Source organism: Equus caballus, chromosome 8, assembly GCF_041296265.1.
Source record: "Equus caballus isolate H_3958 breed thoroughbred chromosome 8, TB-T2T, whole genome shotgun sequence".
Classification (NCBI taxonomy): Eukaryota; Metazoa; Chordata; class Mammalia; order Perissodactyla; family Equidae; genus Equus; species Equus caballus.
In genome coordinates, this window is record NC_091691.1 from 77,861,818 (window position 1) to 77,933,906 (window position 72,089).

Sequence of the window (72,089 nt, forward strand, 5' to 3'; positions counted from 1 at the left end):
TATCCGTTCATCAGTCGATGGACACTTGGATTGCTTCTGTGTCTTGGCTATAGTGAATAATGCTGCGATGAACACAAGGGTGCATAAGTCTCTTTGAATCATTGATTTCAAGTTCTTTGGATAAATACCCTTCAGTGGGATAGCTGGATAGTATGTTATTTCTATTTTTAATTTTTTGAGGAATCTCCTACTGTTTTTCCGTAGTGACTGCATTACTTTGCATTCCTACCAGCAGTGTATGAGGGTTCCCTTTTCTCTATGTCTTCTCCAAAATTTGTTGTTTTTTGTCTTGGTGATTATAGCCATTCTAACATGTATAAGGTGATATCTCATTGTAGTTTTGATTTGCATTTCCTTGATGATTAGTGATATTGAGCATCTTTTCATGTGCCTATTGGCCATCTGTATATCTTCTTTGGAAAAATGTCTATTTGTATCCTCTGCCCATTTTTTGATTGGATTGTTTGTTTTTTTGTTGTTGAGTTGTATGAGTTCTTTATATATTTTGGAGATTAACCCCTTGTCAGATATATGATTTGCAAATATTTTCTCCTGGTTGGTGGGTTGTCTTTTTATTTTGTTCCTGGTTTCCTTTGCCTTACAGAAGCTATTTAGTCTGATGAAGTCCCATTTGTTTATTTTTTCTTTTGTTTCCCTTGCCTGAGTAGCCTGAGTTATTTGAAAAGACTTTTCTAAGACAGATGTCAAAGAGTGTACTGCTTGTATTTTCTTCTAGGAGTTTTATGGTTTCAAGTCTTATGTTCAAGTCTTTAATCCATTTTGAGTTAATTTTTTTGTATGGTGGAAGATAATGTCCTACTTTCATTCTTTTGCAGACGGCTGTCCAGTTTTCCCAACACCATTTATTGAAGACGCTTTCCTTTCTCCATTGTGTGTTCTTAGTTCCTTTTTCAAAGATTAGCTGTCTGTAGATGTGTGGTTTTATTTCTGGGCTTTCAATTCTGTTCCATTGATCTGTGTATACCAGTACCATCTCTCTGATTTTTGTACCAGTACCGTGCTGTTTGGATTGCTATAGGTTTGTAGTAAATTTTGAAGTCAGGGATTGTGATGCCTCCAGCTTTGTTCTTTTTTCTCAGGACTGCTTTAGCTATTTGGAGTCTTTTGTTGCCCCATATGAATTTTAGGATTCTTTGTCCTATTTCCATGAAGAATGTCATTGGGATTCTGGTTGGGATTGCATTGAATCTGTAGATTGCTTTAGGTAGTATGGGCATTTTGACTATGTTTATTCTTCCAATCCATGTGAATGAATATTTCTTTCCATTTTTTATGTTATCATCAATTTCTTTCAATAATGTCTTATACTTTTCATCATATAGGTTTTTCACCTCCTTGGTAAAATTTATTCCTAGATATTTTATTCTTTTTATTGTGATTGTAAATGGTATTGTATGCTTGAGTTCTCTTTCTATTAGTTCATTATTAAAGTATGGAAATGCAACTGATTTTACTTAGTTGATTTTGTACCCTGCAACTTTGCTATAGTTGTTGATTACTTCTAATAGTTTTCTGATGGATTCTTTAGAGGTTTCTATGCATAAAATCATGTCATCTGCAAATAGCGAAGAGTTTCACTTCTTCATTGCTTATTTGAATACATTTTCCTTCTTTTTCTTGCCTAATTTCTCTGGCCAAAACCTCCAGTTGAATAGTAGTGGTGAGAGTGGGCACCCTTGTCTTGTTCCTGTTCTCAGAAGGATGGTGTTCAGTTGTTCCCTGTTGAGTATGATGTTGGCTGTGGGTTTGTCATCTATGGCCTTTATCATGTTGAGGTACTTTCCTTCTATCCCCATTTTATTGAGAGTTTTTGTCATAAATGGATGTTGGATCTTGTCAAATGCTTTCTCTGTATCTGTTGAGATGATCATGTAGTTTTTATTCCTCATTTTGTTAATGTGGTGTATCACATTGATTGATTTCTGAATGTTGAACCATCCCTGCATCCCTGGTATAAATCCCACTTGATGTTGGTATATGATCCTTTTAATGTATTGCTGTATTCAACTTGCCAATGTTTTGTTGAGGATTTTTACATATACGTTCATCAGTGATATTGGCCTGTAATTTTCCTTCTTTGTGTTGTCCTTGTCTGGCTTTGGGATCAGAGTGATGTTGGCCTCATAGAATGTGTTGGGAAGTGCTCTGTCTTCTTCAATTTTTTTGGAATAGTTTGAGAAGGACAGGTATTAAATCTTCTTTGAATGTTTGGTAGAATTCTCCAGGGAATCCATCTGGTCCTGGACTTTTTTTTCTTGGGAAGTTTTTGATTACTATTTCAATCTCTTTACTTGTGATTGGTCTGTTCAGGTTCTCTATTTCTTCTTGATTCAGTTTTGGGAGTTGTTGGCATGTAGTTTTTCATAGTATTCTCTTATAATCCTTTGTATTTCTGCGGTGTCCATTGTAATTTCTCCTCTTTCTTTTTTTATTGTGGTAACATTGGTTTATAACATTATATAAATTTCAGAGGTACATCATAATATATTTTGAATTCTGTGTAGATTACATTATGTTCACCACCCAAAGATTAATTGCAATCCGTCGCCACACACATGTGCCTAAACATCCCTTTTGCCCTCCTCCATCTCCACTTCTCATCTAGTAACCACCAATCCAATCTCTGTTCCTATATGTTTATTTGTCGTTGTTTTTATCTTCTACTTATGATTATGAGTGAGATCATATGGTATTTGACTTTCTCCCTTTAACTTATTTAACTTAGCATAATACCCTCAAGCTCCATCCACATTGTCACAAATGGCTGAATTTCATCATTTCTTATGGCTGAGTAGCATTCCATTGTGTATATATATAACATCTTCTTTATCCATTTGTCCCTTTATGGGCACGTTGCTTCCAAGTCTGGGCTGTTGTGAATAACGCTGTGATGAACAAAGGGGTGCATGTATCTTTATGCCTTTGTGTTTTAAAGTTCTTTGGATAAATACCAAGCAGTGGAATAGCTGGATTCTGTGGTAGATCTATTCTTAATTTCCTGAGGAATCTCCATACTGTTTTCCATAGTAGCTGCACCAGTTCCTCTCTCATTTTAAATTTTATTTATTTAAGCCTTCTCTGTCTTTTTCTTAGTGAGTCTGGCTAAGGACTTTTCAATTTTATTTATCTTCTCAAAGGACCAGCTCTTAGCTTCATTGATCAGATGAAAACACACTGTTTTTTTGGTTTCAATTTCATTTGTTTTTGCTCTAATTTTTATTATGTCCCTCCTTCTGCTGACTTTGGGCTTTGTTCTTTTTTTCTATTTCTGTCAGGTGTAGTTTAAGATTGCTTATTTGAGATTCTTCTTATTTACTAAGGTGGGCCTGTATTGCTATGAATTTCTCTCTTAAGACTGCTTTTGGTGCATCCCATATGAGTTGGTATGGTGTATTTTCATTTTCATCTGTCTCCAGATATTCTTTTATTTCTCCTTTAGTTTCTTTAATGATCCATTGGTTTTTCAGTAGCATGTTGTTTAGTCTCTACATACTTGTGACTTTCCCAGCTTTTTTCTTGTAGTTGATTTCTAGTTTCATAGCATTACAGTTGGAAAAGATGCTTGATATGATTTCAGTCTTCTTAAATTTATTGAGTCTTGTCTTGTTTCCCAACATATGGTCTATCTTTAAGAATGTTGCATGTGTACTTGGGAAGAATGTGTATTCTGCTATTTTTAGATGGACTGTTCTATATATATCTATTAAGTCCATCTGATCTAGTTTTTCATTTAATTCCACTATTTCCTTGTTGACTTTCTGTCTGGATGATCTATTCATTGATGTAAGTGGGGTGCTAAGGTCCCCTACTATTATTGTGTTGCTGTTAATATCTCCTTTTAGGTCTATTAATAGTTGCTTTATGTACTTTGGTGCTCTTATGTTAGGAGCATATATATTTATAAGTGTTATGATCTTTTGGTGGAGTGTCCCTTTTATCATTATATAATGCCCCTCTTTTTCTCTCATTGCCTTTTTAATCTTGAAGTCTACTTGGTCTGATACAAGTATGGCAACACCTTCTTTCTTTTGTTTGCCATTAGCTTCCATCCCTTCACTCTAAACCTCTGTTTGTCTTTAGAGCTGAGATGTATTTCCTGGAGGCAGCCTATTGTTGGGTCTTGTTTGTTAATCTATCCAGCCACTCTGTGTCTTTTGCTTGGAGAATTCAATCCACTTACATTTAGAGTGATTATTGATATATGAGGACTTAATACTGGGATTTTATCACTTGTTTTTCAGTTGTTCTATATTTCTCATTTCTTTTCCTGTGTATTTCGGACTGTGAATTCAGTTTGATGATTCTCTATGATGGTTTTCTCAGTTTTCTTTTTATTTATCATTTGTGTCTCTGTTCTGATTTTTTGTTTAGTGGTTACTGTGAGGTTTGTATAAAAGATCTCATAGATGAGATAGTTCATTTTCTGATGGCCTATTTCCTTAGTCTAAGCTAACATTCCGTCCCTTTCCTCATCCTTGTGTAAGTTATTGTTGTCACAACTTATTCCACTTTGTGTTGTGAGCTTGTAGTGAAAATGAAGTCAGTATAGTTTTTTCCAATATTTTCCCTCCTTTTATCTTTAGTGTTATAATTGTTTGCTAACTTGTTCTGATAGAGAGCTGCAATTTTCTGATTTTGTCTGCCTGTTTATCTCCTTGCTTAAGGCTTGTTAAACCTTTTTCTTTTCAGGTATGAGGGCCTTCTTGATCATTTCTTGTTGGGGGGTGGTTTGTCTTATGGCAATGAACTCTCTCAGCTTTTGTTTATCTGGGAAAGCTTTTCTTTCTCCATCATATCTGAAGGATGTTTTTGATGGATAGAGTACTCTTGGCTGAAAGTTTTTGTCTTTCAGAATTTTGAATATGTCATTCCACTCTCTCCTAGCCTGTAAGGTTTCTGCTGGAAAAGCCACTGAAAACATAATAGGGGTTCCTTTGTAGGTTATTTTCTTCTGCTTTGCTGCCCTTAACATTTTTTCTTTGTTGTTGACTTTTGCCAGTTTTACTAATATATGCCTTGGAGAAGATCTTTTTATATTGATGTAATTAGGAGTTCTATTGGTTTCTTTTACTTGTAATTCCACCTACTTCCCTAGGTTTGGAAGTTCTCAGCTATTATTTGTTTTTGAACAAGCTCTCTACTCCTTTCTCCCTATCTTCTCCCTCTAGAATACCTATAATACTTACGTTGCATTTCCTAATTGAGTCAGATATTTCTTGGAAAATTTCATTTCTTTTTAGTTTTAGTTCTCTGTCCTCCATCTGAAGTGCTTCTATATTTCTGTCCTCTAAATTGCTGATTCCGTCCTCCATAATATCAATTCTGTTATTTAAGAACTCCAGACTTTTCTTTGTCTCATTCACTGTGTTTTTATCTCCAACATTCCTGATTGGTTTTTTTTGTTTTCAACCTGTTTTGTGACAAATTCCCTCTGTTCATTAATTTTATTCCCAATCTCATTAAAGTGTCTTTCTGAGTTTCTTGTAATTTGTTGAGTTTTTTATGGCAGCTATTTTGAATTCTCTGTCATTTAGATTGTAAATTTCTGTGCTTTCAGGATTTATTTCTGGGTGCTTGTCATTTTCCTTCTGGTCTGGAGTGTCAGTATACCTCTTCATATTCTTTGATGGGGTGGATTTGTGCCTTTGCATTGTGGTAGTATCTGGTTGCAGATTCCACCTGCTGCCACTGGAGTGAGGGAAGGAGTTGTGTATTCTAAACCCACTGTGATCCCTGGCAGCTGTGCCTGTCCTTTTGAAGCTATGCTGACAGGGTCTGTCTGCATTATCCTGCTTGCCACCACTGCTTTACTAAGGTATGTGCGGGTGCTCTGGTGGGAGTCCCATGCTCTGGCTGACCATGGTGTGCCAGGACGGGGGAGGGGTGCTTTTGTGTGCAGGATCCTGGGGTTGCCTTCACTCTCCACTTGCTGTCTGCCCTCCTGGGCTGCTCAGCTTAGTGAAGATGCCCTTGAGATTGCTTATCCTCCTTGGTGTAGAGATTTCCCATGGGCTGGGAGGCAGCTCTGAGAGTGAAGGAATTCCTGTGAAGGACTGCCCACCCCTCCTAGCAGAGCTGCGTGTGGTCCTGAACTCTAGGTCACTCCCATTTGGGGAGGAAGAGGAGATCCTCTTATCTCCTTCCACTGCCTCCTGGGGGGTCCAGCGCCCCCACTTTGAGGCATATGGCAGAGTGGATTTCTCAGAAGTCTATTGTGTTGTGTGAATGTCCTCTGTTGGTTTATGAATGTCCTTTTTGTTGTATTTTAGCGGGGAGAGTCTAAGGGAAATGCCCACTCTGCCATGACGCTGACATCACTCCTCTTAGGAGTTGGCTACTTTTCATTTTGACAAATCACTTACCCTGTAATGCCTTCATTTCTTCACAGATGAAATATGGATTCATTCAATCATTTATTTATTCAACATATAATTATTTAGCTTCTACCATTTCTGAGGCACTGTTCTAAGTATCCAGAACATGTTAGCAAACAAAGGAAAGATCTCTACTCCTGTGGTACTTACACATTCTATTAAAGGGACACAAAAAATAGCTAACAAGTGTAATAAATAAGTAAATTATATGATATGTTAGAAGATGATAATGCTATAAAAAAGAAACAAGAGTTGAATAGTGTAAGGAGGGTGTGGACTGCAGGAGTCTGGGTGCTGTGCAGTTTTGAGTAGGGTGGTCAGGGTAGGCCTCATTGAGAAGGTGATATCTGAGCAAAGACTTGGGGGTTGAGGAGTTAGCCAAGTGGAAATGTGGAGGAGGAACATTCCAGGAAAAGCATCACATGTAGAGTGAAAGTCTAAATTGGGAGCCAATGATACAGAGCTTTGTAGGCCATTTAAAGGACTTTAGCTTTATTCTGTGTGAAATGAGATTTCATTGCTGGGTTTTAAGCAAAGAAGTGATGTTTTCAAATGTGTTGAGAATTTTGACTATAAGAGGCACTAACAGGAGCAGAGTCATAAGGAGCTGTAGGATTCAGGACGTATTTTGAAGACTGTGTCAACTGACTCTAAGCTTTTGACCTGAGCAACCAGAAGGATGATGATATAATCAATAGGGAGAGCTGCAGGCAGAGCAAGTCTGGGATTAATATTTCCAGGGTTTCATGAGCTTTGGTGGCCTCTGTTGTGGTTGGAATCCAAAGTTTCTTCTCTGATTTGGTATTTCTCATCATCCCTACTGCCTGTCCTCCTCTTCAGCTTTGCCACTCTCTAAGTCTTAGCTTTAGGGGAGGTGGATCAGCCTAATTTTCCAGGCAGTCTATTGGCTGGTTCCTCTTACTTAGCACTTAGTTGTAAATCTCTGCTAAACTTTCTCCCTCAAGACACTGGTCCTCAAAAGAATATGAATGACTCCTAGTTGGGAAAAAAAAAAAAAAAAAAAGACCTCCTAATTCTTTCATTCTTTTTCTTAAAAATTGTTTCATATAATTAATTTTTTCTTAAAATTATATTTTGCAATAATTTAACTTTTAGAAGCAAATTTGATGCTCACTTTGCAGTGCTGGAGGGTTAATTTCTCTAGGTAAGGATAACATGGAAGCATTTCTCCTTCTAGTTTTCTTTTTTTGAGAGAGATTAATCTTGAGCTAACATCTTCTGCCAATCCTCCTCTGTTTGCTGAAGGAGACTGGCCCTGAGCTAACATCTGTGCCCATCTCCCTCTACTTTATACGTGCAATGCTTGCCACAACATGGCTTGACAAGTGGTGCATAGGTCTGCACCGGTGAACCCCAGACCACCAAAGCACCGCTGGGCCAGCCCCTTCTTCTAGTTTTTCACAGACTATTTGAAACTTGATTAGGAAAAGCTTCCCCTAAGGTTGAGCAAGAAAGACACTTTCCATATTAATCCAATCTCTGACTTCTTTATTTTGGGGTCATGTGTAGGAGTGGTTGAGTTTACAGTGGATAGAATGAGTTTTAAAATATGCTAACAGTCTACTAAGACTTGGGTTGAAATTAACTTATTTTAGTCAGGTCCCCCCGAATAATTGTGATAGAGGTATTGGTCTGTGGGGTCAGGTTTGCACTAAAGTCATTGCACAACAAAACTTCCCCAAGGCTACATTTTTATGTTTCATTTTCAGACCGTTGGTGCCACAGGAGCAATTAAAACTTGTGAATAATGTCTGTATCCCCCTTGATAAATAATGTGGATGGCCTGCAGTCTGTTCACATTCATGACAAGGGATTTAATAGGCTATTGTATTAGTAACAATGTGGATGCAAATTGTAAACATGTATCATCTCCAAAGTTTCACGCAATTTTCAAAGCAGTGTCAGTTGAAACAGATGCTCTAAATATCCCCAAATAAACAATCTTTAGATGATTTCTCCACTTTCTCCAAAAACATTTTGTCTCCCAGTAACTTCTATTTATTGTAATATTTATTGTAATACAAATAATATTGTAAAATCTACTAGAAAGTGAACAGTGATGGATAAAAAGCTTAACATAATGCCCTCTAAAATTGATTTCTTATCTCTTTAGTGCTATAAGTATATCAATAGCACCTCCCGTATGCTGGAATGTAGTAATAAGTTCCCTCTGCATGTTTACTAGAATGTTTATTAGGAGGTAAACTACATGTATGCTAGTGAAAATTTCCCAATATATTTATGTACAATCTCAGAATTTTACAATTGATGTCGCCTTCACTCATGAAGATCAGTAATCCTAACAGGAAAGTCCAAAGATTTGAAAGTCTTAAAATCTAATTAATGTTTTGCCAAGAGGGGAAAACTCATTAAGAATTATTATGTCTCCTAATACATAGGTTAGAGGAGACAGACATGGTTCAACAAGTATTGACTAATTTCTGCTTATAAGGCTTGCACTAAGCATATGGAGAATAGAAAGAAATATAAATCATGGCCTTGACCTCAAGAGGCTCACAGCCTAGTTGGCAGGATGATCAAAAGTTAAAATGTATGTGGGCATAAGAGACAATAATCTAATAATAAAATGGATATCAGCCTAGCATATTTTAGGCATTTTGAAAGAAATATTATTTTTGTGAGATAATCAGGAAACGCTTCACGGAAGAAGTGAAATTAGGTGGTCATTCAGGGGAGGTGAACTCTAAACAGGTGAAAAGGAGGGGGAAGGCAGCATATTGGTGAGAAATATCCTGAGAATCAAAAGCAAAAGAGAAGCTTGCAGGCTTGGGAATAGTGGCGGTAAGATTGAGAGGCGAGGAGACAAGTTTGGTTAAAGTGTGGGATACATATAAGTCAATGAAAGGAAGCAAAGCCCAGAAATTGAAAAAGGCTAAGTTGTTAAGACTTTACTCCGGGGCCCGTCCACTATGGGGAGGTTGGTTTCTGGGGTAAGGATTCAGGCAGAGTAGAGATTAAGTCCCAGCTCTACCACGTGTGAACAACAGGTGATTTAACTTCTTTCAACCTCAGTTTCCCTTCTATCCAATGCAGATTATATCTACCATGCAGAATTGTGAGGGCTGCATGAGACAGCATGTTCATTGTCACATTAGCTGTCATCTCCCTAGTAAACGGGCAGGGCAGGAAGACTACAATAAGGGCTTGTGAAGAGGAAAATGACATTTTTAAAGGGATGGTTTGGTGGTGTTTTGGGAACATTAAGTCTGTGATCATGTGTAGGATGAACTGAGAAAGGGGAGCAGGTGTGCTGGAGGTGAGAGAAGCCAGGAAAATGAGCTCGTCAGACCACACACAGAGACACAGGGCCTTGAACCAGCCATCCTGGCTATGACCAAGCCAGTAGAAATGACAAAGAGAATATCAGGAGGGAGGAATGAAGGGATTTACTGAAGGTAGAGCCAAATGTAAAAAACGAAATCCAGAAGAATGATGTATTGATTTCAGTTTGAAGAAAGAAGCATCAAAGTAGCAGAAGAAATTACTAAAGAAAACCTCTAATGGACATTTGTTTGCTGTTTCTGTTTCGTTTTGCTTTGTCCGCCGCCCAGCATCCTAAGTTACTCTTTTCTTTGGGTTAGCTCCTCTCTTATTTTCTTAATGACATTTATTTTATCTGGCAAATCAGAGTCCTTTATTTTCTTAGCACGATGATTGTTCTGGAGGTGAGCATGTCATAAGGGTGGGCCAGAGTCCTTGCCCAGGATTATTCTAACTAAAGATAAATCATCTTGGCCTCTATGTATAGAAACTAGAAGGATGTCAATCTGGAGAAAGCTGATGGTAGGAATATATGAAGCCAAATGGAGACCATGGGAGATTAGAGAAGCAGAAGGACAGATTTAGAGGTTTGGGGATGTTGAGGTTAGTTTCATTTTCTTTTTTTTTCTTTTTCTTTCTTTTTTTTTTGAGGAAGATTAGCCCTGAGCTGACATCTGCTGCCAATCCTCCTCTTTTTGCTGAGGAAGACTGGCCCTGAGCTAACATCTGTGCCCATCTTCCTCAATTTTTTTTTTTTTTAAATATGTGGGACTCCTACCACAGCATGGCTTGCCAAGTGGTGCGTATGTCCTCACCTGGGATCCGAACAGGCAAACCCCGGGCCTCCGAAGCGGAATGTGAGCACTTAACCGCTGTGCCACTGGGCTGGCCCCAGTTTCATTTTCTATGATCCACGGAGTTGCCCTGATTTCTGCAGGATCTCTTTTTGAATTTCTTTGAGCTAATTTCTATCCCTTTAATAAATTCCTTTCTGTTTAAGCTAAATTATATAACAGAGATGCTACTGCGCAAACGTTAAGTTTTTGCAAGCCAAAATATTATAAATAAAATCAAGTCAAACAAATTGGGAAACATTTGCAACAAATACAATATGACAAAAAGGGTAACTATTCTTATCATGTGGAGAGAGTTTATATGTCAATAAGAAAATATTAACATTCCAAGAAAAAAGTGAGCACAGGCCATGAGCAGACCATCTACAGCAGAAGAAATACAAAGAGTCAATAAATAAGAATCTGCCTCAATAACAATCAAAGAAATATAAATCAAAACAGCAAGGTACAATATTTCCCTAATAAATGGCATAGGTGAAAAATATGGTAATAATGCTTGGGTACAATGTACGTGTGTGTAGGGGGGTTATTCCACTTTTCTTGAGGGCGTTTCTCTGCTTTATGTCTCAAGAACCTTAAAAATATTCATAAGCTTTGATCGAAACATTCCCCTTCTAGGAATTACCCTAAGGATATAACCAAAGATGTGCATAGAGATTCACATACTAGGACATTTATTGTAGTGTTATTTATATTAGCTAAATTGTAAATGTCTAATTGGGTGATGGCTGAGTAAATAATGACGAATGGACAGTCAATGTGATGAAAAATTATGAGCCAATAAAAATCACATTTTTGGAAAATGCTTCGTTGACATGGGAAGTGCTCACTAAACATAAGAAGGGAAAACAAGTTGGATGTAAAATGATGTGATATGGTCCCAATTATTGTTATTTTATTCGCATATGTGTCTGTATATATGTATTAGAATGCAAAATGGGACTTTTTCTACTATCTTGAACTTTGGCCAAAGCCCAAAGCCGAGCATAATTGATAACAAGTATCCTTACATTCTCAAGAAAGGGATTAAGACACAGTCTCACAGTATTTATTATAAATTGAAAAAAAAGAAAAGAAAAGAAGCCTAGTAATCATTGTTACCACCAGAAACAGTCTCTATAAGAGATTTCTTAGAAAGGATTAATTGAAGTGAATTTATGGGGGAAGAGTGTGCTTTTTTGGCAAAGACCCTGGAGACTGCTGCTGCCCTGGAGGGATCCAAAGGTGGGAATTTGACTGGAATAGTCCACAACCATGGGGTGAAGAAAGAGAGGGGAGTAGTGGGAATAGGCCTCACTTTCACCTCTGGAATAAAGATGTGTGAATGATCCCATGGTGTGAGTGGGGTAGGGTGAGAAGAACGAAAGACCAGACCATTGCCTCCTTCTCTGCTCCAAATTCCTGAGCTACAGAGAGGCCTGGGCTCAAGGAAGAGAGAAACATTGACTTGATCTAGATTGAATTAGACTTTGTAATTCCTGTACATGAAATCCTTCCAAATATCTGAAAGTGACAGGAAAGCTATGGACTCTGCCTGGATCATGGCCAAGGACAGAAAATGGAGACCTGATGAAACAAACTTGAAGGCAGTGGCGGGGGAAAAAAGAATCAAGCTGCTTCATCTTTGTACTCCACCCAGCCCATCCTGCATAATAATCACTCCTAAATGCATTGATCAAGGTTGGGAAAAAATATATCAAAACCTTATCTGAAATCATCTCTGAGTGGTGAGAGTATAGGTATTTTTTAACGTCTTCCTTAGATTTTTTTCTGTATTTTTCAAATTTTCCAAAATAAAACATGTACACTTTTATAGTAATAATAAGACATAAAAAAGAAAGGTGGAGAGGAAATGGCTCAAGAGAAAAGAGAAGAACCAAGATCAAGATTTTAAAAGGGAAATGAATCTTCTACTTAGTCTGAGCCCCATGTTATATCGGTATTTCTGTTGAAATGCCTTTTGTGTCTCTCCCTCTTTTCATTTTCATGCCATCGTTCTGGTGCCTACCCTTCTACCTCCCACTTAGAAACTGCAGTGACCTCATAATTGATGTATTTTCCTCATACCAACCTCCACACCGACAGGACCATCGTCCCCAAACACGTTCTGCTCTCTAGACTCTTTCATCGCTCGCCAGTTGTTCCAAAACAACCCCTACCAGCTTCAACCAGGCCACTTTCTTCACTGTCTCTTCTAAGGGCTAAGCTTAACCCTACTTGGGCTTTTGTTAATTTCCAACATCCAGAGAGATCTTTCAGTCTATTCATATTGTAACTGTTTCCTGGAGATCACCTTGGTTCCCATACCTTCTCTCATTTCAGATAGCAAGAGGCACTTGGTTGGGGAGCTGATTACATGTTAAACAGAGTTCTCTACTTTTTCATACATGTAAATCGAATAACAACTTATAAACTCCACAAGTGGGGGAACCAGGCAGCGTACTTTTGTGTGTATATCCCCATGTCACATACGACATTGTTTAACACATAATAGTCTCAGGAAGTATTGTTGAATTGATTGAATCTGAGTAGTTATCATGGAACTATTTAACCTGTTAATTCCTTACCAGAGCTACTAGAACTCTGGCACTTAAAACAGCCTACCAATTCCTTTTCTGAATATGGTAAACTCTCTAAATCATCTTTTCTCCCTTTTCACCTCTAGTATGTGGTCATGTGAAAGTAATTTGACAGAGTATCTAAAATGTAGAATGAGAGAGTAGACTTATAAGAGAAAACAATCCTTATTTAAATCCATTTGTATTTGCAGTGAAAAGAAACTTCCATATTCCTATTCATGTTACTATTACTTTCATTTTACTATTGTCATTTAAAAGTTAATTTCGGAGCCTCCAAACAAGAGTTATTAAAAATATAGAAAACTCTTTTACCCCTTCCCCTACTCTTCCATCTAGGAAAGTATTTTTTCTTCACCTTTCTGAATAGATCCAAGGAAATAAAATAGAGGTGCATACCTGTTTTCTCCATCCTTAAATTCTTTTATTTCTAAGTAAATTTACCCTGACTCCACACGAGCCAAGTATTAATTAAAGCGCAAATAAGAGAGAGAGATTGGACATAAACAAAGGTCAAGTGTTGTCTCAAGTCCACAAAAGGGCCATGTCCAATGGGACTGACAAACACTACATACTTCTGTGAGCTGCATATTTCAGAGGCCATGATATAGTGTAGTGAATTTGATTTGACCTCATTAGCAAACACATTACTGATCATAGTACTGATCTAGCTTTAGTTTTTAAAAGCTGTTTTTTTAAAGCTCCTTCTTTGACCTCACACAGAAACCCACAGACAAGTTTTCCTTAGTTCCTACCTTTTCTTCCACTAGAACCCAACTCTGTTGCTCTCTGCAGCAGCAGTGCTGTAGTGTAGACCAGGCCTGTCTCTTGGGTTGAAGCTCAGGGAAGCAGCCTGAGTTTCTGGAAGACCCTAAAACCCAGGGAAGGTAGGCTTTTCCATCCCTAGCCCCTCTGAACTCTCCTCCATATGCAGCCTGGGTTTACCTCCCAGAGTCACACTGGTCCTGCTCTCCCACTCGTTTAGTAAAAACAAAACTCTCTAGGTTCCTGGTGTTTCCCTACCATTGCGTTGGCTGGCAGGATGCGGAAGGTGAAAGCCGGGCTATGGCTGCTGACGGCAGAGGCTGAGGTGTGTTCACTGCTGGAACTCAGAACTCATTTCTCCATAGAAACTATGGTGTACTGTTAGATAGGTTCTAGAGTGCATTTAGAATTCCAGATGAGGTATGTGAGCCAAACGGACTTTTATGAGTTCTCCTGGACACATACCTACTCCTTTTAAGGTTGTTTCCTCAGAAATGTGGCTTTGAGTTCCAAACAGTTGACCATAAATTGTCTTTGTGGAGAGGGAGCCCTGGGGCCTTATGACTCAATTGTTTGCTGTGAATTCAGACAGGTGTGGGCCCCTTTGAGGGACCAGCCCACTCCACCTCTACTCCAGGACCAAGACTTCTGAGCTGTTGGGGAAACCAGGAACCCCCTTAGAGTGAGTACCTAAAAGGGAAATAACAGACCTTAGGTGGGAGAGGGTGCACATGACCTTGATGCAAGGACCATGACTGGGGCAGGAAGGGCAGGAAGCTCAGGGAAGGTAGGAGTGAAGGTTTCCAGAAGGTCTTTTGGCCCAGCCCCAGAGACTTTAATAGTGTTATATTGTTAAGTTCGTTTCTATAGACTTGTGCCAGAGTCATTGGCAGGAAGGTTGTAATAAAAAGCAAGTGGAGCAAAGAACAGAATCTTTAGAATTCTCTAAGAAATGGAGGCTAGGGGTAGAGTTTTCTTGTGGCATAGAAACAGAGTCCATCACAGATATGTGTGTGTGTGGCATTCCGCTGTTCAATTGGAACAAAACAAATTTGTAGTTATAGCCAAGGCCACCCCAACCTGGTGATGACAGGAGGCGTGACAGCAGCCAACAGGGAAAGTGGAAACCCTTATCAAATGATGAAAGAAATGGAAGCCATCATAAAGTAGGAGGAAAAATGATCATGAATTTATGATGTCTTATGAATTTATGAATCTGTATGAGGTCTTATAGGATCGGAAGGAAGAGGTTCAAGGATACTGGGATCCAGAGATTAAGATGGTGGGGTCTGATCTAGGTTTATCAAATAATTGCTGTTCTTGTCACTCTTTCGATTGTGCCCTGGGGACACTTGGCTTCTTTTATATATCCCATGGTATACAGTGTCATGCATAAAGTAGCCCTTAATAAGTGTTACTGACAGCCTAAACAAATAAAACTAAATAGAATGAAACTAAATAAATATATCGAGGTTCAGACAAGAGGCAAAAGGTATCATATGCTGCAACATTGAAGACACCCTGTGTAGGTTTGGAAGCTGACTTTAGCCTTTGTTGGTTGTTATAACTGTTGAGTGTGCCCGTCCGGTCTTTGCCTTCAGAGGAACTCAATAGAATTATGAAAAGAAACCAGGCTTTCCTGTGATAGTTTAAATTTGATTTTATGGTCTTTAAAAGAGGTCTGGTAGGCCTCTAAGCCTTCTCTCCTAACAAAGCGTGTGGTGGGTAATAGTGAGGAGGGACAGTTGCTGGCAAGGTCTCGATAGTGATGACGGTGGCAGTGGTGGTGGTGGGGGTGGGTAGGAAGGCATTTTTGATGAGAGGTGTAATGTATATTCTAGCTATTGACTCCTGTAGCCAGAAGGAGCTCTTCCAGGCTCTTGGAGTGGAGTATGACTACAGAAATTGGTCCTTCTATCAAAACTATTCAGCTTACATGTTAGGTTTAGCACTTGAGCTGAGTGTTGGGACAGAGGACTGCCTTGCTCTAGTCTATATAGTAGACAAAAATGTATTCAACCAAAGTACTTCATAAATGTCAAATGATCTAACTCATGAAGAGTGCCCATTCATCATCCTTTGAATAAAGAACGTCTACTGAGTTCCTATTTTGTGCTAGGATCATGTCAGCCCTCTGGAGGTACTGGCAATGGCTTCAAGTTTCTGTGCTTTTGTGTTTGTAATTCCTCAAGAGCAGTGACTTAGACTATCTCATTCATTTTTTGAAAAAAATTTCTCTGAGACCTCTTTCCTGGAATTTTTCAAAGTGACAGTGGAAGGTGTAGCCCTCTTTCTTCTTAGTTTCCAGAACTGTTGGCAGACATATCCCTTGCCACTTGGAGGGCCTTGAGAGAATGAGCCCAAACTATAGGTAGAAGCCAAGTGGAGAGGGAAAGCAATGACGATGGAAAGAGGGACAGGCCAGGACAGACAGCAGGTTCTAATGAGTTTAGAATCCAGTCATGAGGTCTTTGCTACCCTACCTTTCCATCTTCAGGTTTTGTGGATCTATGAAGTCGCCTAAGGTAGTTTGACATGGATTTCCAAGACTTGCAGCCAGAGTCCTGATTTACACAATGTTCAACACTGAACCCTCCTTTCCTAAACCTGCACCTCTGTAGGAAACCTCTTGTATCCTGGTTAATGGTTCTACTCACCATCTTGTCTCCTGAGGTCAGAAAGCTGTGTCATTCTGGACTCCTTCCTGCCCATCACCCCTGATAGTCAATGATAATCACCAAGTCCTCATGATGTTGCCCCTAAATATCGCTTGAATCCAGATCCATGCTGTAAAATCCATCCTCCACATAGCAGCTACAGGAAGGTATCAGAAATGGAAACCCAGCTTTATCAATATAATGCCTAAGCTTCCCACGACCCAGTCCTACCTTCTCCAATTCTCACTTTTCATTTTACACTGTGTTGATCAACAAAAAACTGCTTATTTCAAACACAAACCAAGTCTAGGCTCTTGTGTCCGTAGCTATGACAGCTTTGATGTTGAAAAACAGAGGCTGCCTGTTTCCATTGACTTAATCTTCAACACAGTCTTCAATACTTCATTTTGTGCAAGATGAAGCTTAAATTTTGTAGGTTGCCATTTAATGCTTTCCCTATCTTTACAAGCCTCCACCCCCAACTCCATAAGAATTGTTGCTTCAGCCAGACCATTCTATAATACAGCTGCCTACAAACATCTTTCGCCTTCTGGTTGTTTGTTTACACAGATCTTTCTGCCTGCAGAGCTCTTCAGTTCTTTGCTGCCCATTCACTTGTATCAACCCTCAAGGCATTCCAACCCACACTGATTTCTTGCTCTTCCAGCCTCTAAAGTTCTTATTGTGGCACAACTCTTTTGATCACTTATTACACATTGCTTTTTATGGATATTTGACTCTTCATGAGTAAGTCCTACAAGTTTCCAAGCTCAGCGAGGACAAGGACCAAGCCTCAAGGCTCTGAGTGTGCCTTGCACATTGTTTTGTAGATGGTGGGTACTCAGTAGGTGTTTGTGGATTTTCTTCTACTGGATGGATCTCTTGAGTCACTGCAGCTACACATTTTGGTGAGTTTTTAATAAATGGGTTCAGAGAAGACAAGGCCAGTCAATTTTAACTTCCAAATGTAAAAGTTATTCGAGGTCAAATTCCTTAGTTGCCACAAAGGGGATAATCACTTTCCTGAGGTGCCTAGCAACAGTCTTAAGTTCTGCTGAACAAGTTCCAGGAGCCTGTAACTTTTGTGTCAATGAAAATTATAATTACTCAGTATAATTGCAATTACAAGGCCATGGAAATCATGAATATTATAATTCACGCATCTGTGAAATTGCCATTTCAGGGCTCATGAAAGATACAAGCTCAAGACAAAGGAGAAGAAGAAAACCTTGGAAACAGATTTCTGGTCACAATAAAGGAGTCTGGAATTATAATTTTTAATTCTCTTTACATATGCTCCTATTTATTTTTGAGTGTTTCACCTTAAATTGGAGTACATGAACATAGAAACTCTTCTGGTATTTCCATATATTTTGTTTTCCTGCTCTCAAGATTTCTCTCTTGTCTGTTTTCATGGCTTTATTACCATTATAATGGGAATTTTGGTTAACATCCTGATCATCTTGATATATAAGACATTTTTCTTTTAAAGATCTTAGACATAAGTTCCATTTCATTTATCCTCCCATAGAATTTAGTATTCTTTCCATTGTAAGTGACATTTACTTGGCTTGTGCAAAAAGGGAATTTACTGACTCATCTAAGTCAAAAGTGTAGGGCTAGATCAACCTTCAGGCACAGCTGGAGTTAGCGGTAAAAAGATGTCATAAATATCTGGTTTCTCTCCATCTTTTTCTTCTGCCAAGTGTTGCCTTTAGTCCTGGGCTTTATGTAGTAGAAGACGGTAGCAACAGCGCCAGGCGCTCTATCTCCTCAAGTTTCAAGACAGTGGGAAAGAGTGATGTTCTCTTTCCTGGAAGTCCAAGCCAATAGATCTCATTGGTTATGTGCCCCCACCCCTAAACCAATCACCATGGCCATGATTTACTTAAAACTGGTGAGGAGGCAAGGAAGGTACCCCCTGGCCTCAAGGATGTAAGCAGCTCCACCAGAATATCATAGACTGATACTGTGAGTGAATTGGACTTGATCTTTTAGAAATCAACTTACTGAAATCTCAGGAGCAATCAACCTTGTTGACCACATCCTGCTTTTTTTTTGAGAGTGATTAGTCCTGAGCTAACATCTGCCACCAATCCTCCTCTTTTTGCTGAGGAAGACTGGCCTTGAGCTAACATCTGTGCCCATCTTCCTCTATTTTATGTGGGATGCCTACCACAGCATGGCTTGCCAAGCAGTGCATAGGTCTGCATCCGGGATCAGAACCAGCAAACCCCGGGCTGCAAAAGCAGAACGTGCGAACTTAACTGCTGCACCACCGGGCAGGCCCCTCACATCCTCTTTTAATAATATATTTCCTAGGCTTTAGACTGATGCCTCAGTCTCCTGGTGCCTCTTTTATCTGGTCACTGTCTCCTTTCTCTGGTCATTAAATGTTCAAGCCTCTCAAGGCTAGATCCTAGGCACTCTTCTAACTGGCCTCTATTCTAGGTGATTTCATTCACATACAAGGCTTTAATGACCACGTAAAAACCAAGAATTTGAAATTTCCTCTGCAACCCAGAGGAAACTCTGCACTCTATACTTCGTTATCCAGCTGCTCACTGACTTTTCATCTTGGTTGTCTTAAAGTCACTTCAAACCAACATGTTCAAACCCACATCCCCTGACCCTCACTCAAATAGACGTGTTCTGAGCACAGTGTTTTCTGTTGTGGTGAACTGATCGACTATCTGTCTAGTTCAGCAAGTTGGAAATCTAAGCAGCATGTTTAACATGGCTTTCACCTTCCCTTCCCACCGCATAGCTGACCTGTCACCGAGTCCGACAAATTTTACTGCCTCAATATCTCTCAAATCCTTCTACTTCACTCCCCCTTTTTAGCCATCTCTGTGTCCAAGCCATTATCTTCAATCATTTCTCAATTCATTTGCAATGCATTTCTATTTTTTATTTTGTAGTTATAGTACATTTTTTCAAGATGCAAATTCAATGGCTTTCTATTGGTCTTAACATACAGAACAAAATCCCTACCATGGTCTACAAAACCTTGCTAATACGGTTTCTTCCTAGCTTATAATCACCCTAACTCTCCATACTTCCCTCCTGCCCTTTGCGTTCTACCACAGTGGCCTTCTTTTACCTTCTTGACACACTGTGGTAGATAGAATAATGGCCACCCAAAGATGTCCACATTCTAATCACCAAAACCTCTGAATCTTACCTTCCATGGCGAAAAGGACTCTGTAGATGTGATTAAGTTAAGGATCTTGAGATGAGGAGATTATCCAGATAGTCCCAGTATAATCACAAGGGTCCTTATAAGAGCAAAGCAGGAGAGTCAAAGGCAGAGAAAGAGATGTGATGATGGAAGCAGAGGTCAGAGCGATGTGAGAAGGGGACTGAGTCAAGGAATGCAGGCAGCCTTTAGTAGCTGGAAAAGGCAAGGAAACGGACCTTGCCCTAGAGCTTCCAGAAGGAATACAGCCCTACTGACATCTGAAGTGTAAGATAATAAATTTGTTTTAAGCCACTAAATTTGTGATAATTTGTTATAGCATCAACAGCAAACTAATACACACACCTGCAAGCTGAATGTCCTCAGTTTGTCCTTCCAGATTTATTCTCCACTCTTCTTTATGTTGCTCTGTGCCCTGAGGCTGACTTGTGAGCATCATGGAGCTCTCTTACCTTCTGGTCCTGGTTGGGCTTGGCCAATGGCAGTTACACACAGGAGATTGGAGGGCAGAAAGAAAGTGAAGTTGGGCTATTTATTTCCTCTGTTACCACCCTGCTGGATCTCTGTGGGCTGGCTGCACCCCCTTGACTGAAGGCCACAGCTCCTGTCAGATGGCCCTACCATACAGCTACATGTTCTAGGTTCTAATAACTGCTTTATTCCCTTGCCCCATTAAGCTGGGGTGATGGTGTAGTGTTGGTGGTATTGGTTAACAGCTCTCTGCTATTGTAGCCTAGGGTACTGCACTATTCTATGCTATTTTCCCTACACTGTGACCTCATCTTGTTAAATAGTCTCTTTATTAAATGTTCCTTAAATTTCCCAGTTCCAAAGGGCCGTTTCCCCACAGGATGCTGAGTAATACAGACCTCGTTATTTTGCCTTCTGCCTCAGGGCCTTGGTACATGCAGCTGCCTTTGCCAGGAAAACCCTTCTTCCCGTCTGTGCTCTCTTCCTGTATTAATCTTCAGATTCTTAAACAACGCTTTCTCAAGTAAGTCTTTCCTTCCCCCGAACAAAGTAAGGTGTTACACAACCTCATAATGCTATGTATCTACACTCCATAACACTTATCACAAGTATAGTTTTATTGTTGTTTTTGTGCTAATTTAATTATTGTTTATCTTTCCTTCTAGAGCTGAATTATTCTATACAGTAGCCACTAGCCACAGGTGGCTGTTGAGCATTTGAAATGTGGCTAGCTTAACTCACTAACTGAACTTTAAATTTTAATTGTAATTAATTTAAATTTAAGAACTAATAATAAAGTTATCAGAAAATTTTTAAGTGTGTTTGAAACAACCTGGGCATGTGAATCTACTTTATCAACTAAAATTTATGAAATCTAAATACAGATAAAATATTTCTGATGAAAGTTTAGTGCCTGAATAGAGATGGGCTGTAAGTGTAAAATATACACTGGATTCCAAAGACTTAGCACAAAAGAGAATGTAAAATATGTCATTAATAATTTGGAAATCTTGATTAGATGTTGAAATGATAATATTTTGAATCTTTGAGTTAAATAAAATACATTATTAGAATCAATTTCACCTGTTTCTTTTTACCTTTTTTAAATGAAGCTACTACAGAATTTAGAATTATATTTGTGGCTCACACGGTTATTTTTCTTGGAAAGTATTTCCCCAGACTAGAGCATAAGGTTCAAGAGGGCAGATTTCTCACCCTCGTATCCCTTTTCACACTGCCTGATGCTTCTTAGCAGATGCTTCACCAATATTTAATACTTGAGTGAATGAATGGAAAAGCATGTATAATCCACCAGCTCAGAGGAGCCTTAGGGAGCACCTCACTTTGAGGGTTAACACATTTCTAGTCTGCATCACTCCATGTCTTAAGACTCCAAGTTTGAGGGGCAACAATGATAAAACCTATAAGTTTAATGAGGTTCCAGCATGTTTCTATCTCCTGGAAGTTAAGATGCCTACAGCCTGGCAGGTACAGTAGCCATGTCTTAGCAACGGCAAACTAGATTTTCTTTGGTTGTGGGGTAGGGTATGTGCTAGTAGTGGTGGAGTAGACTTTGCTGCACTTGGCAGGAAGCAGGCTTCTAGGTGGTTTTGAGAGAAGGTGAGAGCTAGCTGTGCCAAAAGTCTCCTGGCAATCACGTATAAGAACAAACCAGGGCTTCTCCCTCCCAGAAACTTCCCCTTTCCTGCAATGTCCATGTCTCCTTTTCGTGACTCTCCTCCCCTTCTCCCCAGCAAGGTCATCCTTGTCATTTTACTCTGGTTTCTCCCAGCCTAATCCCACAAGGTGTTTTACTCAAGACCTTGCATCCAACTGGAGATGTTTGCTTTGTGGACAGTAGGCTTCTGCTTACCTGAATGGACTCTTCAAAGGGAGATGGGATAGCTTGGTTGGGGCGACAAACAGATCATTTGATTTTTGTTGGAAGGAAGTCAACTGTGTTAATAGGACCTCTGCATTTCAGGTCACACATCTCCATCTCTTCAGCCCAAGCACCTCTTTTCAACTTGCAAAATGGCATCCTCCCAGGTAGCTTATTTCTTTTCCTCTGTTGAACCATTCTCTCTTTGAGAAGAAATCTACATAGACACATGTAAGACAGTGACTGTACATCTCTATGATTAAGGCCCCTTGAATGCTCACTCTGCCTGTCTGACTGGTAATTCTGTAAGTTCTGAGTCATGGGAACGGTCATAGGGGGACTTCCTTTGTTGGCCCAGCCCTACCGCTCTGCCCATTTCCCTGTGTTTTTCACAGATCTCACACAAGCAGAATCCAGCAGCTTATTTTCATTCATTCCATCTTTACACTTCCTTTAGAGCAATGACCTACTTAAGTTAGAGGGAAATACAAACCCCCAAGGAAATTTGCTGACAGCTGTTTCCTGGGTAGAATTAGGTTGGGCATGTGTCTGAGAGAAGCTTATGAGCTCCAAGAATCCTTTTGGCTGGAAATGGAAGTGGAAAAGAAAGGAAAGAAGGTTAAAAAAAAAAAGTTAGATAACGACTTTTCCTGGGGAAGTCATTGGAGACTGATGACATGGCAGGGAGGGTTGGGTAAGAAATAGTTTCTCAAGGGCAGATCTAAACTGGAATTTCAATGTTCGGTTTAATCTCCTCCCTCAGTGTCCTGCTCTGAAGCTCTGCTCCTAAGGTCATGGGTCTAAAGAATATCAGGTTCTACACGGAGCAGATAAAGCCAAGACACTATTAGAAGTAAAACACTTTTGGCAGGCAGTAAGTGATAGCACCGTTTGGATAATTTAAGGACAAAAGACAACAGGTAGAAACAAGTTCAGACCAAGAGCCTAGACACGTGAGTTTTTATCTTGAACTTGGCAGGAATTGGCTGTGTATCTTAAGCAAATCATTTTGACACTCTCTAAGCCTCCTTTTCCTCACGTGTAAAATGTGTGGTTTAGACTAGATGATGGCTAAGATGCCTTTCAGATTTAAATTCCTTGAAACACAATGATTTACCTATTGGCTAAGATAGCTAATAATCATTATTATTTAGTAAAGTTGTTAACAAGTAGTCAAACTAACTTATGTTTTGTCTTCTTCTTTTTTTGGAGGGAGGAGAGAGATGTTTTAGAGGATGGCCAAAAGCCATCAGCACGGCACAGAGAAGATCTAAGATCCAAATAAGCCCCAAACCAGACAATTGGCCTGTGAATTACAGACGACTGATTGGCTGTGGACGGTAGAGTTCTTTTGCTGCCCTCTGGTATGAGTCACAGGCCTCATTATCCCAGGCATCCAACCCTGTGTGGTGATCCTTTATTTATCTATTTGTCTGGTATGTGGGAGGACCAACTACCTCCATGACTAACAGCCCAGAAACTCCCGGCTGAGCCCTAATGTGCACTTTGCATTCTGTCTTCATTCAATTGTAGTGGTGTGAATGCAGTGGACACTGAATAACGTTGGATGCTAAATTCCACAATAAAACATCTGCTGTTATTAGAAGAACTGTCAAAACTAGTTATGGCAGATAAAAGTACTCTTCGGTCCATTTTTAAGCTTAAACTTCTAGTGTTGTAGGATTTTAGAGTTAAAAGAGGCTGGAATCCATCTGATCTAGTCTAGTACTAACACTTTAGAGATGGAGTGAGGATGAAATGACTTGTCCAAGGTTACAAGTTAATTAGTACAAACTCAGAACTGAAAACACCACCAGATTCTGTGGTCTTTCTACTATACTATATCTCTTACGTAAGAACCTGAGTACATTTCAAATATGGCTAATTAATTTTTTTTTTTAAAGATTTTATTTTTCCTTTTTCTCCTCAAAGCCCCCCGGTACATAGTTGTATATTCTTCGTTGTGGGTCCTTCTAGTTGTGGCATGCGGGACGTCGCCTCAGCGTGGCTTGACGAGCAGCGTCATGTCCGCGCCCAGGATTTGAACCAACGAAACACTGGGCCGCCTGCAGCGGAGCGCGCGAACTTAACCACTCGGCCACGGGGCCAGCCCCTGGCTAGTTAATTTTAAATATGCAATACATACACTACAAAATTTAAAAGGCATGAAGGGTTTAAAGTGAAAATTTGGCATCCTGTCTACTACTGTCTTTAACCACTTAGCCTCCTCCCTCTTTGATCAATCTGGACTTTATTTTAGCTTAAGGTGTGAGTCAGGGATCTCTACCATTAAAATGTAAGCCTCAAAAGGGCAGAGATTTTTGCCTATTTTATTCACTGCCATATCCCAAGTGCCTAGAACTAAGCCTGACACACAGTAAATGTTCAGTAAATATTTGCTTAGTTGAATTAAATTAAAGAAAGTATCTATCTAGTAAGAGATCTTATTAAATATCAAATATCTTTTCATCATCCATGGAAATATCATGTGACTATTTTCTCTTTTCATTCCTAGATATGGTGAATGATATGTTAAATTTCCTGATAGTGAAATATCCTTGCATTCCTGGAATAAACCCCAACTTACTTATGGTGTGTTATTTACTTATGAGTTGCCTGATTTTGTTTGCTATTATATTTAGGTTTTTGAATTGACACTAAAAGTGAGGTTGGTGTGAAATTTTATAATGACATCTTTGTTTGGCTTTGTTATCACTGTTATGCTAGCTTCAAAAAGTAGTTTAGAATTCCCCCCACCCACTTTTTTTTAGTGCACTGGAATAGTGCAAGCAGTATTGACTTTATTTTTTCTTGGAAGTATAGTTACTTATGAATTCTCATAATTGTAATCTCCTGTTCCTCAGATTTTCTACTTTGTTATACTTAGTATTTTATAAATTTAGTTATACTATTTTTCATTCAGGCATTCAAAATTAGGCTAGAATTAGTTACCTCAAAAAACGATCAAGAACAAATCATCTCACACCATACATTCTTTTTAACCAAGTTTCAACCAACTTGAGAGTTTGGGTAATGTCACTGTAACTTTTCTTCCTTCCTTCCTTCTGAAACAGCACATAAAACATTGACCAGCTTAAACTAGTTTTGCTTCCTTAAAATAGGTTGTTGATTAATTAAAGCTTGCTCAATAACAGAGACAACACGGTGCATGTACCAGGCTGGAACCCAGGGCCCCAGGAGGACCCTGGAACCAAGAATCTTCAGAAATGTTGCCACGCTTGATTACCATATGTGGACTGATTCGAGAGTAGCCAATCAGCTTATACGAGTCCAGCTGCAGCTTAGTGGCCCCAACTCCCTAAATTTCACCCTGAACCTTGGATTGAAGAGACAGATTTGACAGCTTGCTTTGCCTCTTGTCTCTTTACCAGTCGACCTTGCAATAAAGCTCTTTTCTTTTCTCAAATCTGGTGCCGTGGTATTGGATTCTATGCACATCAGGTAGCCAGCCTTGGCTCCTGAACACTTTTTTCTTTTCTCCCTCCTTCCTTCCTTTGAAATACTCAAATCTTTGCTGCAGTTTTAGCTTTACTTTTTGTGTAGGCATATTAAAAGAGCCCCAACTCCTAACTATGCATTTTCCTTCTTGAATGCTCATACAATCTAAATTGCTTGTCTCCTAGATGATGAAATGCAGGCCCAGGAAGTTCAAGTGCCCTGCCCACTTTTATTGTCATGGGAGAGTCAGACTAGGTCCTGGATTTCCAATGCCCTTTGCTTTACCCCACTGCTTCCCTCAGTTGGTTCTGCACATGCTCCTGTGTGTGTGTGTGTGTATTTCTCCTGTTTTGCTCTTCCCTCCAAGCCTTCTTTCTTCCACATATAAATGTTAAATACTAAGCATGTGCCAGTCACTGTTCAAGGTGTTAGGAGGTATGAAGATGAACAAGGCAGTCTTTGTTTTCTAGAAATTTATAGTTTAGTGACGGATTCAGACAAGTAAACAAATAATTACAATACAGCGTGAAGATGGTGCATATAAAATGCAAATGGACAGAAAGCACAGTGGGAGGGAATCACTAAATATGACTGGAGGGTCAGGAAAAGCTTGACAGAGTCTTAGACTTGGCCTGACAAGGATGATTCTGCTCATGTTTGCTATTCCTTGAACTCAAATGTTCTATCAAAAACTATGCATATCTAAAGATATTCTTATTCCAAGGAAGCTACTTCTGCCTAGAAAGTTCTACGGTTAGAGACCCTATATTCTCTGTACTATAATTCTTTGTAATATCTCCATAACTCTTCCTTTCTGTTGATAAACAGGGGGCTCCAAGCCACTTTGGAGTTCTCCGCCCCATCCTATATAGCTTCTACTCTCAGATCCTCTAGATAGAACCATCCTTTTGGCAATATTTAAAGTCTTCAGCAGTTATAGTGAGGTAGGAATTTATTCTTGAGAGAGCAGAAAATGGAGATGTTTACTTTTAGGTTTAAAACAAGCATTCTCTGGCAGTTGGTCAAACTGTGTTCACCTAGAGCATTGAGGTTAACACTATTGATCTATCTAGCCCAAGGAATTTCTCAGTTTATTTATCTTTATCATCATTCCTAAACTAGTTTTATTAATTTAACACATTGCGAGTGCCCACCATGTGCTTTTCTCTGGATAAGGCATTGTGGGGATACAAAGAATTAGAAGATTTGCTCCCTGCCAAAAGTGTTTGGTCTAGTTGGGAAGACAAGACAAATGGAAATCAAAGATGAACAATAAAGCAAGTAGCTTTATATGTCTCAAATGGGTGGTATAGACCATTATTACTATTGAGGCAGGAGAGGGAGTGATTGCTGTAGAATATACCACTGCTTATTTGCCCCAGATTTGTCCATCTTCAAGGCTTATGGTTAATTTTACATGTCAAGTTGGCTAGGCTGTGATACCCAATTGTTTGGTCAGACACTAGACTAGATGTTGCTGCGAAGGTATTTTTTAGATGATTAACATTGAAATCAGTAGACTTTGAGTAAAGCAGATTATCCTCCATAGTGTAGGTGGGTCTTATCCAATCAGTTGAAGGCTTTCAGAGAAAAGACTGAGTTCCCTGAGGAGGAGGAAATCCTGCCTCCAGTCTACCTTCAGACTCAAGACTACAACGTCAACTCTTCCCTGGGTCCCTAGTTTGCTGGCCCCACCTATACAATTTGGATTTGCCGGCTCCCATAATTGCATGAACCAATTCCTTAAAATAAATCTCTCTTTCCCTATACATACATCCTATTGAGTCTGTTTCTCTGGAGAACCAGATTCTGAAGAAGTCCAATGATTCTCATTCTCTTTCAACCTGATCCCTAAGGTAAGAAGCCCTGGTACATATAGATGTTCCCACTGAGATGCAATCTCATTTTGTTTTTTATTCATTCAAGAAAAAATTTATTAGCTATTAGTATGATGGATTAAGAGTGTAGGTTTTGAAATCAGCCTATCTATCAAGGTGTATTTTCTAATGAGCCTCCATTTTCTCATCTGTAAAATGGAGATGAAAATGTTATCTACTTTTATGGTTGTTTTGCAGAATAATTGAGTTAGTAAAACCATGCTAAGTGCTTTGAATAGCTCCCGGTATGCAATAAGCACTCAATATGTGTTAGCTATCTTTATTATGATTGTATTCCAGGGGTACTGTGCCTGACTTTGTAGAAACAACGGTAAGTATTATACAGAGCTAGCCCTTAAGTTGCCATTTGGGGAGTGAGAGAAATAAATGTACAGTTCCAACAGAGTGTGCTAGGGATGTTGATATAAGTGTGCACAGGGCCACAATCTATTCAGTGTGTCATCGAGTTGGTGCTCAGAGCCCTGAGTGATCTGGACAAGGAAAATCTGTGGTCTGAGCTGTGAAGGTAGAGGGAATAACCCGTGGGAAGGCTGGAAGCTGAGAAACTGTGATGTATTCAAGGGAACCAATTGCCTGGAGTAAAGAGTGGGAGGGCAAGCTGGTGGGAGATGAGGTAGAAGAGATAAGCCTGGGGCCAGATGATGGAGGCCTTTGTGTGCAGAGGCAAGAGATCCGTCTGATCTTTATCCTGCTGATACTTAAGAACCCCACTTCCCCAAGGGCTTAAAGCCCTTTGCAATATTCTAGAAGGGAGAGCAATATGGCAAAACAAAGAGGCACAAACATACAACTACACACATAAATGCATGAATGAATAAATGAATGAATGAATAAATAAATGCCTTTTTTCTGTTTTTTAGTGGGAGAACAATGAGTTGACCTGAATTTCGGATGTGTGAAATTCCTGTAGAGTAGTGGCTCTCAGTTGGGGTGATTTTTAGCAATGTCCCTCAGGGGATATTTAGCAATGTTGGGAGACACTTTCGGTAGTTGTAATTTGGGTGGGGAGTGCTAGTGGTGTGTAGTGGGTAGAGGCCAGGGGTGTTGCTAAAAGTTCCGCCATGCACAGGACAGTCCCCAACAACAACAAAATCACCAGGAAAGAAAAAAGCCAACCCTGATGGCCTAGTGGTGGAAATTCAGTGCCCACTGCTTCAGCGGCCTGATCTCAGAACCATAACTCCTGTCTGTCAGTAGCCACGCTGTGGTGGCGGCTCACATAGAAGACCTAGAAGGACTTACAACTAGGATATACAACCATGCACTGTGGCTTTGGGGAGGGAAAAAAAGAGGAAGATTGGCAACAGATGTTAGCTCAGGGTGAATCTTTCCCTGAAAAAAAAGAAAAATCATTAGATCCAAAGGTCAATAGTGCTGAGATTGAGGAATCCTGCTGAAAAGAAACTAAGGAGGAGGAGGTTATGTGCCCCTGATAGTAAACCTTTAATGCCTCGAAAAGTATTTTGAATTTTATCATACAGGCCATTAGGAAGCCAGTGATGTTGTTTGAGTAGAAAGTGATGATGCAGGTCTGTTCCGAAGGATGACTCTGGTTGCTGTGTGCATGAAACTGAAGGAGTTCAGGATGTGCCACCTCAAAATAGGCCACTTTGGTATATTGATTATTTTGAGCTGAAGTCACTCGAAAGACAGCAAATGCAGGGAGAGGCTTTCTCTGAACTCCCCTTATCTGCCTAAAGACAGATCCTCCAAAAGGAACTCAATTGTCATGAATCCCCTCCTGAGGGTTTCATCAACGAGGGAGGATTGACTCTTAACACAGGAGGGGAAACAAGACACCCAGAAAAACTTTGTCTCAAACTATCATATCTCCCACCTGTTCTTCTAAGGCCCATTCATTTTTCCTAAAAACCATTTACTCTCCCCTAAATTATCTACATCTTCCCTCTTCTTTTGCTATTAAAGTGGTATATAAGCTCCTGAATCTCATTGCTATTTTGGATATTCACTTTTTTTCCCTTATGCCCCATGTGTGTAATATTAAAAATTAATAAATTTGTATACCTCTTCTCCTGTTAATCTGCTTGTTGTCAGTTCATATCAGAGACCTAGTTACTGACCCTAGGAGGGTAGAGGGAAAGTCTTTCCTCCCCTGGAGGCAGGGGAATCGTGTGGAAGGCTGTTTTGATTGTTCAGACTCAAATGTTAGGAGCTCAATTGTTTGGGAGAAGATGGAGAGGAAAACATTGAAAATTGATGGGCGTGAGAAGCCTAGAGAGAAAACTTTTGGAAGAAGATAACATGTTTTTAAAGAAGACATTCATTTTAAGGTAACATTGCAATTCATGCAGAAATATCTCCTGAGCAGAGAGTTATGAGCTTAGGAAAGAAGACAGGACCAGCCATATAGGAGTCAACAGGCTGGAAGTGACAGGCAAAATATTGGTGGTGGACAAGTTCTTTGGGGAAAGAGGTGGCAAGAGAAAAGCAGTAGACTGGAGACAAATGGCAGTTCATGATGTCTCTTCTCTTTCCCTGTTTTAATTTTTTTTTTAAGGGACCCTCATTTCCCACCAATGTTGTCGATGAGAAGGCTGAAGACAGGTGCTGTTCCCAGGTATCCTGATGCTATTGATATTCAAGACCCTTAAAGGACTGTTTATTGAATTGATTGGCCAGGTGTTTCCTGAAAGATTGACTCCCATTTGAGGACTAATCACTGAAAATCAGCCTCATCGTCTTATCGTTTCTTGTTACTTTGGTCCTCAGCCAGGCTAGACAGTGTGTCTGTGATCACAAACAGAACACTGTCTATACCGCCTCCTCTTCCATCCTGCCAACACCTGAGTTGGTGGCATTGCATAGATGTTTTCCTAAATCATGTTTTTATTGAATCTTGATTACTGCCTGCTCCGATGTGGGTTTCTCCCATATTTTACCAGTATTTTTCTCTCCCACATACCATACTAACCACATCATTCTAGAGTCTCTGCAAACTGAAAGCTTGATCTGGATGTATAGCAATGCAGTGAAGCAGGAGAGGGTGTTGAGGGAAGCAGAAAGACAAATTTATTTGATTAAAAAAGAGGAAAACCATTAGAATGGCTTGTTAGTTGAGTTATACAGAGCCTTAAAAAGGAAGGAAGTCCTGTCATTTGTGATGGCGTGGATGGACCCGGAGGACATTATACTAAGTGAGATAAGCCAAACACAGAAAGAGAAATACCACATGATCTCACTTACGTGTGGAATTTAAGATCGTCAAACTCACAGAAGAACTCATAGGTTAGAATGTCGGATGCCAGGGAGGGGGAAATGCAAAAGTGATGGTCAAAGGGCACAAAGTTTCAGTTATGCAAGATAAGTAAGTTCTGGAGATCTGCCATATAGCATGACACCTATAGCTAACAACATTGTTTGTGTATTTAAAATTTTCTAAGAGGGTAGATCTTATGTTAAGTCTTCTTAACATACACAAAAAAGAATAAAGAGGGTGGGAGGTGATTGATGAGTCTATAGCCTTGATGGTAGTGATGGTGTCATGGGTGTATACTTGTCCCCAAACTCGTCAGGTAGTGTACATTAAATACATACAGCTTTTTAACCTGTCAATCATAGCTCAATAAAATGTTTTTTAAAAAAATTGCAGATACTGTTTTAAACGGCTATGATGCAATAGACACTGACCATCTGTTATCAATCTCCTGTAATAAGAATTTATTATAATACTGTATAATATAAAAACACATGTGCACTTTTAAATTTAAACTTCAAGACAACCTTCTAAAGTAGGTATTATTAGTCCCATTTCTCAGTTGAGAAAATCAGAGCTCAGATTGATAAACATCTGAAGCCTCAGAAGAAAATGGAAGCACTAAAGGGCGGATCAGTCATAGTTCTTCCTGACCTAACTGCTATGGTGTAGACAGAGTTCAATATTAGTTAGTGTGTGTGTGTTTGTGTGTATTCCCTTATTTTTCTTCTCTTTTTCACATTGGTATCCTAGTAGGTGCAAGTTCTCTTGTTTCCTTGGAGATGGCTCTATCTTATAGTGCATAGAGTGCCTTTTGCTCTTTTTAGTGGCTGCATAGTATTCCATTCTGATGGCTGTAACTTATTTACTCAGCATGTAGGTTTTTTGCATTAATTTTCTATGAGAAACTATGCTGCAGGGAACAACATTGTGCATAGATCATTTGCACATATGTGACGAGTACAACTGGAGAATACATTCCTAGAAGCAGAATTATTGGGCCCAAGGGCTCACGCAGGTATGGTTTTGATAGTTATTGCAAACCACCCTCCGCAGAGAATATGCCCAATTTAACCTCCCACGTACAATGTACAGGATCGTTCTTGTGTTCTTAAACTTCTTATTTTCTGTCCTTCTGATAGACAAATCATAGCTTCTTGCATTCTTCTTTTTTAGTGTGGCTGAACATCTTTTCATATATTCAAGAGACATTTGTATCCAACTTTTAAAAGTTAAGGTTCTTAATGTCCTCTGGGCCTTGGGAATCCTAAGAAAGGTCCGGCCTGTCCATAGGTCTGCTGCATCAGTAGTTCCCTGCCAGTAGGCAGGACCTCATCTTTCTTTTCCCTTAATGATGTTTATTGAATCCATTGGCCAAGAGTTTTCTCTTCTTGTGGCTCTGTGGGAGCTCTCCCTAAACAGGTCCTGCTGGCCCTTCTCCCCCTTTCTGGCCACCAGCCTCTGCTGCACTGACCTAGCCTTCACTTCTGACTTTCTCGGGTGTCTGTTGTCATCCAGGCCCATCTGGAGTTCCATACTCTTCTAGCCTGTCTCTGGCACCTAATCTCAATGCCACCAATGCTGTTAATCTACCCATCATGATGACATTGATCCCCTGTTTGAGAGTATACTATGTACCCAACACATTACATTAGTCAGTTCAGGCTGCTGTAACAGAATACCATAGACTGGGGATCTTATAAACAACACAAATTTATTTCTTGCAGTTCTGGAGTCTGGAAAACCCAAGATTAAGTCACCGGGAGATTCAGTGTCTGGGAAGGGCCCATTTCCTGGTTCCCAGATGACCATCTTCTCACTGTGTCCTCACATGACAGAAAGGCAAGAAGGCTCTTTGGGTCTCTTTTACAAGGGCACAGTCTCATTCATGAAGCCTCTACCTTCATCATCTAATCATCTCTCCAAAGTCCCACCTCCAAAGATCATCACATTAGGCATTAGGGTTTGACATGTACATTTTGAGGAGACGCAAATATTTAGTCTAGAGCAACTGTGCTAAGTGCTTTAACAGGAATTATCTCATTAAGTCTTTACAGGAACCCTATTTTATAAACGAGTAAACTGAAGCTCAGAGAGGTTGAATAAACTTCCCAAGGGCAGACAGGTAGAGTGGAGGAGCTGGAACTCCATCTCCCTTTTACTCTAAAGTGCACGTTGTTAATTGCCCTAGTGGTGGTGCTAACCGGATCTTGACCTCTGAGTTTTGCTCTTTGTTGCTTTCTGGGGCTTGTCACCATCTCTCTTTAGCTCATGTGAACCTTTCTCTCTCTTTCAATCTGATTAAAAAGTGTCATCTTGGGGCCAGTCCCATGGCGTAGTGGTTAAGTTCCTCATGCTCCACTTTGGTGACCCAGGTTTGTGGGTTTGGATCCCAGGCATGGACCTACACCACTCATCAGCCATGGTGTGATGGTGATGACCATCACACCATGATGTGTGATGATGGTGATGATGGTGATGTGGTGGTGACCCACATATAAAGTGGAGGAAGATTGGCATAGATGTTAGCTCAGGGCTAATCTTCCTCAGTGCAAAAAAAAAAATGTCTTCTTCAAGTTGGCCAGGTTTATTTTTGGGAGGATGAGTAGGAGGAGGGAACCACTGTATAGGAGACAGAGTCCAGAGTGACTAGGTCTTGAAGTTTTACTATTGAGATTTTCTCCTCCTAAGGCACATACTCACTGGGGCAGAGGGGTGGGGAGGAGGAAAGTCCTGAGGAGGTGGAGAAGGATGATAAATGGCCTCATATTGTAGAGAACCCATCACTCCCATTTGACACTCCAGCCTTGCTGCCTAGTCCGGCCTAACTCACCATTCCAGACTCCTCCATCACTCAGGGGGATTTTTCTCTCAGGAGCCTCTTTATCCTCCTTGCAGTCTGGCTTCTATTAGATGACTCAGGCCGTTAGATTCATGCATAGGTGGATCCCTTATCCTGTGTGGTCTCAAAAGATTCCTCAAGGAGTTCTAAGGGTCTAGAAAATCAGGGGCTGTCACTAGACCATTGTTTAAGGGCTCCTGAACCTTGCAGTAGACAGGAGATTCACTCTGTGCTGAACATAAGGAAGGCCAACAGGCTATGGGGCCAACTGCACACAGACATTCTTGGGCCTTAACCCTGGCTCTGTCAAACCATCCCTTCACACAGTCTGTCCCCTCATCTGAGCTGTGCTCTGTGGTCTTGCCTAGAGGAAGGGTAGTGGAGTAAACAGTCTCTTAAAGTTGAACTAACTTCCATCTGTATTTCTGTTCCATGTTCTCTTAGTGTTACTGTCTCTTAATTGTCCATCTGATCCTGGCGCTGATGTCTTGGGTAGCTGCTCCTTCACACTCTCGTTCCAAACAGCTTGGTTCACACCCTTCCTTCCCAACTGCCCTTCTCAGACACACACACACACACACACAAACACACACACAAATTTGAATGTTCCAAAGTTTTTGGAAAAAGGAAAAAAATCTTTTCCAATAGAAGCTTTATTTTGTAACTTGTGGCACCAACAATTTGACTGAAAATAGGGTTGGTCTGGAAGAATTCTGTGTAGCGGAAGGATATAGAGTGGGGCTCAGTACCTAGGTTCTACTCTGCTAACTTGTGTGACTTCAGAAAAATCACTTCACTTTCTGAGCCTCAAGCTTTCCAATCATCTGTACATGACGGGGTTGGACTAGTCGCCTCTGGATTTGTGAGGAGAGGCAAGCAGTTGTTAGCATGAAGTAAACAAGCAGGGGCACGAGCTTCCAGCCACAGAGGGAAAGAGCACACATCTTTTCCTTGCATAGTCTACCCCAGGTTTTCTTAGTCTTGGCCTTAGTGATATTTTGGGTCAGATAATTGTTTGTTGTGGAGGGGCTGCCTGTGTATTGTAGGAATCTTTAGCAGCACCTCTGATCCATACCAGTAGGACGCCCCCCGCCTCCAGTTGTGACAACCAAAAATGTCTTCAGACACGTCCAAATATCCCCTGGAGTGGGAGCAACATCCCCTCTGGTTGAGAACCACTGGTCTATTTTATGCAAGTTGCACAAATATTCTTCCTGGAGCAAAATCTTTCTTCCAAGGAAGCCAGACAGTAGACGACAAAGTGTACTACCCCAGCCCTCTGTGGCTTGTGAGCTGAGGTCTGTGGACACAGACCACAGCAGGCTTAGTAGCCTCTTCATTGTGGATTTCCCTAAACACTGAGTGCTAGAAACTTCAGAGGCCCCAGGCAAGCATTTCCATTTCTCTGTATTTGCTCTGGTCTTGGACATCTTCACACTGGCTACTTGAAAAACAGTGGTGCCTAATGAGTGTTTTGAGGCTCTGGAAGAGGTTAATGTTTGGCTCACATGAAAAATGATTCCTCTATACTTTTATTTGGAGACACAAGGAGACTAGGTAAATCAACTACAAGAAGTCTATCCTAGTCTAAATGCTAAATCTTCTAATCTTCGCACTAGGCTGCTTGTGACAGGGCAGGTGAGCCGTCAATTCGAGGGGCCTGAGTGCTCAGAGGGGCTGGTCAGAGAGAGCACTAAGGACAGAGCAGCAGGATTTGAAGCTGTGTTCAACAATGAAGCCAATGAAACTAGTTCACAGAGTGAGGTGACTGCAGAGGACAGACCTATGAGTAAGGAAGAAATGTGGATTGTTGAATCAGTTTGCTCCTCAGAAAAGAGCGTCACTTAGTGTGACTTAAACAGATCTGCCTTCTCAGGGGCTCTCAAGAAATGCTATCCTCAAGGGATGAGGGCAAACTGGGGGTTGACCCCCATCCCCACAATCAGCGTGCCTGCCAAAAGATCTGCTGAGGCTGTGCTTCCAGGGCCAGCCTTGAGAGAGAAGAGGCTGCGACGAGATTTTGTGTAGAGGTCAAGTGCAGCCTGAGGGGCGTGTGGTGAGGGATGCTGGTGAGGAAGACAGGTCCTGGCTGCAAAGCCCAGTTCTTCTCCTTCCCTTTCAGTTGCTGATTCTGCAGAGGGGTCCTCATAGCTTTTCAGCAAAATCTCACAGTACCATCCCCCTCTCGATCCATCTGGTTCTTTCAGTAGCATCTTATCCTCCCCCAACTTCTCACCTCCAGATCAGAAACCAGTCTTGTTTGTGATTCCCGAGGGTTGACATTGCAGGTCAAGAGGGAGATGGGTGTGGGAGAGTGTCTGCAGATATGGATGCTAAGAGTGTTAGAAGTGGGGAATGTCTGTTATTTTTATTCCCCCCTCCCTGGGTTTCTGCACCTTACTTGTAAGAACTACTGTTCTGAACTCTAGAACTTCCCCTGTAGCATCCCTCTTCCCACCTCCTTGAACTTTAGATTGTCCTTCAAAGCTTGATTCAAGGCTACCTCCTCTGGGAAGGCTTCCTGCCACCTTAGGCTGAGCTGGAGCCCCTCACGTGTGCTCCTATAACATCAGGCCTTCTATCTTTGAAGGCTAATCCTATTTAGTCTATGTCTGTTTTTGTGTTTATCTTTCCCTGCATTTGCTGAACTCCTTAATGGTAGAAATAAAATCTTTTATCTCTACATACTTTAAGGCTTTTAGTTTTGGCTCACAGTAGGTCTTGAATAAATATCTGTTGACCAAATTAATAAAGAGAATATAGGGGGCCCATCAGAATCTCCTGGGTAGACAGAATCTCCATAAGGCTCCCTCATGGTTAAGAACTACTGACATAACTCAATCCATTCTTTTGTCCACTCTGAAGTTCTTACCCAAAGATGACTTACTCAACGTCATGCAGAATCAAACTAAGTACCCAAATAGCCTTACCCTCAATTGTTCCCTTTCTTTTACATTCTAAAGAAAAACAGAGATGCGTTGGGAAGAGGAGATTTGATGTGAGGCATGAAACAAAATATCACCATGAGATGAAAGTTCTCTGGTTCTTCAATAACGATAATTATCATTAATGATAATAAACCCCATTGTACTTAGAAGTATAGACATTACTAATGATGGTGCAGATGTTTGGGAGAAAATAATGTGGTATCACTCAGCAGGTGGCAGTGCGGGGAATGCCTCAGCCCAGATCAGCCCTGCTTCCTTCCTTGTGAGGTGCGTGGACAGCATCCATCTAAGCAAATGTCTTTACAAAGAGCCATTCTTGGACTGCTGGAGGAGGGACGGAAAGAGGGAGCATTTAGTCTAGTGACCTCATTTCAGAGATGAGGAAACTGAAGTAGTGACTTTTCTCAGGTGCAGCAGCCAATTATTGGAAAAGCTGGGCTTACAGTCTGGTTTCTCAATTCTTTGCCAAGTACATTATACACACATTGGTTATTCCTGAACGATCTAGTTAAATGTTCCCAGGTTGAGGGATAGCCTACTGATTCCTTCAGGAGTCCCCAGAGTGTCCCAATATATGCCCCATCCTGATCTGCACAGTCCCTTTCAAACCTTCTCCCACCCTTGCCTCCACTTCTTTCTCTAAAACTCAGCACTGGTCAGCGCCTTCCTCTTCACCACAGAGAGTTATGCTGGTTTCTCATGGTTATAAGATAAACTGCAAACTCCTTAAGAAGGCACTACAAGCCCTTCATAATTCAACCTGAGCTTGTCTTCAGACATCATCTCCTACCCTCCTCTGCCATGGCTCTATGGACTCTGTTGCCTGCCTGTCCACGTTCACTCCTGACTCTCCTTTCTGTCTGGCAGAGCCCAACATCAGTTAGAAATGTTGCAAGTCCCAGGTACGCACTTTCCCAGCTCCTTTGGACCTAGAGCATAGGTGTGAGCCAGAGCTGGCCAAGGGGATGAAGCCCGTGGAAGTCTGCTGGGGAGGGTGCAGAGATGCTTCTGGTAAAGATTTTTCTCCTTTAAAACAGGGAGATGGACACAAAGCAGCTCTTCCATCTTCTTTCTTGTTTTGGAGGACATAGCATGGGAACCTGGTAACTGAAGCGGTTGTGGCCATTTTGTAATCCTGAGGGAGAAATCCAAAAGAATCACAAAGAAGCTGACTAAGAGCCGACCAACTCAACCAGCTTTGGAACATCCCACATCTGGATTTATTGTTACGTAAAATATAAAGGTATTCTGTAATAATAAATCTCTAAATAATAAACCTAAAAATGCACAATTACTTGGGTCTTCCATTACTTGAATGCAAATTGATACAATAGCTGTTCTTTATTAAACCAGGCCTCAGGGGCCAGCAACAGCTCTGTCCCTCAGCTGACTCTTCGGGAAAAGGAGGCATGAGTTAACACTACAGAAAAGCTTGAGTCTCTCCCTCCTCACTTCCCAGGACTTGCTCCTCATGCCTGCCATTTGTAAGCTCCCAAAGTAGTCCTTACTGCTTCCACAGGGCCGCTGATGTTCCAGTAAAGGAGGACCTCAGTGGCCTTGAATTATTCACTGGACAGACACCCACAACTCATTCTGTCCAATTCTAGACTCTTCTAGTCAGTGTCTTCACTTCTTGTTCTCCCATTTTCTTTTTAACCTAGCAATTTAGATTTGACGGAGCCGGAGTCTGCTCAGTAAGAATTTCAGCTTCCTCTTAGAGTTATTCTGTGTCTTCACTCAACAGAGCCTCCTTAGGCCACTTGAGGGGAAGGCCTTCCGAAGACCACCCTATTGAGGGATTCTCACTTGTTTTGACCCAGGTCTTCATGGTTGGAGGTGGACATTACCACCTCTCACCTCTCTCTAGGCCTGGAGGGAACAAACTCGACTACAATCCAACCAGTTTACTCACATGGTTCAGAAAATCCACTTTCTCTGCTACTTCCAAGAGTTTCCTCCACCTTGAATGCTCCTTCATGTCAACATCTCTGCTTATTGGCATCCTTCACATGCTTGAAAACCTCCACGTTCATGTCCCCTGTGAGGAATCCTTGTCCATTCCTGTCACAGAGCTCTCCTCCCTCTTAGCACCTGCAGGAGGAGGTGAAGTCCAGACCAATCAGTAGGTGTGTGTCACACTTGTTTTTGAGTTGTGAACATGTGTCCCTCTACTGGACAGTGAGTCCCTGGGACCACAGTTTACGTATGTTTGTAGTCCTCTGCAGAGTAGGTGCTACAGGGCAATTCAAGTCAGCACACATTCACTGTGCTTTGTGGTGCCATCTCAGGACTTCTTGTTATGGGGAAGAATACGTGTATTTATTGTTCAAAGCTACTTTTATTTGGGTTTGTGCTTCCTGGTAGCCCAAAATACCATTAGTAAGCCATACATCGACTAAGAAAATAGATATGGGAGTGGAAACAAGGGTTTTCTACACTTTATTTCAGCCTGGGGGGTGTATGAAGGGGAATGACTGAGAGGAAGAAGAAATTAAGGGTCAGGGTGTGTGTGTGTGTGTGGGGGGGTGTGTGTAACAGCACAAAGCTGAAGGAAACCAGGAGTAAAGATGAATGTATAAGAGAATGAGTGGTGAGGAGGACTTTTATTTAGAAGCAAGACTAAAATAATGAACCCCATGTACAGTGTTACCCCAACATAGATTAATAAAATCTAGGTATTCTTTTTAGCGATAAACATTTCTTGAGTGAACGTAGTATGTAGGGATGGTGAACAATACTCTATTCCCTAAAACTTTAACTCACCTCATCCAGACCAATGTTTCCTAACATGAAATTTGATTTTACTCTCAATAGATAAAAGAAACAATTTTTATTCTCCATTTAGGTCAAAAGCAATTTTGGCAGCAGTTCAAACACTCCTTGGGGCACCAAGAATAACTAGAAGCTTATCTTTGCGAATGTTTTGTTTGGGCCTGATTCTCATTCTCTGGTATTTTTCTTCTCCAGTCCTTTGAATTTTCTTTCTTTTTTAAAATGTTGCAGTTTTCATTTATTTTTCATCACATCTCCCCTTTGACTTCTCTCCACAGTTTCCTTATCTTAGGTCTTCTTTCCTTCCTCTCTGGGGCGACGATCTTTCATTCAATCATTCGTCTTAGTGGAGGTGGGAGATTCAGGGCCCTCGCAGTAGAGAGCAGTTTGGTAAAGGACAGGAGGTCTTGGACCAGGGACCGGAGACCCGGGTTTTTGTGCAGGACTTTATCACTAACTAGCTGGATGGCCTTGGGCAAAATCTCAACTTCTTGGAGTCTCTGGGCCCTTATCTCTAAGAAGAAGGATTTGGCCAATGTGATCTCTAGGCGTTAACGTTCTGTGATGTTTACAAAAAACCAGCTTTATTTAAGAAGTGAGATTTGCGCTTGTACTTGAAAAAATGTGTCTTTGGTGATAACTAACACTGGATTTCAAAGTTGTTTTGTTTTCTGCAACTTTGTGGTGACTTCAGCTTTACACATGAGGGCTGGGATTTGGGACAAGCTTTTCCCGGGTCATCATCAGTCAAACACTGGAAACTTTTCCTAATAGACAGCTCTGAGGAAATAGGGAGATAGAATAGTAACTGTCCTTGACTTGTATTCTTTTTTTAAATTTATTATGGTAAAGACACGTAACATAAAATCTGCCCTATTAACACATTTTTAAGTGCACAGTGCAGAATTGTTAATTATTATTATACAGCAGATCTCTATAATTTTTTCATCTTGCGTGATTGAAACTCTATACTCATTGCACAGTAACTGTCCATTCCCCTGTCTCCCCCCAGCTCCTGGCAATCACCATGCTACTTTCTGCTTCTCTGAGTTTGACTACTTGAGATACTTCACATAAGTGGAATTATGTGGTATTTGTCCTTCTGTGACTGGCTTATTTCACTTAGCTTAATGTCCTCAAGTTTCTTCCATGTTGTAGCGTGTGTCAGAATTTCCTTCTTTTTAAAGACTGTATAATATTCCCTGACTTGTGTTCTAAACTAGAATTTTTTTTGAGTTTGAAATAAATAAATTTAAAACTCACGTATTTTGTCTCCACACCCCGTGCTACTCCTGCCGGTGGTTCATGGCATGCTCCCCAATGTGAAAGCTCTTTGGGCAATTTGTCGAGTATCCACTCACACCCAAGGATGACTCTCTGTACCTTTTGATATATTCCCAATATTGCATAATTGTTCTTTTACTCTTGATTATTAGTGTTAAGTTTATACAAAGGGAAGTCTGTACAAATATGGCCTTTTTGATAGAAAGATCAGATCTTTCTTGGGACCATCTAGATTTTCTTGACTCTGCACAGCCTTGGGCAAAGTTCTTCCCATGATGGGCCTCAGTTTACTCATCTATAAAATGGAGAGGTTAGACTAGTTCAGTGGTCCTTAATGGAGGCAGTTTTACCCTTCAGTAGACAATTGGCTATGTCTGAAGACATTTTTGGTTGTCACACCTGGCCTGTCACTATTTCTACTGGGTAGAGGCCAGGGGTGCTGCTAAACATCCTACATTGCACAGGACAGCCCGCCACCTTCTCCCCCAACAAAGAATTATCCAGTCCAAAATGTCAACAGTGCTGAGGCTAGAAATCCTGGATTAGCTGATATCCAAGTTCTTTGCTGTCTCTAAAATGCCATCACTCCTTACATCTCTTCAATTCTTCCCTTCAGCTTCTCATTGGCTTGGGCCTAAGATGAAAGCGTAAAGCAGGAGAGTTTATCTAATTTCTTCTTTCTCCTTTCATAGGTTGCCCTTACCAAGCTTTCTTTCTCTTTCTTCTTCCTTCAGTTTCATCATAATCTGCAACAGGTTTAAGAGGCATATGCATCTGAACAGGGCTGGGTGGCATCAGGCTGACTTGAAGGAGAAAGACATTTGATCAGCCCAAGCCTTGGCTGCCTCATTGCTTCCATCTCATATTTTGAGTCCATGTGTGACCCCCCCACTCCACCTCCTGCCCAGTTATGTAAGCTTGGGGTGGGGGTGGGGAGTGCTACAGTTCAGTATTTAGATTTTTTTTTCTCTTTTTCTCCCAAAGCTCCCCAGTACATAGTTGTGTATTTTTAGTTGTGGGTCCTTCTGGTTGTGGCATGTGGGATGCCGCCTCCACATGGCTTGATGAGCCGTGCCATGTCCGTGCCCAGGATTTGAACTGGTGAAACGCTGGGTTGCCGAAGCAGAGCATGCGAACTTAACCACTCGGCCACGGGGCCGGCCCCACCGTTCAGTATTAAAATAAGACGATGTGTAGTTTTTAGCTGCTGTTAGATTTTTTTTTCTTATGTTTTCCTATCCTGACTGTCCCCATCTTGCACAGAAGTTTAATGTGTAAAAGGCAAATAATAGGTTTACCTGCTTACAAAGGTTTAGTCCCAGAGAATAAAAAATTTCACCTCCTTTATCTCTCCCTACGTTTAAGACACAGTCTTGAATGATATATTTGTAACATGTTTTCTATGTGAGGAATATATTAACTTTCCAAACATAAAAACCAGAATCTAGGCATTATCTTTGATACTTCCTTCTCTCTTACCTCTCAGATTTAATCCATCTCCAAGCCATGTCGATTTTCCCTCTTAAATAGCCTTCAAATCCACCACTTAGCCCCACCTCTGTCAATAACTCCAGCCTAAGTTCCTATCACCTGATCCTGGACCCCAGCAATCCACTATTAACCTCTCCAAAGCTAATCCCCTCCACTCCTTTCTTCACATTGATAAAGGAGCCACAATCTCAAAACACAAACTGGGTCTCATCAACTTCCGTCATGAAACCCTCCATCATAAAAAGGGCTCTTTACCTTTCTGAGGATCGACAAAACTCGTTTACACTGCCTGCAGGATCTGATTCTCGTCTTCCCTCTACTCTCCCACCCCTCTTACTTCTCCAGAAACACTCTCCACCACACACTTTTTTCTCGTTATTTTTTACTTTAGCAACAGTAGCCATCTATCAGTCCCTTGAACTCACCATGCTCCTTCCGACTGCAGGACTTTTGCAGAAGCTTTTCTCCAGCTTGGAATGCTCTTTGTACATTTACCCCTATTCTCTTGTCCTAGGTTGGACTCTCCCAGAAGCAAACCCTGAGACTGGGACTTGAATTGATATGGTTTATTTGAGAGATTATCCAGAAATCACTGGCAAGGGAGTGGAGGAAGTGAGATGAGCTGGGAAAGAGAGAAAGCCCATACAGGATGCAACGCAGAGCAGGTTCCTGGTGAGAACAGGTGCTGCTCGGTTTCACTGGGGACTCCTAGGAGATGGTTTAGAACATGCCTCAGAGTTGTCCAACCCAAGGACTGAGGAAGTTGAGATATTTTTCCTCTAATTCCTATTGGTCGTTTGTCAAGGGCTGCTCCAAGGGATGTCAACTTTCTAGTTGCCCTGTGCGTGGGCTGAGACCACCCTATGGAAAGCACTTGGGCAAGAAGTCATAGGTTTTTTTCAGTAATGTCATCATACTGTCCAGGAATGTGGGTGGCAGGAGATGGGCAGTGCGCTGACAGCATTTGCTACACCACTTGCCCCTCTTCACCTGGTTAATTCAAACATCACTCTTTCAGGAAGCCTCCCCAGACCTTCTTGCGGAAGTCAAGTGCCCTAATTATCGGCACTCCTAGCACCATGGTCTTTTCCTTCGTAGCATATGCCATAGTGTGATTATTTCATTAATATCAGTCTCTACCACTAGATTGTAAGCAACATGAGGACAGGGACTAGGTCTGTTTTTACTTACCTATGTCTTTACTGCTATGCAGTGCCCCACCCAGGATTTGTGGAATGTGGGCTGGGTATTCTTTAATTTTATTCCTTTATTTCCTCTAACTGAAAATGCAGGTTTTTTGTTCTTCACACCATTTTAAGTACCTCTAACAATTCCCATCTTTGTTTGGATTATATTGTTTGTGAAATCTATTCTAATTTACACCATGACTTGAATTTTGTCTTAACCAAATCATAAGAAAAATCATTAAAAAAAATTCCAACAGAGCCAACCCTGATGGCCTAGTGGTTAAAGTTTGGTACTCACTGCTTTGTTGGCCCGGGTTCATTTCCCAGTCAGGGAACCACACCACCTGTCTGTCAGTTGCCATGCTGTGGTGGCAGCTCACATAGAAGAAATAGAAGGATTTACAATTAAAATATACAACCACGTACTGGGGGGAGGAGGAGGGCTTTGGGGAGCAAAAAACAAACAAATTAAAAAAACAACAGAAAAAAATTCCCAGCAAGTGCTGCAGCATTGCTGTATAGACACAGACCGGCATTTAGAGATGAACTGTTGACCGGCAGAGAGCATTATCCTATCATGGGTCATAGTTGTATGAGAGGCGATTTTGGCATGTCACTATGGTGGAAAGGAGTGCGGGTTCTACAAAAGTCTAATGAATGAAAGCTGAGGGCTGCACTCTGTATTCATTGATCTGTGCTGTAATTCAGGGTAGAGCCAACCCATAATAGCTTTGTGGTAAATCTGTATCTTTTAGAGAGGTTTCTGTTACTTTGTTAAAGGGAAGGTGTAATTGCTTTTTGGGAGTACATTAATCAGGACTTCAGGACAGACTACCACAAGGGGAAAAATGGGGGGCAAAATAGGGGAAGGATGGGGTGGGAGGTCTAGAGGACAGAATTAGGGTTATAAGAAACATAATTGGGTTTCTTTCCTTCTCATTCTTTCTCTTTTATTCTCTTCTCATTCCCCCTAGCTCTTTAATTCTTTGTGTGTTTTCCATATTTTCTTCTTCTATAGACAGGCTGCTTCCATGTTAAAGTAAGGATGACCACTGGCACCCCCCAGGGAAAGATAGTCTAGTAGCCTCAGCAGTAAGAGACAATACTTTCTCCCAGTATCCAAATACCAGGGAATTGATTGGTTCTGCTTGAGTCACATGCCTGTTCCTTGGACCAATCCCTGTGGCAAGTGATAAGGAATACCGTGACTGGCCAGCTTGGGTGGAGTGTGGGTTACTATAAGTGGCAGCCCCATCAGAACCACATGGAAGGAAGAAAGAAGGTTGCTGCTACTGAAAGAAGGGGGAAAATGTGGATACAAGACAAAAACAGATACCCCTATAAAAGGAACTAGTTTACTTTTTCGTTCCTTAATTCATTCAGACACTCATTCATTTATTCAAAAAATATCTACTGATTCTCTGTCATGATGAAATACTGCCAGACATAAAAATAAAGATAGTTTCCTTTGTCAAGTAACTCAGTGTGGTGGAGAAGTCCTTTTGACTCCAGCCATAACAAAGCTAGTTAATTGCCCTCCTGCTCTGGGTGTAAGATGGGGAGTGTGGGGAGGGGAAGGTCAAAGATACATTGAACATCTACTCAGACAAAGAGTCTTGCCAGTAAAGGGAGACTGTGGAAATTTCAAATTTTCTCTGATGAGGAAAATCTCTTAATCAACTCTCCTGGACTTTGAGAATAACCGCTATGTCTAGAGCTATAAGAATCAATACTTTCTCAGTTTGTTGAGAGATTTTCTTAGTCAAACTTGACTAAACACTGAACTTGTCAACCACCAAGCATTTGTAAAACTTTGTTTGAACAATCTCACTTCTTTTTTTTTTTTTTTTTTTTAAAGATTTTATTTTTTCCTTTTTCTCCCCAAAGCCCCCCGGTACATAGTTGTGTATTCTTCGTTGTGGGTTCTTCTAGTTGTGGCATGTGGGACGCTGCCTCAGCATGGTCTGATGAGCAGTGCCATGTCCGCGCCCAGGATTCGAACTAACGAAACACTGGGCCGTCTGCAGCGGAGCGCGGGAACTTAACCACTCGGCCACGGGGCCAGCCCCTGAACAATCTCACTTCTTAAATGGTGTTCTCAATCAAGTGTCCTATGGAATTTCACTGGCCTTGGCCAATGTTTCATGGAGATACCATTTTATGGAATTCAATATTCACCTTGGAAATTCCCTTGGTCCTACCTGCTTAAGAAGTAAAAATAAAAAAATATGGTTCATATTGACAACAACCAAAGGCAATCACTGCTAATTGATTTGATTTCCCACTAAAAAGCTACAGTGATTTAAGGTGAAGTTGGCCAGAGTAGTTTGATCTGGCAATAAAGTTCTTTAAATTCTACACATCCTTTAACTTTTACTGTTGCCTAACCCACACATAGACCTCCCTAAACACATGTTTCAAGCACTCTACTTGTTATAGCCCTCATCATTTTAAGTCTGAGAACTTTCCAGTAGGGAGATAAAGGGCTATAATTCACAAAAGTTCTAAGGTTTCTCGTGTGGAAGAAACTTTCATCACTTCTGCCCACGTAGCAGGCCTCTTAATAACATAATTTGCACTCTGACATGAGGTAGCCACACTTGTCATCTCAAGCTTCATAAAACAGGTCAATCCTCAGAGTCATTTCAAGAAAAGTCAGTGGCAGGAAGAGAAACTCCCTATATGCCTCAGGAACAAATCTCAATATTGACTTGGCCATAAAAGGCCTACTTGGATAAGCAAATATTATGATACACCAAGTAGCCAGCATGCTTAATAGCAAATCTGTTCAAAGCCATAGGCGGGGACCTTTGATATCATCTAATTCAACTTCTATCTTGAGCAGCAGGGCAGCAATGAAACGATTTTCCTAAGTTCGCCCCATGAGTGAGGGGCAGAGGTATGGCCGAGCTCATTCACTGTGTGCCTTTCTGGTACTCTCAGCTTGGTATCAGAGAGGATGCTTTTAGCTACAAGTAACAAAAGAGCCCACTGAATGTTTCTTTAGTGAAGAGGAAAACTTGTTATCTTTTATAGTAAGATTAGCAGTGGGAGTTTCCAAGGTTGGTTAATTTAGGATCTCAATCATGTTATCAAAGATTCAGGCTCTTCCACTATTTCGTCCTTCTGCTCTGTCATTCTCAAAGTGTTGGAGTTTGACCTCTCATGATTGTGATCTGGCTTTAGTATCACTTCTCCACATATCATCAACCAAACGCTAGAATAGAAATCTGCTACCCTATTCTTGAGACCCTTCTTAAAAATTCTATTTGATTTAAAAATTTAAAAAAACTTAATTGTGGTGAAAAGTATGTAACAAAATTTACTGTCTTAACTATTTTTAAGTGTGTGATTTCAGATTCAACATCACAGCTAACCTTGAAGAATAAATCGCTTGTCAAGTTTTAGTGTAGTATCAGAGAAGAATATCCACAATTATTGGAAAAAGCTATTAAAATACTCCTTCTTTTTCCATCTACATATCTGTGTGAGGCTGGACTTTTTTCATTTATCTCAACAAAAACAACATATCGAATCAGAAGTAGAGATGAGAATCCATCTGTCTTCTATTAAGCCAGACATTAATTTGTAAAAATATAAAACAATGTCTCTTCTCACTAAATTTTTTGTTATGAAAAATAAAGTTATTTTTCATAAAAATATGCTAACATGTAATGGTTCTATTACTGTTATTTTAAATGAACAAATATTTTAAAATTTAACTTTTCTTTTGTTGGCATTCCTTTAAGATTGAGAACATTCTCATTTATAGTCCTTGAACATGCATGAAACAAACTCAGTTTTAGTGAATTGGGGAAAATAAGTATACAGTCCTTGAGGTTTTCAGAAGGTAGGATGGCCCTAGGGGAACCCTGAGGGCTTCTCCTCGTCTTCCTCAGAGTTTCTCAGTTTTGTTCAGGCAGGTGTGTAAACTGATGCAGCCTTTATTATTTTGGGGGGAGAGGAGATTGAGTTTGGTGCTATTAACATTTCAAATTCTGATTCCTTTTGACCCAACATTTAATTGTTAGAAATTTGTCCTACAAATATACTCCAAAAGTATGCTAAAATGCTCCTTGCAGTATTATTTGTAATGGGAAAATAATGGAAGCAACCTAAATGCTCATCAATAGCATACTGATTGATTTAACATGGAATGTCCATACAATGGAGGGTTGGATCATTAAAATAAACAATATAGACATTTATGTATTATTGTTGAGCGATCTCTTAAGATATTTTATTAAAAGCAAAACAGGGATTTCATAACAGTAAAATATGATCACTCTCCAGTTATCTGTTGCTGCATAGGAACTATCCCAAACTTACTGGCTTCACACTACAATAATCATTCATTCTACTCACACATCTGCAAGTTGGGAGGGTTCAGCAGGGGCAGTTTGACTCCAGGCAGAGTCAGCTGGGGTGGCTTAAAGACTGGGGGTGACCTGACTCTTCAGGGTTGGAATCATCTGAAGGCTTTCTCATTCACACGTCTAGCAGTCATCTTGACTGTCACCTGAAACACCTACAGGTGGCCTCTGTGTGTGGTTTCTCAGCTTCCTCGCAGCATGTGGCTGGATACTAAGAACAAGCATTCCAAGACATCGAAAGTGGAAGCTGTCCTTTTCTTAAGTCCTGGGCCAAGAACCTGGCACAACATCACTTCTGTCACACTCTGTTGGTCAAGCGGTTGATGAGCCCAGATTCAAGGGGAGGAGATTTAGACTCTACTTTTTAATGGGACGAATGTCAAAGAATTTAGCACTTACATTTTAAAACCTCCATGATCCCATTTGTGTAAAATTTTAAAAGCATATACGTGTAAAATGCAGATACTTGACAAAAACTCTTTTTTCAGAAAGGATAAATAAAAAGCTGAACAATGACTACCTTTGTCGAGAGGGAATATGGAGCGAGGGAAGAGTGAGCAGGAGAAGACTTCGATTTCGAATTTTATACCTTGTTGTACTATTTGAAGCTTTGTTTGTGGGGCTATATTACTTTTCTTAAAGAAACAAAAAACAAGACAACCAACCAACCCAGAGGAGGAATTTAGTCTTTCCTTAGGCTTCCACATCAAGTATCTTGTTTTATGTACACAGCAATTCTGTGAGGTCATTAGGGCAGGTGAGGCTGCCCATTTACAGATGAAGGTCAGGATGCGATCTCAGCTTCCACTGCGGTGTCTTTTCCACTTGCCATGTGAATAAGAAAGACCCAGATCTGGACCTGGGCCTATCTGTTCACAGGGGCGAATTTTTTTTTTTTAAGATTTTATTTCTTTCCTTTTTCTCCCCAAAGCCTGCCAGCACATATTTGTATATTCTTCATTGTGGGTCCTTCTAGTTGTGGCATGTGGAATGTGGGACGCTATCTCAGCATGGTTCGATGAGCAGTGCCATGTCCGTGCCCAGGATTCGAACCAGCGAAACACTGGGCCGCCTGCAGCGGAGCGCGCAAACTTAACCACTTGGCCACGGGGCAAGCCCCTGCAAGGGTGGGTTTTTAAAGGGCGGTTTTAGCAAGTGTTGGGAAGAGTTCAGGCTGGGGCTATGACGCTGAATCCAGAGCCATGTGGTGCTAACAGTAACTCTGTCAGCACAGTAATACTCCCAGCTGGGAGTAATATCTCCCAGCACGTTGTCTGTCTAGAATCAAAGTTTGCTGTATAAGGGATGGAAAAGTTTCCTTGTTGGTCACATCTACCTCCTCCCCGCTCAACCACAGTCAGGCTGACGCAATAAAGTGGAAACTTGATCTTATTACTCTCATTCAAAATCCTTCAATGACGTCCATCTTCACCTACAGGAAAATAAGAAATTTAACATGTATGATCTGTGCCCGACACTATATCAAATTCTTTGCAAGAATTAACTCATTTGATTCTTTCAATAACTCTTTGATGTAGGCTCTATTTTTGTTCAGTATCCCCATCCAATGGATGAGAAAGCAAGGCACGGTAGAGTTAAATAACTTCACACGGCTAATAAGAGGAAGAGCAAGGCCTTGAACCTTGAACCGATCTGACATCAGAACCTGCGCTGTCAACCGCTTCATTGCTCTGCCTCTGAACTTAGCACTGTTGACAATGCCCTCTGCTGCCACAAAGGATGTCACGAGTGCAAAGATGCTGAGACATGCGTTAGTCAGTGTTTTCCAGAGAAGCAGAACCAGCAGGAGATATAAATATACAAACATATAAACATATATAGAGCCTTATTTATGTATGCATATATTTATTTATATATTAAAGGAGATTCATTGTGACGAACTGGCCTACGTGATTATGGAGGCTGAGGAGTCCTATGATCTGCTGTCTGCAAGCTGGAGACCCAGGAAAGCCAGCGGTGTCGTCCCATCTGAGTTTGAAGGTCTGAGAACCCGGGAACCAATGGCGTAAATCCCAGTGTGAGGGCAGGAGAAGATGAGAGGAGACGTCCCAGCTCAAACAGGCAGGCGGGAAGCAAAAAAACGGTGAATTCCTCCTCCTTCCTCTTTTGCTTCTATTCAGGCCCTCAGTGTATTGGATGATGTCCAACCGTAGCAGGGAGCCATCGCTTTACTGAGTCTGCTGATCTGAATGTTAGCTGATCCAGCAACACCCTCACAGACACACACCGAGATAAAGTTCAGTCTGGGCACCCTGTGGTCAGTCAAACAGACACATCAAATTCCCCATCTCAGATGGGAAGAGGCACAGTGTTTGAGGAATCTCCCAAGGCCTGTCAGGAGTCACCAGAGCGAATGTTGTTACCTTCGGACAGAGACGTAGGCGGTGCCAGATCAGGCAGGGTCTTGTTGACCAGGGCAGGGGTTCGGATTTTGTCCACGGTGAAGAGTCCCAGGGGGATTGACAGCAGAATAGTGATAAGATTTGACGTGTGTTTTTAAAAGATTCCTTTGCCTTTTGGGTGGAGAATGTGGCCACTGAGGAGTCGTGGAGACCAGTGGGGCACTCCTGCGTAGTCCCTGTGAGCCTCTGCTAGGTCCCCAGGTGTTTGCTGGGACATTCCTTGTCCCTGGTTCCCTTTGTCATTTCTTCCATTGTCTACCGAGTGTACACTTGTCATCTTTTAAGATGCAACTGCAGCCTCCCGTCTGAGGCTTTCCCTGGCTTGTTGCCCCTAATAAAATTGTCCAGTTCCTTCTTTGTGCCCTCACGGAACCCACTTTAAGTATTTTATTTTACCTCTGTGGTATAATACAAGAATATATTTGGTCTTTGTCTCCTGGTTCCTGGCAAAGAGGAACTAAAACCCTGGAATGTCCTGAGTGATAAGTGTGTCTTTTCTTATTCGTAATGAAGCCAGTTCATCACAGCTAAGCTTATACTAATGAAGTGACGTAGGATGGGGCCCCTAGACAGCCTCAAGATGGGGATAGTCACCCAAAAAACCTGCTGATTAGAGGATTGGAACTTTCAGCCCCACCCACTGACCTTTGCGAAGTGGGAGGGGGCGGGAGAGTGAACTTTCCAAAAACTATTAAATGAGGAGGTTTGGAGAGTTTCTGAGTTGGTAAATAAATCAAGGTGCTGGGAGGGTAGCACACCTGGTGAGGACGCCCCTTCCCCCATACCTGGCCCTATCTATCCTCTCCATTTGACAGTTCCTGTATCCTTTATAATAAACCAGTAAATGTAAGTAGAGTGCTTTTCTGTGAGCCATTTTAGCAAATTATCACAATTGAAGAGGGGTCGTTAGAACCTCTGACTTTGTAGCCAAGTTGATCAGAGGTGTGGGTAATTCGGGGACCTGATACTTGTGACAGGCGTCTGAAATGAGGGCAGTCTTGAGGGACCAAGCCCTTAAACCTGTGGAGTCTGATGCTGTCTCTGGGTAGTCAGTGTCAGAACCGAATTGAATTGTTGCTCACCCAGTTGGTGTCAGAGAATCGGCTGTTGGTGTGGAAAAACCTCACATTTGGTGTTGAAAGTGCTTTTAGCGAAAAATAACCCTCTTCAACCACTAAATTATTTTTTATGTTTCTGTTTCTCCTTTAATAACTACAAATTCCTATGGGAAAAGAAAACAAAGGACGAAGCCATTCTCATCTTTGCATGTTATCCCAGAACTGTCTGGTATATTGTACATGCTCAATAAATATGTGCTGGTAACAGAAAGAGCAAACTAATTATATCTGGAGGGCATTTGGTCAACTTTGTGTTGATCACTGCAATTTCAGTCCATGTTCTTTTGGGACACAATACTTCTGAATATTGAGAATTAACAATTTTCTAATTTTTGTGAGCTTTTGCTTAGTTGTTATATAGATCAATACTTTATATTTAAGGCATATATTTATTTATATCATGGCATGCATTTATGTTTCCTGATGAATAATTGAGTCAACTCCTTAATTAAATAGATATCTTTTTTCCTTTTTCTTTTCATGTTCCCTAACAGCTGGTAATATATTACAGCTGTTCCTAAATCGTTTTGGTGTGGCTACAATTTCTCTTGTTGAATCTGGGTGGAGACAAGACAAGACTCTATTGATCCTGTGGCTTTTCTCAAAGTCAGAGCAGTCCTGTCTGGGTGTAAGCCCTCGGGCAGCTGTCTGCCTTAGTGGGGCCAGGGTGGAGGCCTGAGCTACTGTTTATTTTGCTGAATTCTTGGCTGGAGGTCAAGTCCCGAGTTTCTTCTGAACTTGGGGAATGGTTTAGGCTAATCTGGCCTGTTCAGTAATTGCCAGGTTCCTTGGGTAAAAGTCTAGCAGCTTCTGGTGATTAGAGGGCAATTTGGTTCTCCACGACATGGCTGGTGGTGGGATGTTACAATGAAAGCAAATCTTTGACAAATTTCTGCCAGATATACAAGCATAAAACCAGTCATGCAACCTGCTCTTTTTAGCTCAGGCGAAGCTCCTCTCATTGACTTCATGAGAGTCTTACTTCAAGGCGAAAGCTACAATTTCTGATGACTTTCAAGTCGAGCCAAGCTGAAGAGTCCAAGATTGGCTATCCTTGCCATCATAAATCATTGCATCCACACTGGATTAAGATGTTCACATGAGGTGTTTGTTTGAGTTCCTAAAGAGTGGGGATAGGATTTCTCCAAAGGTATTTTTAGGTCCTGGGCTTCCCTGATCCCTATACTTCATTTGTGTAGGCATGGAAGGGCCTCGATAATATTTTTTTTCGTAGAATATACATAATATAAAAATTTGCCATTTTTTACCATTTTTAAGTACCACAATTCAGTGGCATTAAGTACATTCACATTATTGTGCAGCCATCACCACCATCCACCTCCAGAAATTTTTCATCACCCAAAACTGAAACTCTGCACCCACTGAACATTCTCTTGGCCACCCCCCACCCCTGCACATCCCCTGGCAACCACCATTCTACTTTCTGTCTCTATGAATTTAACGATATCCCAGGTACCTTATGTAAGTAGAATCATGCAGTATTTGTCCTTTTGTGTCTGGCTTATTTCAATTAGCATTAATGTCTTCAAGAAGCCTGGGTAATTTTTATAGGAGCCATATTTCTTGAATACTACTCATTTCACCAAAATAAATGACTTCTAATATCGTTTATACTATTTAACGGACCTATGGAGTAGATATAAGTAGTAATCTTCGAGGGGCTAAGTAGCCACCTCTGAATTTTGGTTTCTTGCCTAGGGTTTTTCATATGCTAACTAATCACCTTTTACACATTACATAGCTCATACCAATCTTTTTACAGTAAATGACCACACTGACACTATGGAGTAGTTAAAATTCAAAAGCTCTTGACAGAGGTAAAGTGCTGAATGTTAATAAGGAAGGGACACTTTTGGTTGAGTCACAGTAGGACATTTTGGTTCTGTGAGGCAGTAGGGTTTCTGGTGTGGGCTTCAGGATGTCTGGAGTATTGCACAAAACTCTGTGTGTGCATATGTGTGTTTCTAGGGTAAGAGTTCAAGACTCTTATCAAATTCTTAGCAGGAGCTGTTCATGATCTCCCTAAAAATGTTATGAGCCATGTGGAAAGGAAAAAGTCTATTTTCTATAAAACTCTTTTCTATAGTGTTTTAGAGGAAATAGATGGCAAAAGGTCCAGATATCCAGGTGGGGTGCTGCAATGCACTGAATGTTTATGTCCCCTCGAAATTCATTTGTTGAGGTCCTGACCCTCAATGTGATGGCATTAGGAGGTGGGGCCTTCTGGAGGTGATTAGGTTATGAGAGTGGAGCTCTCACAAATTGGATTAGTGTCCTTGTTAAAGAGATCCTACAGAGCACTCTTGCCCCTTCTGCCGCGTGAAGACAGTGAGAAGATATCCATCTATGAACCAAGATGTAGGCTCCCACCAGACACAGAATCTGCTGGCACCTTGATCTTGGACTTCCCAGCCTCTAGAACTTTGTGAAATAAAGTCCTGTTGTTTATAAACTACCCAGTCTATGGTTTCTTTTATAGCAGCCTGAACTGACTAAGACAAGTGGGAATATTCAGAAGCTCAGTTTATTGCTTCTGAATTCTTCTGCCACCCAACGCTGAGACCCCTGGTGGAAGGATGCTTCTAGCACCAGGCTGAACTGAAGAGAGAAGCTATGATCCTCCTGAAGATGGATGGGTACCTGAGAGTTACTGCAAATATTCAATAAGAACATGATTACCCTTCGACTTTGTTCCCAACACAGACACAGATGAAAAGAAGGTAGTCTTGTTAATTTGCTCTTTTCTTCTTTAACCAGAGGGGTGACTCAAGAGTCACAAGGATTTATGAGATTTTTCACAGAAGAAAAAGAATGCCTTTAAGGAAGTTGTGATAACCAGATAACCATCCCCCAGGTGCTGTTGATGCTCAGAAGTCTGATTGCCCAAGGGCTTATCTGGAGTGAAGGAAACATGACTTCCCCTTTGTTTCTCCAAAACTCCTCCTCCCAAGCCCCTTAGCTCTATGAAGACCCCTTGCTTTCCTCTTTCATTAAGGCAGATTTGAGAGAACCTGTTCTCCCACCTTCTCTTTTGGCCAATTCGAATAAAACTTCCTCCATTTCCAAGAACCCGTGTCTCAGTGATTGTCTTACTGTGCATCAGGCACACGAACTTGAGATTAAGAGGTTTGGTATCACTCCTTGTTCCCAGCCTTTTGGTCTTCTAATTATCTCCTCTAAACAACAGGTCTCTGCTATCATTGGTGTCTGTCCCTCCCTAAAGTTATATTGGTTAATAGCTGTGTAACTTGGTATGTGTGTGTGTGGTCCCTTAGCTTTAACTATTTTATGTCCTTCAGTATGGGTGCCTATGTTTTGTAATTTCTTTTACCAGAGTCAGCAATTTCATATCAGACCTGCAGCCTTAATGCTCTTCCTTCCCCATGAGGGCAGCTGCATCAAACAACTCTAGGGGGCACTGTTCACTTTCATCCTGTATGAATGGCACCTCCTGGAGTTAGGCAGTGCCACATATTGCTATGCACTATTGTTTTTCTTTTTATATATGTGTGATGGCATAACATTTTGAAATGTTATCTGGTATAATTCTCATTGCTGGTAATTTCTGTGGCTCTGCATCCCTCTCTTCCCATTGAGGCTGAGGCATCTACTGAGTGAGGGGGTGCAGAGGTAGAGGAACAGTTCCCAAGACCATTCTCACTTCTGACACCAATTGCAAGTTCAGAGGGTTCCCAAGACCGTCCTCATGCTTGATAATTCCCTCAAAGTACTCACAGAACTCACTGAAAGCTGTTGTACTCACAGTTATGGTTTATTACAAGGAAAATATACAGATTAAGATCAGCCAAGAGAAGAGATGCATGGAGCAGAGTCGAGGAAATTTCCAAGTACCGAGTTTTCAGTTGCCACGGATGGTGTTACTCTTTCAGCAAGGATGTGTGATAATTGTATGGAGCATTGCCAGCTAGGGAAGCTCACCTGAGCCTTGGAGTCCAGGGATTTTACTGAGACTCCATGGTTGAGTATCCAAGTGGCTGACCTCAGGCTCCAGCTCTTCTAGAAGTTGAACTGAACTTGTGTGACTCAAAGTCCCCACCATAAATCCCATTGTTAGACTTTCTGGTGTGGTCCAAAGCCCCAAGGTAAGCAAGGACACTCTTATCTGGGAAGACATTCCAAGGCTTAGAGGTGACCTCCTCAGGGGCCAAGAGCAAAGGCTAGAGCTCTCTTTGGCAAAGTTAAATTATTTATTACAGAGGGGGCTTCATGGAATTTAGCTTAAGAGTAGAGATGAATTTTAGTTCTTGACTTAAGACAAGCTCTTAAAGTACACTTCAGAGATACCTGTTGTGATTTCATTTTCGCTTGCAAGGTGTTTTTTGTTTTTTTTTTTGATGAAGATTAGCCCTGAGCTAACATCTGTTGCCAATCCTCCTCTTTTTGCTGAGGAAGACTGGCCCTGAGCTAACATCTGTGCCCATCTTCCTCTACTTTATATGTGGGACACCTGCCATAGCGTGGCTTGACAAGCAGTATGTAGGTCCACACTCAGGATCCAAACTGGCGAACCCTGGAATGCCAAAGTGGAACGTGCAATCTTATCTGTTGTGCCACCATGCCTGTCCCTCATTTGGAAGGTTTTTATGTGCAGAGACAGCTTCTTTGAGAGAAGTGGGATCTGTGGGTTCTATGGGACCCAACGCTGGAGGACTAGAGTCTAGAGTTTATACAGGTGAACAATAGAAGAAGGAACAAGGCAAGATGTGATATAAGGGTGGTTTCCCATCATGCAGGAAAGCAATAAGAACCCTTCCTGGGCCGGGAGGATGAGCTTGGGACATGAAGAGAGGAGAAAAGAGAGGGCCTTTGGCTTGACCCCCCTGTGGGTTGAAACCAGAGTGTGGAAGAGGTGGCAGAAGTTCCCCAGATGCATTTGAGGATCTGGGTGCAGAAGGGACAACTGCTCTTCCTTCTGCCTGGAAATCTTGGAGGAGACTCCTTCACAGAGTGACCCACACCGGGGAACTACAAAGATGGGGCACACTTAAAGCTTTCTGGGTCATAAGCGAATAGCATCCCTACATCAAAAGGACATGTGTGACCATATGCATATTTATTATTATGCTACATGATACATAGACAAACAGAAGTCTGCCCACATCAATGGCAAGGATTAGTGTTATTTTTTTCAGGCACAATAGGCAATTTACATCTTTCTTGTCTTTCTTGGTTAGTTGTCTAATTTCTGAATAAACGTAGTTGTGGGCGATTTACAGCTGATCACATCTGACTACGTCTCCCTTGCTCAGATGAGTTGATAAAACTCCCTGTTCCTTGGCCTGGTGTTCAGGCCTCCAGAGTTTGGCCTCAGCCCTCCCGCCCAACTTTGTCTTCCATTCCTCCTCCTTAGACAGTCTACCCTCTACTAAACAGGACTCAGCAGCTCCTTTCTCACTCTTTTCACTTTCTCACCTCTGTGCTTTGCTTAGGCTGTTGCCTCTTCCTGGCCTGGCTTTCCCCATCTCCACTGGGCTTCAGTTCCACTTCCTCCATGAAGCCCTCCTCAAGTTTCCAGACTGCAAGTTGGCCTCCCACAACACATTGGCTTTACCTCTGTTATAGAATTTACAAAATGCTGCCATTTGTCATTGTTATCTATTATCTGAATATAGGTCATCTCCTGTGCTCGACTGTCAATTCCAAGAAGGCAAGGACTACACCTTTTCTTTTTTAATCTCTGTGTCTCTAACAGCACCAGACACAGGGCCTTGCACACTTAGGGGCTCAGTGAACATCTGCTGAATTGACTCTCTCACAGACACACACACACACATCTCCAGTCTCAGTCTCCTAGTATCTGGGAGTATTAGGGCAGAGGGAGTGAAGATATCAGGAGTTGGGGGGCATTTGGAGGATGCTGAGGCTGAACTCTGATGCACAGGGCAGAGGAGGGAGCTAGCAGGTGGCTGGGAGAGGGCTTGCCATCTGAGTAGACTTGTCTTCAGGTGGAATGGCTTCAAAGTCTTAGAACTAGAGACTAAAAAAGCTGGCCTTTCTTGGTCAGACCAGACCTGTGCTTCCTCTGTAGTCAAATTTGGGTAGTAGGATAGGGATGTGGGCTGGGGTTGGGGTGGACCCCAAGACAACTGGAGAACGTCTCCTCTGACTTTTGCAAAACCTCCAGAATAGAGAAAACCAGGTTTCCTTTGTATCATTCAAAGGTGTCCGTGTGGTGGGATGTCAAGGGGTCCAGGGGCAAGGGTCAAAAACTCACCATTCACAAAAGAAGGGATAAAAATAACCTATAACTCTTTTCAGGAATATTCACTCTAGTTAGCTGTCAGAGAACGATGAATCAAGACAGCAGCAGGGTTGGTTGCTCTTCCATGTCTTCTATTTTCGTCTAGTGGGGGAGAAGGTGAGGTTGAGGTACAGGCCATCCCTTTTGAGCATTTTGAAGCACAAGTCTAACATTGACATAACCTTGTCCAATTTGACTATTTTAAGAGCCTTAAAAAATGTGATCTTCTTTGTTCCAGCAATTCTACCTCTAGAAATTTATCTTTAGGAAATATTTATGACCATGCACAAAGATCTGGCAAACATGTTCATAGGGGTCCATTTTTTAATAATAGTAATAAAAAACAAACATCCTAAATGTATGACAATAGGAATTGGATAAATAAATGATAAGTAAACAAACATAAATACACATTCTTACCATCCATAGAATACTCTGAAGTCAGTAAACACGATGTTGAAGATTTGGGGCAGCTCTCCTTAAATCTCTGGTCCCTGATTCGGGGCTGGTTTGTGTAGATGTTTCAGTGCCCACATTAGGCACCTCTTCTGTGCAGTCGCCAAGAAATGAACCTCAGATCCCTTAACCTTTGAGATTGTCCCATGCTTGCTTGATTTAAACCTCACGGAGGCCAGAATGAGTGGAAGGTTAAGAGTGGGCCTGGGTATTGAAGCTCCCAAGCCCACGTTTGGGGCGCTGGGTGTGTGCACTGGTGGGCTACCTGTATGCGTGCTGCATGACCAGCCTCTCCTAGGAGGGTACAGCTCAGGAGGGAGCCTAGTCTTTCTCTTTGGTGGTTTCTTTTCCTGCATCTAATCTTTGGAGAAAATGGTATAGATGTTAGGCTGGATCACTGACCTGCCTGACATTAGAATGATATTTCTTGACAAGGAAAGATGCTCAGTATACATTGCCGAATGAAATAAGCTGTTCACAAAGCTACACAGTGAAGTACAATTTCATTTTTTTTCCTGCAGAAGCATTATCTATTTCTACATCTGTACTTAAGTCTATGCTTCTATCTTTACCTGTGTGCATGTAGAAAAATGCCTAGAAAGAAAGCTTATCAAAATGTTCGCACATGTTATTTCTGGATGGTAGAAATGCAGTAATTTTTATGTGTGTTTATTATAAAGGTTTTGGTTTCTTTCTTCCTTCTTTCTCTCCCTCCCTCCCTCCTTTGTTTCTTTCTTTTTCTTTACCATAAAAATATACATTACTTGTGTAATAAAAATTAAAAAAGAATATGAGCTCCGGGGAGATCCACCTGTGATTTCTTCTTCTTCTGCCCACTTAACCACGGTAAGGAACTCCTGATTCAAGGGGTATGTAGCCCACAGCGAGAGTCTGGAGGAAGGAGCCATTCATTCTGACTGGGGCATCTGGGAATATCACGTAGGAGGTGGACTTTGAAGAGGTGGATTCTATAGAGAGAGGAGGGGAGGAAGGCCACGCTGAGCTGAGGGGGCAGCAGGAACAATGGAAAGTGAATGGCTTCATCAGGCGTGATGGTCAACTCCAGGCCTCTGAGGACATGGGTGCTGAGAGCAGGGTGCTCAGAGATGCTGAGAGACAAGGGGGCTCAGCAGATACTCACACTTACTGTCTTCCATCTGGACCTCTGGTACTGCCTATAATCATTCTTTTATCCTTTTCTCTTTGAAAGTCTTGCCATGAAAGGAACTTCAGGTTCATAGGGGGCAGACACTTTCTATGCAATTCCCTCAGCAGATTTCCCAGCAATGAGCAGAGGGGAGATGCCCAGTGAATGGGCGCAGCTTGAGTTAACATGAATTCCATTAAGGCAGCCAAAGGGAATAGCTTCCTGCCTCATGTTATCCGTCTCTAGGAGGGCTAGAAGATGGCCAATTTAAAGAGTTTCCCCCTCTAAGACTGTTCTTAATAGAGGCATGAGAGGTATTACGAGTAATTTGGTACTCAGAGTAGTTAAATTTAGGTTACAAATAGTTCTCTTTTTATTCATCAGAATGGATTCAGGGTTATCTATATTATAAAATAACTCAAATTCACTTATGCTCTGACATGCTTCTTGCCTGGGAGGCTGCCAGCCTGCTGAGAATTATGTCTAACCTACCGCCTTTATGATCCGCGTGGCACAGTGAGACATTCTCACTGATGTACGCTTTATAGTTAAATTACTCTTACACTTACAGAATGTTCCTCTAACTACCAAGCCAGGAACAAAGGAAGTTGGCTGTGCTACTTAGGGTCTTGTCAAAATCTGGTTCTGACATGAAAATGGATTCGAGGTCCCCTGACTCGCCACCCTCAGTGTGTGAAGGGCAGACAGTGGTGACAGCTCTGAGGTCTGCAAGATGCTAATGCTGGAGAGAAGCCCTGAGGCATGCTGGTGTGAGGGAGCTGAGAGGAGACAGCCATGGTTGGCAGGCTGGAGGCCTGGAGGCCCCTCTCCTCTGCTTTCCACAATCATCTCTGTGGCAGCTGAGGGCAGCTCTCAAGGCTCTCCACCAGGCAGGGAGACTTGGAGGGGACACTTTTTTATAGTTAGTAAACATGGCTTATTGGTAGGGGATGGTTCCCAAGGTCTTGAAGGAATAACTGAACAATGTGAGGGGCTGTGAATCTGCGGTCCCAGGGGAGAAGGTGGCCATCCATAATCTCATTCCCTCACAGTTAGGCCCTGGAGAGCACACTGTCAGCGGGAATGTTCACTCCAGACAATTTGGACGTTGTACTTGTTCTTTGTTCAACTCTCTGGAGGCAAAGTAAGTCCCGCTTGTTCTGCAGTGGACTCACTTTGCTGCTCTCCTTTGTCCTATCTTGACCACCAGAAACACCGGGGTGCACCTGTGTGGGCTTTTAGAATGTTTATTGTTTTCTGGATACCAGAGGAGCCTGTCTTCTTACAAAATGGCGACTTAAAAAAATGTCTTTGTTGATGATTGGCAGATGGACAAAGCTCCAACAGCAAAACCATATTCACCTGTTAACTCACATGTAATTCAACTCAAGACTAATTTTAGCCACAGTCTCTACCCCAACCTATGTTGAGTGAAGAAGAATGCATTATTTAGGAGAAAAATCTTCCCCAGAAGCCCCTCACTGGACTTCTTCTCAGATTCCATAGGCCAGGGTTAGATCATATTCTTATTCCTCAACTGCAAGGGAAGCTGGGAAAGTGATTGAGTGTCATTTTCACCTCTGCCATGGGCAATGGGCTATTTAGCAAAGAAGAAGGGTCAAGGGGATGCTTGTTGGGCAACCACGAGCATCTGCCATACTCCCCTGGTGTCTGGTTCTCCAACCAACTGATCAGGGCCATTGACAGGAACATCTATAAGTCCAATAAATTCCACTCATCTATCTCAGCTTGTTTCCTTTCTAGCTTGGAAGCTATTGCTGCAATGTGGAGGTCCTGGTTCTAGCCCATAGCACACCATCTCCTGCCATCATCTCTTATCCCTGTGTCCTTTTGGCCAGAACTGAATCATAGGTGCCTGTCTGCTGGCAGTCCGACTAGTGGCCCCAACACTTGTTCCACCCTTCTCTTTGTCCTCTTGAAAAGCTGTCTTCTTATTCTACCTATATCCTAGCAGCTCCAACCCGCATCAGTAGAGTGCCAATCTTGCCTTCAGACAGGGGGATGACTGACTGATGACGACCTTGTTGGACCAACCTTAGGGGGGTCTGGCAGCACCGCAGCTGGTTTCTTTCTTTAGCCTCCTTACTTATGAGGCTGAAAGACCATAATTTATAACAATAACTCTAACTATGGGAGTGCACCCATGGGGGTGCACCACTGTGATCCTCCTCCCAATGGGTTGGTTTCCAGGAGAGCTTGTGTGCACTTATCCATGTTGATAACTACATCTGATGGTTTACAACAGAAACCTGATTGTGATGAACCAAATAGAAGTTTTATTTTTCCTATATAAAAAGAAGTCTGGAAGAAGGCAGTCTGGAACTGATGCAAAGTATCCATAATGCTATCAGGGGCTCAGGCTTCTTCTTTCTTCCTGCTTTGCCATCTGTAGTGTGTGGCTTTTGTCCTCACGGTAACAGGATGACTGCTTCACTTATAGGAATCACATTTTGTTCCGGGTGGAGGAAGGGGAGAAAGAAGAACAGTAAAAAGGTGAAGTCATTCATTCTTTTTTTTTAAATAAGGAAACAATTAAGTTTTCCCAGAAGCCCCATGCTGTAGTCTTCTACTTATATCTTATTGGCCAGAACTAGGTCACACAGCCACTTCCCTACCTGCAAGGGAATCTAAGGGAGAGAAGATGGCACATTGCCAAATAAATTGATGTTCTCTTAATTAAGGAAGAAGCCAGAATAAACACCGGGTAGGCAGCCAACAGTGTCTGCTATGTGAACCCATCCCTCCAGGTCAGGTGTGGTCTGGGGGAAAGGGTAATGGATCTGAACCATGGAAACTTCCCATTGTCCCTATTCCCACAAGGCACTCAATCCCCGTTTGTGAAGGACACATTCCCCAGATTACTGCTACACGTTTGCATAGGGGCATTTCTGCAGGGTCCCTGACTTCCTTACAGGACAGGTATTCGCTTCTTCCTTCTGTCTTCCTCCCTCCCTCCTTCCAAAAATAATTCTTGAGTCCTTAATCTGTGTAAGACAATATCCTAGGCACTTAGGGACACAGGCCAACATTGCTCCCTCCTCTGCTGAGCAAGATGACAAGTGCGGCCACTGGATGCTAGACAAGAACGATGTCTCTCCAGTGAGCATCACCTGTTGAGAAGTGCTAGGCAAGGGATGTGTGCTTGTGGCTCGTAGAGAGTTAAGAGGATTTCTGGAGGATGCGTTTGAACAGTCTGCAATCCTTTTGAAAGTTTGCTGTAAAAGGGAAGACACAGGCCCTGTATCTCTCTGAAGGACTGAAGCCATCCCCAGCCCTCATCTGTTGACCTCGCACACATGTGTGGGAAGCTTGTTTTCCCTGTTACAGGTGACTGGACAAGTGAAATCAACCCGACACAGCTGTGGCATTAGAGGTCCCCCTGCTCCTGCTCCCATCAGTGGAGAATCTTGCTGGTGTTAGACGCAGGGAGCAAGCCAGTCCGAGAGGCCAGGCACAGCGAGGTTCATGGCCGTGCAGTCATGTCTCCACGTCTGTGTCTCAGCTCTTCGTTCAAAAGTTCTCAACCTGTATATTGGAAAGATGTGCATGATATTCAATTACGCACAAAGAAGGGAAGGAGTCTGCTGGGGAAACTCTGAATTAATGAGGAATAATGATTATTTTATATTATTTATAACCACTTACATTTGTCTAGCAAGTTATACCTTTCAAAATGCCAATATATATCTGATCTCATTTGATCTTTTAAAGAATTTTACTGTAAAACCTGTTTCATATTATATATTTAAATATTTACCACTCTTTTCCTACCACCTAACAAAGCCAATGAAACTTCCATAGACACTGAATATCAATATCTCAGGAACACTAACCTCCAAATGTTCTACTTGCCTCAGGATCCTCTTTTATAACATGTATTTTGTACTTCTAATTCCCCCCTGACCTCTTCACATTTCTCTTGTGTCAGAACAGATAAAGACCCCGGAGCGTCTTGATCCCTGGTAGAGCTTTGATGTCCCACTCTAACTCATTTTATTGTTTTTGCTGTTTGAGTTTCTTATTTTTTGAGGAAGATTAGCCCTGAGCTAATATCTGCCGCCCCTCCTCCTCTTTTTGCTGAGGAAGACTGGCCCTGAGCTAACATCCATGCTCATCTTCCTCTACTTTATATGTGGGATGCCTACCTCAGCATGGCTTGACAAGCAGTGCATACGTCCTCACCTGGGATTCGAACTGGTGAACCCCAGGCCACCAAAGTGCAACGTGCAAACTTAACTGCTGTGCCACTGGGTGGGACCCTGTTTGAGTTTCTTAAAAACCCTTTCACTGAGGTCTAATTGACATATAGTAAACTGCACATATTTAAAAGTGACAACTTGATAAGTTTTGACATATGTATGAACCCATAAAACCATCACCACAATCAAGACAGTGAGTGTATCCATTTATTTCAAGTGCCTTAAGTTGGTCTTTATTATTTACAATCAAAGGAAACTTAACTTAGAACATTTTATTTACATTTTCTGGTTCTTGAATATGTTTGTGGAGCGCTGTCCTTCTGGTTCTGTACTCTTGGGGCTGTCAATTCATGTGGGACCTCAGCTTTAATAAATGATGTTTACACAGATTCCACGTCTCATCATCTCTAGTTTCTCTTTCAGTAAGTTCTGTCCATCCCACGGGGTAGCTGAAAGAGCACACTTTGAGCGTGGAAGACTGGAGTCCACATCTCTGCCTTGCTTGTTTTTAGATGTATGACGTTGGACAATAACGGTAACCGTGATTCACACCTCACCAAGTTGTTTAGGATCACACGAGAACCTCCTTATGTAACAGCATGTTAAAATGGAAGTTTCCATACAGTCACCAAGTCATCTTATACTCCAAAACCAAATCAGCACATGTTCAATTTACAAAGAAAATGTCCCCAAACTGCTTCAAGATCTCTTGAACTCCTCACCAGCTTTAAGACAATAAAAACAATTGAGAGGGGAGAGAAGGACAGAGAATTTTCTTGAGAGAGAACTGCTGCCATGAGGTAAATCCCCACGCCCTCTGAAGCCCAGTGGGGGCAGGTGACTTCAAGGAGAGCATTCAGAGAGCTGGATGGGTGTCCTTGCAGTTGGGGGAGGAGCTGACAGGGAGTGCCTGATTCACGCCTGAGAAAGCTACAGTGGCCTGGGAGCAGCAGGGGAGGTGGGTTGCCTACACTCCCAGGGACTTGCGGACTAAGGGTGCATGAGGGTTTCCTGTGGGTCAGAGGTTGGTTGACCTCAGGGGAGTGAGAAATGGGCTGGAGACCTTCAGCATCCTGCCTTGCCCCTAGGGAACGTAGGTGGAGAAGCCCTGACAGGCTCTATATGGAGTGGACTGCAGAGGGCCACGGGTGGCAGGGAGCAGAGCCCTGAGGAGCAGAAGGCAGGGCCAGAGTGATCCAGCAGAGTGGCCTCTTGTGAGCTCAAGAAAGCTCCTGTGGGGGAAGGATGGCTCTAATTGTCCACTTGCCTGGCGTTGAAACAGGGTTTCAAAAGAAACCCTGTTGCCCCTCCTTACCCCTTCCTCTCTCCCGTCCCCGTGCACCAGCCCCTGAGGGACATCACACCACTTCCCAGGGGTTCAGGAGGGCGGGGGAGAAGTCTCATCTTTGAAGGTGTCTTATAATTTCTGAATTGGGAGATGTTCCCTCAGAGTGAGCAGATGAGTCCTCAGATCCGACCACGTTTTCATCTAGGGACAGGTGAAATTTACTCCTACATTTTAAAGGGAAAGTGAAAGAGAAAAAGTTATGTTTTAATTATATCACACATTATGCTTGCTCGTCATGCAAATCACACTCTTAAACTGTAAAATGCCACACAAATCTTAGTGAGTATGTTCAGTGCATCCTTTAGCATCATCTCTTCTTGCACGCTGAGACGGTGGTTCTCAGCACTGAACTGCATCCAATAGCCTGGAGGGCTTTTTAAAGCAAAACCACTGGGCTCCCTTCCCAGAGTTTTTATTTAGTGTGTGGTATTGTGATTTATAATAAGAAATATACATTTAGTCTTTGTTCCCATTTCTGGCACAGAGCACCTAAAACCCTTGAAATTTCCTGAGAGTGGTAAAGGTGTCTTTTGATATGTTAATAAGGTGACTTTTGGAATGCCCTTAGGTCACCTAAGGATAGGGGAGCGGTGCCAGGGGAACCAACCCTGTGATGGGCAGGTTGGAACTTTGAGACCCATCCCCCCCGACCTCTGGGGAGGGGAAAGTGGCTGGAGGTTGAATCAATTGCCAATGGCTAATGATTCAATCAGTTATGCCTATGTAATGAAGCCTCCATAAAAACCCAAAAGGGCTGGGTTTGGAGAGCTTCCAGGTTGGTGAACCCATGATTTTGGGAGAGTGGTGCACCTGGAGAGGGCAAGGAAGCTCCATGCATTTTCCCACATACCTGACCTTATGGATCTTTTCCATCTGACGGTTCCTGAGTTATATCTTTTTATAATAACCCAGTGATCTAGTAAGTAAACTGTTTCTGAGTTCTGTGAGCCTCTCTAGCAAATTAATGAAACCAGAGGAGAGGGTCATGGGAAGCTCTGATTTATAGACAATCAGAAGCACAGGTAATACCCTGGGCTTGAGAGCGGCGTCTGAAGTGGTGGTGGGGTGTCAGTCTCGTAGGACTGAATCTCTAACCTGTGGAATCTGATGCTTTCTCCGAGTAGATAGCATCAGAATTGAGTTGAATGGTGGGACACTCAGCTGGTGTCTGGAGAATTGCTCCTTGGTATGAAGAACACTGCTCCCTTTCTCCCCCAACCCCTCCCCCATGCATACATCGGAAATTGGTCTTGGAATATCTATTATAGTGGGTCTGGGGTGGGGAGCCAGGAATTTGCATTTCTAACAAATTCCCAGGTGTTGCTGATGCTGCTGATTTGAGGCCCACCCTTGGGGAACCACAGCTCCAAAGCCCTGGCTCTCCACCTTGGCTGCACTCTGGATTCATTACTGATTTAACTGCTGATGCTTGCACCACACCCCCAGAAGTCTGATTGAATCGGCCAATCTAATTCATGGATTAAAATTGATGTGACCAATTCGTGGACCAATTCATGGATTAAAAGCTGTTCAGGGAATTAGAGGAGGAATATTTAACTTTATTTTTAAACTCTGATTCACCTAATTGAAGGTGGAGACTTGGTAATATTTGAATTTTTAACAATGAGCATATATCACTTTATATATGAGCGCATATCACACTAGCAACCAAATGCGTGACTTTATCCTTCCTATCAATTGTCTGCATTTTGGACAAATGCATCATTCCCTCCACCATTCCTTTGTTCATTTAAAAAATTTCTTCTTGGTCTAATAAAACCTACCTCACTCCAAATTCTGCCAGATTTATTATATACTGAAAGTTAACTTCAGCTATTACTATGGAATGTTGAAAAAAGTCTCTTATACTTTATATTTCATAATCTCTAATCTTTTCTTCTTTCTCTCTCACAATGCAGAAAATTCTACCAGTCCACTTCTCTTTCTGGTGTGTATATTCCAGGTATGTGTGTGTAACTAAATGATCTTTATTCATATATTCTCACAAATCAGTAGAAACACTTATTGAGGGCTTATGTGTCAGACACTGAAAATTATTTCCATTTTACAGATCAGGACACAAAGGCTTAGAAAGCCTCCAAATTCATTATTACAAAATTTTGTTTGTAGGTTTACAGGTCTCCTTTCTGCCCAAATACTTATTGAATATCTACGAGAAGAATGTGTTCAATTTTTGACTAGATGGGAAGCCCAGTTGTCATTAATTCCTCAATCAGCCGTCCTAAACTCTGCCCAGAGAACTTCTTTATTATAGAATGGTTTTGGATGACTTCTCACGTGTCCACCCTTTTTAAAGACACAATTGCAAGATTCTCATATGGAGGAAAGAATTCTTTTGGGGAGCAGTTACACATTTTTATTATTCCCAGGCTTCCATTCATATGCAGCATTATAAATAGACATCTGGTAACTGAGATTCCCTTCCTTTCAAACATCCTCATTTTGTATATTAAACTAAATTTGACCTCTACATGATTCCCGTTCTCTGTTATTGACTTGTGGGAAGATCCCTAAACTCACTCCCTTTATGTACAATAAAATTCTCTCTAGGTATTAAGCTTTATTTCTTGTGCTAAAATCACATCCAGTTTCTTCTCTCTCAGGGCCATACCAACTGTGACTTTAATGTTTCTCATTTTATTACTTTTATGTATTTCTAAATTGTGCTTTTGTTATATAGATGTAATTTTACTAAGACCTACACAATTTCTTCTAATTTCTTCCAATCTTTGTTTTTCTAGAATTGAGGCCCATCCGCTATGAACCCAGGATTCTCATTTTCTTTGGGTTTTCTCTCCCTTAATTTCTCTGTTGTCTTCTTTTCCTCCCTCTGTTGATTCATTCAGATAAATTGACTATTTCCTTCCCTTTCCATAAGTTAGCTGTTCCCCAAAGCTTTTGCCCATAAGATTTTATTACACAAATTTTCAAAACAGAAAAAGTTTAAAGAATGTTAGAGGGAACACCCACACACCTACCATCAGATTCCATCATTAACATCTTGGTATACCTACTTCATCACATATCTATCCACCTTTCTGCTCCCCTCTTTCCATCTATCCCAACACTTTCTTTTTGATGCATTTCAATTAAATGGCAGGCATCAGAACCCATCACCCCAAACACTTTAGCTGCATAATATTAGTTAGAATTCAATGTTTGTTTATGGTTCTTTTTTAAATTTTGAGGTAAAATTTATATATAATGAAATACTTAAATCTTAAATTTAACATGTTTTGACAAATACCTGCCATCTAGCTTGATTCCACAGACTGGGAAGCCAGTACAGGGTACAGAGTGGCACTCCTGATCACTGGGCTCAGTGACTACCCCATGGTCTGGTCATTTGGCTGTTCCCTCCTCTGACATCAACACCATATTCACACCTCAGCCCTACTCTCTCTCTGCTTCTATTTGCTTCTGCTGTTCCTCTTCTCTACTTCTGCTCTATGTCTGCCTGCCTCTTTGTGTATGCCATGGCCAGACTGCTACGAAAGAGAATCTAACTGGGTCAGTTAGTCATCAGCCAGTATAAGCCACCGCTATTGGGTAAAGCTTGCTGGACTTTAGAGGGCTGTTTTCCGAGTCAGGTGCCCCAGTTTTGCAGGGTGTGGCGAGCAGAGGGTTCACCTGGCACCAGAGGCAAATTATTGCTTTGGCTGCTTCTTCTTAAAGGAGCTGTGGAACTGGTAGGCTCAGAGCATCATGTCCAGGAAACAGAGTGAACTTAATTCTGCCCTCACAAACTGAAGACGTCATAGTCCCTAAATAAGAGGTACCAAACATACGGCTAACCCTTTCCTTCCTTTGCTACAGTTTATCTCTTGTTATGTCCCCCAGGTCAAACCCCTTTTGTGTCTGCTACTTTGCTGGAACTGTTAGCCCATCTTACTATATAGCTCAAGTGAAGTTTCCTGGAGGAGGCAGGCCTTGAGCTGCAAGGGGCTCATCTCTCTAGTATATAAAGAACTTCTAGAAATCATTGAGAGAAAAACCTACAAACCAATAGAAAAATGAACTAAGGACAGGAACAGATAGCTCACAGAAAAGTAAAAGGGCCTTAACACACAAAAAGATGGTCAACTTTGCTTGTAATAGTAAGCAAATATATAAAATACATATTATATATAAATACATAATTGTATGTAACATGTATTATATACTTATTTATATATACATGTAATAAAATAAGAGAAATAATAAGGGAAATGTCCATCAACACTGCAATAAGATATTATTTCTCATGTATCAGACTAGCAAAACCCTAATCCTCTAACTTCTAAGAATCTGTAAAGATCAAGTTTGGCACACAGGCCAGCTTCATATGCCACTCTTCTCCATAGTATCAGTCAATGTTAGAAAACACTGGAGTTTACAACTAGAATATACAACTATGTGTTAGGGGGCTTTGAAGGGAAGAAAAATAAAAAAAGAGAAAACACTGGAGCAATGATTATAAAGTCCTGGAGGTGGTGTGAGGTGGAATTTTATACCCAGCTAAACTGTGCAAAAGTAGATAAGCAATTGACAAATATTTTCAAATATGACAGAATGTAAAGGATGTAGTCAGGGCCCGGTCCCATGGCCGAGTGGTTAAAGTTCCATAAGCTCTTCTTTGGTGGCCTGGGTTCATGGGTTCGGATCCCAGGCATGGACCTACTCCACTCACCAGATATGTGTGGAGGTGTCCCACATATGAAAAAATAGAGGAGGATTGGCACAGATGTTAGCTCAGGGTAATCTTCCTCAGCCAAAAAAAAAAAAAAGGCTGTAGTCATGGCTGCCACATATGGGCACTCATTGCATAGACTATAATGTGAATGGTTCTCTCTGGAAATGTGCAGTGCACAACATGCACAGATGTTATGTAGCAGTCCTGAATATAGTTCCCATAAGACCTTGAAAAACTACTAAGGGATAAAATTTAGTTGTTTAAAAGGCGAATGGAGAAGCTACAGCAAAAGGACTGGCAGTGGAGATTGAATCTATCTAAATTTAGCAATAAAAGTGACATAACAGTGGCAATTATGGTTACAGAACACAATGTAAACATTATAAAGAAAAGCAATGTACAAAAATAATTAAAAATGTCAGATGGTAGAGAGGGTGAGAAAGTGGGCAATACTGTATGTATTTATGGATTTTCTCTTTTCTCATGATGAGTGATCCAAAGATATTGTTTAAATCTGCTAAATCAAGCAACACGATATAAATACATATAAATATATAAAATAAAAAATAAAAGAAAGAATATAAAAACCAAAATTGGGTAATAGAGGGGAGAGAATGGTGGTAGGAGGAGATATATTAATTTCATCTTCATTCATATGTGGAACCGATAGGTTTCCTAAAACAACAGAAAATTAACTTTGTTTTTTTTACTATATACTTCAAAAATTCATAAATAAAAATGTTAAGCATAATCACTTAAAAAGCAAAAAAAAATTGTGGTTAAAAACTAGGCTTTAAAGTCAGACTCTCTGGCTTTGAATGCCAGCTCACTTGCTGGCTCTGATATCTTGAGCAAATTCATGGAACTTTCTAATCCTTAGTTTTCTCATCTGTAAAGTGAGAGTATAATAGTACCTACTTCATAAGGTTGTGAGGAGTAAATGAGTCTAACATGCTTAGCAGTAAATGCTCAATAAATGTTATCTATTATTATTGCCATTTCTTATTTTCTTCACTAACCATATATTAGGTTTGTACAGAACACCAGTTGAAATAAATTCTGAGCCCAGGGTATATTCAATGGATAGAAATGCCACACTGGCATGCCTCAGAATACTGAAAACGAAACAGCATTACTGTTAACATGCAGATTAGAAATTTTGAGAAATTCACAATAACAACAGAATCAGATGACCCGTCATCAATCTGGTAGGAGGCAGAATTTAATCTTTTGCAGACCCTTATCATGATTTTGTAACATCTGAGTGGAACTCATATTTCTATTTATCTAATATATTTCTTTACTATTTACCTCATATTTTAATTATTTCAACAGTAACCAACAATTTACCATTACAATTTAACATCTACTCACTTTAAAAAACTTAATCTCATACAAAGCAATTAAATCCATGGAATCCTTTTTGGTGTTCCAATTAAACTTTTTAAACATATTATTAAATATGTGACTATAAAAAAATTGGTCCCCCTAAAGTCATTTGGAGTACAACCTAATGGTTCACATAACACACTTTGGGAAGTTCTGTTTTTCATTCACTTAATAAATACCTTTGAGTGCCTACTGTGTAATAGGCACTTTTGCAGGCAACGGAAGTATAGCAGTAAATTCAACCTACAAAAATTCCTGCCCACGTGGAGCTTACATTCCGCCAGGAGGGACAGACAACAAAGAAAATGAAGAAAGATGTTGTATTTATTGCACGTGAGATGGTGATTTGCATTATGGAGAAAAATCCAGCCGGGTAAGGAGAGAGATGGTGCTGGGGGAACGACACGTGGGTGGATTGTAATTTTAAATAGTGGTCAAGAAAGCTTCATCAAGAAGTTTCTGTCTGAGAAAAGTCCTGAAGGACATGAGTGAATAAGCCCAGTGCCAATTTGGGGAAGAGACTTCCAGGCTGACGGAAGAGCAAGTTCAAAGGCCCTGAGGTGGAAGCATGCCTCGCATGTCCAAGAAACAACAGGGAGGTCAGCGTCTGGAGTCTGGAGTGCGGAGGGCGAAAGGGGAGAGCGATGGATGAGGGAGGTCAGAAGGGTAAGCAGATGTGGCCGATCAGGCGGGACCTGCTGCTACTACTTATGCTATGACTGTTGCTGCTGCTGCTAATTCTTCTGCTAATTTAGGCTATAAGGAAGAGTGAGAGAACCAGGGTAAGGAGACATAAAATTCACAAATAAGTTTGTGCTTAGAGCCTAATTCTTAAATTTTTGCGTATGAGTTTTGTGGTCCTTGCAAACCAAAAACCCTGCATGCCACTTAAAAATCCACTGCACCAAATCCACCACCTAAAAATAGGTGATACATCAATGATGAATAGTAAAACAAATGAGAGAAAATTTACTGGCTGCCAATGCAGGCCCATCACTCTACCAGGTTCTGTGCAGAATATAAAAGAAATAAGACTTGGTCCCTGACTTCAAGGAATCCATAGTCTTGTTGGAATAAAGAAGCTTACAGACAGACAGGAGATTCTCTGAGCACCGCCCACTGTGAAGTTCTGCGTTGCTGGCTCCGCGCACGTGGTAGGAGGGAATGGTGACTCTAAAAAGGATGGTGAGGGGAGTTTCCTGGACAAGGCGGACCTTGAGCGGCACCTTGAAAAGTGAATAGGCACTGGGAGGGAACTCCAAGCAAGAATCAACACACAAACAAAAAAGCATAGCCAGAGCAATGAGCTTGAGCCTGGTGCGGAGCGGGAGATGAACTTACACAGTTAGGTTAGGGAGGCCCTTGAAAGCTCAATAGAGGAGCTTCAAAAGTAAAAGATTAATTTACTTTTCCTTACGAGGGCAAGTAATAAAGCTTACTGG

At 41.4% G+C, this 72,089-nt stretch overlaps 1 long non-coding RNA gene across 1 annotated transcript; it reads left to right on the forward strand.

Annotated features, from left to right (window-relative positions):
- The first annotated feature begins 14,435 nt into the window (after positions 1–14,435).
- LOC102147640 (uncharacterized) lies at positions 14,436–17,824 on the forward strand. The gene is made up of 2 exons (XR_011441534.1): positions 14,436–14,575; positions 17,734–17,824. It is a non-coding gene; the product is annotated as an uncharacterized lncRNA (long non-coding RNA).
- The last annotated feature ends 54,265 nt before the right edge of the window (positions 17,825–72,089 follow it).